The 60,948-nt window shown below is 37.3% G+C and overlaps 1 protein-coding gene across 1 annotated transcript; it reads left to right on the top strand.

Moving 5' to 3' along the window:
* Positions 1-15,816: 15,816 nt before the first annotated feature.
* LOC101552246 (casein kinase I) lies at positions 15,817-16,827 on the top strand. The gene has a single exon (XM_012935720.2). The coding sequence runs from the start codon at positions 15,817-15,819 to the stop codon at positions 16,825-16,827; it is 1,011 nt and encodes a 336-aa protein (XP_012791174.1).
* The last annotated feature ends 44,121 nt before the right edge of the window (positions 16,828-60,948 follow it).

Genomic DNA, 60,948 nt, shown 5'->3' with positions numbered 1-60,948 from the left:
CTTAAAAGCTATTTAATGTTAATTTGGGTGAAAAGGAAACAAAGGTTTTTTTTAGAACAGGTTAAAAAACTCAAAGCTGTATGAACTGTGTTTTAAAATTTTATTTATTAATTTTGGTAAAGGCAATAAATGAATAGTTTTTTTAATGATAACCCAATTTGGTAGTAAATAAACTTTGAAAATAATGTATAGTAGGAGTCAACCACAACTTCCTCATTGTCTGGAAGAAACATGAAAAGCCAGTTCAGAATCAGGAGGCAGGGGTTTGAAGGAAAATCAATAAAGAGGTGAACAGAGGATGTAGTCATTCAGCATTTCTGTCCTGAATACCCTTGAAAACCAAAGTTGTAGGAATAAGAAGATAGAGTTAGTCATCATTTTTATTTTCCCCTTAAAATTCAATTACAGGAAAAACTGCAGTATAATAACTAATAATCACAAAATTGGTCTTACATAGTGGCAATTTTTGCTTACTTCTAACATTCTTTTTAGAAATAGGGCTGCAGTTCTTGTCAGCTACTTCCTTGCATGTGTCTGACCTGGTGTTGATCCCTGGAATCCATATGGTCCCCCTGAGAGCTCTCAGGGCTCATGCTGAGCGCAGAAGTAGGAATAAGCCCTGAGCATTATGAGATGTTGTGCCACCCAAAATTAAAAAGTATATGTGATGAAATATTGCAGGATATTCACAATTATCTTGATGAAATATTTATAAAATTATAAAACAGAAAACAATGCCATAAAGAAACATTTGTATATTAATAGGAAAATTACAAACTTTAAAAGGCTCACATTTTAGCTTTACCTTCTGCCTACTGTCCACTGTTCTAGGTGAGGCTTGGCTCTGGCTAACATTACTGGGTCTAAAAGGGAACAAGAGGCTGAGCCCTTCCTGACTAAATCCAGGCAGCCTCCATACCTGATCTGCACCATATGAAGGGGTCCACACCACAGCTCCTGAGGGCACTGCCCCTTGACAGATTTGCTCAACATGCTGCTCAGTTATTCTTTGTGTCATTTTGTGGTGAAGAATGGCAGACAAGAATGAGAGAAACCCTAGGCAATTTCCTCAGCATCTTCTAAGAAGTATAACTACCAAGACTCATTATCAGTATGGCTAGGACACTAGAAAACCATGGGGAAAATGTGTGGAAGCCCACAAAATTCAATGAATGAAAACAATACTATTGAAGACATAAACAATACCAGTAAATCCTCAGATAATGTCTTTAGTGACACCCTGATGACGATGCTTAATGAACTCAAAGAAACAACGGCACAGATTGTCAGTGAAGCACAAGAAATTATGAGTCAAAATGAGAAAAAAACCCTATAATCAGAAATAACAGAAATGAAGAACAGAGTTGGTGATATACAAAGCTCTATAGAAGCTCTGTATAGCAGAATAACAGAAGCTGAGCATAAGTTCAAGTAACTCCAAGATGAGGAGAAAACTGCTAAGAAACAAATCTGAAAAGAAAATAATCTGAAGAGAAACAAATAGCACCCCAGAGAACTATGGGATGTGTTCAAGTGGAGCAATATAAGAATCTTCAGAGTCCCTGAAGATAGGAAGGCAAATGTGATGAAAAAACAGCAGTTAAAGAAATCATCAGTAAGAATTTTCTAGAGTTAAGGATTACAGGCATTGAGTCCCAAGAGGCCTGAGTGGTCCCAACAAAAATAGACTCAACTAGGAAAACTCCTAGACACACTGTACTCTATCCAAAGATAGAGAAGAGTAAGATCTTCTCCTCTATCCAAAGATAGAGAAGAGTAAAAGCAGCAAGATCAAAAAAGAAACTTACATACGTATAAAGGAAAATTCATAATATATATATAGCAGATATATCAAATAAAACTCTGAGACAGAAGATTATGGAGATAGTACAAAAACAAAATGAACACCTCACTATGATAATATAATCCACCTTGATTATCACTTAGATTGGAATGAGCAATATAGTGTTTCATGTACAGGCAACAACTTAGGGAATTCATAGCCTTGAAATCAATTTTGCAAGAAGCACTGGAAGAGTTTCTCTTAACAACATGTGGCATTGAGTATGGCACTCACAGTTCATATAATTGACCTTAATCAAGAAAAGTATGTTTACTCTTAGTTACTAAGAGATTTTATACATTTCTAATAATGAATCAGCATCTCATTTATATTGGTTAAAGTCACTTAGCAATTAGTTGTCACAAATTGCGTTTTATTGATTGATTTTCCGATAATCCAATTGCATATTATTTGAGATTTTTTGGAAGAAGTAATATGAAATAAATTTGTTACATGTCTGTCAAGGGGCAGACTGGTGTATGGGAGGGATCTTGGGAGCATTGATGGAAGAAAGGCGACACTGTTGGTGGGATAGGTGTTGATACACTGTATACCTGAAACAACTTTATTATGAACAACTTTGTAAATCATAGTGTCTCCATAAAAATTAAAAGAAACAAGAAAAGTATGTTTACTCTTAGCTTACTAAAGGATTTTATACATTTTTACAGCTCCAATAATGAATTAGCATCTCACTTATATCGGTTAAAATCACTTAGCAATTAATCATCATGAATTGCCTTTTATAGGCAGTTCACAATTTATAAACCTATGTGATTTAATATGTTTCAGTGCTCCAGTATCTTGGTCAAGATCATCACTGTCATCCCGTTTCTCATTGATTTCCTCGAGTGGGCACCAGTAATGTCTCCATTTTAAGACTTGTTGTTATTGTTTTTGGCATATTGAATATGCCATGGGTAGCTTGCCAGACTCTGCCATGCAGTGGGATACTCTCAGTAGCTTGCTGGGCTCTCCGAGAGGGACAGAAGAATTGAGCCCGGGTCGGCCGTGTGCAAGGAAAATGCCCTACCCGCTGTACTAGGTATATAATGGTATAAGAAAAATTTGTTAGTATCATAATCTCTAGAAGATTTGAAATTTAGTTTTATAAATGGGAACAACATGAAACACTGGAGTATAAATTATTCTTTTATAGTTCAGGTTTTTTATTCCTGAACTCCTACTCAAACTGCCAGATAAGGAATAAATAGCCAACATTGTGATCAAATTAACAAACATTATCTTGAAGCTTTTAAAAAAAGCTTAACTACTTAAACATAGCAACAAATATACTACCTTTCCCTTGTGATCTTTTTGCCATATTTGTCCACTTAACATGTAAGATGGGAGATCAATGAGGTTGTCCATTTGGCCTTGGTTGAAAACACTCCAGTGCAACATTGTTATTTATCTTTGCAGTCATTTAAATTCAATTTGTTAGCCAGTTTTGTGATTCCACTTTATATTTTATGGAGTTGATAAGATTCCTGAACCGCTTTCAGAATCATTTGTCTTGTATGCAGAAGAAAGCTTTAATTAAACCTTCAGTATCTATGCAAGAAAAATGCCATAAAAATCAAGCTTCCCAAGTAAATTTTGCAAAAGAAGAGGAATGGAGAAGATGAATCAATAGAATTTTGTGTTTCTGCAACTCATAATTATAAATGATCTGAAATCCAATTTTCTTTTATTATACAATCTGTTGAATATGGAAGTATCTGCCATCTAGTGGCAGACTTAGGCTACTACAGGAGGAAGTAACTGGAGGAACATTGTAGTAGGGTAAAATATTGGTCATTATAATTATTCTACAGCTTTTATACTAAAAGTAAGAAAATAATAGACTTAGCACTGTAGCACTGTCATCCCGTTAATTGATTTGCTCGAGCAGGCACCAGTAAGTCTCCATTGTGAGACTTCTCAATGTTTTTGCCACATCAAATATGCCACGGGTACCTTGCCGGATTCTCAGAGAGGGACGGAAGAATCAAACCCAGGTTGGCCATGTGCAAGGCAAACGCCCTACCCACTGTGCTATTGCTCCACTCCCTAGACTTATTAAAAATTATTAATTTTATGTCAACTTTTGTCTAATAATATTTTATCTCTTTAGTATAGGTGTCTTCAAAATAAAGGCAAAAAATAAAACAAAAAGAAAAAAAGAGAAAAACACAGTGACATGTTTACCTTACACAACAGAAAATATAAATTGTATATAACTCATTTATATTTCTTACATTATTTCATACCTAGGGCGATTCTATCTAATCATTGAACAAATGCTAACTTATTCTTACTTGAAATACAGTTAGAATAAATCTACTCTAGTTCAATGGAAATATCCAGAAAAATTAATGCATAAATATCAATTACTTTTATTAGAACCAAATTATTATATAACCAACTATCTATTCAGCAGAATTAACTTTAGATGGTCTCAATGCCAAAGGCAATAGTCAATTTTCTGTTCTCATTTTACTCAATTTTCAGTAACATTTGACACAGATGACAGATTCCTCACTCCTTCTGGAAGGAAGCACTTTCATTATTTGGCTTCCAACACTCCACATTTTTTCCATCAGGGATAGCTATATCATTTGTGATATCAGATCAAGATAAAAATTATGATCTCCTTGTGAGAAGTTTCAGAAAAAATATCTATAATATTAAATCATAAAGACTTTTCTTTCATCTAATGCCCCATCAACTCATTACAGTGTTGTTATTTTAAAATTTGCTTTAATTAGTTTAATTAGTCAAGAAAACTAAATCATCAGCAAAATATTTTACTGTTCATATTATGTAATTCCATAATTAAATGAAAATAGGGATAATTAACGTGTATGTATTATGTAATAATTTTAAGCTCATATATTAAGTTTTTCCTAAAATAATAGAATTGTCGCACAAAACAAAGTCATTTATATTTCAGTTCTTGATATTCATATATTCTATTAAGACTCTTTGCCTTTGACTATTAATGAAGGACTGAAGGAAGGACTGAAAGGAATTGATTCCTTTTTCCTTTTCTAGTATGTTTTTATATTCAGTATAAATGGCTGACTAAAATTAAAATGACACAAGCAAAAAAAAAGATACGCTAGAATTCCTTGGTTATTTGTGTTTCTTATAAAACTATTGCCTTTTTGCTCTACAAGCTAATTCTTGTTTGAATGGAAAAATATGACTTCAAAAGTCTGTCAGCGAAAACATCACCCTTTGCTCTCTTGTAGGTATAAGGTATATACCTGAATTACATTCGTTGCTAAACATGACATTGTAACAACATTAATCGTACATAAAAAATTTTAATATAATCATGACAAATTTTAGAAACAAGTACTTAGATTTCAGATTGGAGCAATTATTACATATTAATAAAACTCTCATTATAACAGATGTTTAATAAGTAGATGAATTAACATATTTTGCTTATAATCAGAGTCCACAAAATTAATGAAATAGCTGTTTTATTATGAATAGATTCAGAGAGTTGGAAAGTAGATTCAGGAACTAAGATAAATGAACAAGTTGTCAAATACAGTTAAATATAGCTATAATAAAAACTTGTTTTATTTATTTGTTTATATTAAAGTAATCTCTCTGAATTACTGCTACTACACATTGAATTACACAAATCCAGGAATCATCATTTCATTTTGGGTTAAGTTCAATAGACATTTATTGTACAGCTCACATCTGTGACAGGAACTATAGTAGGCCTTGGAACATAATCATGCATAAAAGATATTTATTGCCTCTGAGACTCACAGCTTTTAGTGGGAAAGCTAACAAGCATGCTCTTTTTAGAAAAAAATATAATGCAACAATCAAAGAAGATATCAAAGAAGATAATCAAAGTAAGGGAGCAATGTGACTATGTTATCTTGAACAATAAATAGAATTGAGGTAGGATAAGGATTAGGTAACAGTATTATTTGAAAAGGGAAACAATGTGATAAAACATATGGCTCTTGGAAATAAATATTCAAAACAAATAAACACGATAGACATATCACTGGGGATAGAAGAGAGAGTACCATTAGAAGAACTTTTTTGAGTTACCTGTAAGACAAATCCCACAAACCTTTGTGCTTCATTCTGAAAATATTAGATCTTATACTGGAAGCAGTCAGGAGCTACTAAAAGGTTTATGGAAGGAAATAAAAGGGGATTGAAATAACAGATGAAGCCTTGCTTCACATGCTTTCAAGTTCACATAAATTATTTGGGAGTCTCCTTAACTCTAAATTCCAACTTAGAATGTCTGATGACACCTAAGTATTTATTTAGTATTTATATACCTAAGTATGTATTTCCATCAAGTCATAGGTGAGATACTGAATGTTTACTTGTCAGTAGATCACACTTTGAATAGCAATCATTTAATGAAAGTTCATTTGGGAAGACTAATAGGACAAACATGGTAGTTTAGTTGAGAGGCAAGGTAAACCTATACCAAGTAGTAACAGCTTCTAAAGATATTTGAGGAGCAAAAATGTATTTTTCCCAGGATATTTAATGAAAAATATTCAAGCATCAAAAAGTTTGAAGTATTTTTACAGTGGCCCAATCCATATACCCATTACCTAATTTTATAATTAATATTTTAATTATCATCTACCAGCCATTTTTTTCTTGAGGTCATCAACCCACAGACATTTTTTCATAACATAGAGAGGTAACTTAAAAACATTTTAAAATTATAATATATGTAATAGAGTTATAATACTACTAAAGTGATGCTATTGATGTGCAAAGTTATGGCAACTCAGCACCACCAAAGTTCTCATGATCCTCCATGTTTACCTATGGTCTAATATTTAATTTTTAATTAACTTTAGGCCTCTAGGGCATTGGGAGTTGTGAGAATTAAAAATAAGATTATTTTATACTTAAGAAGAAACCTAAAATTCGTTCAATACATTGTTCTTGAACTAATATATTTTAGTTACACATATTAAATGGTGAAAGTTAAAGGGTAATTATGAGAAATACTAATAAACAGGGAAATAAAATAAATCAAACAAAAGTCAGGAGGAAAAAATAGTGAAAAAATAAAAGACTTTCATAGGAGGTATAACTCTGTGCTTCTTTGTAAAGCTCTATATTGTGACAGAATCATAGCCAAACTTTACTTATTAATGACCAGATAGTATTTTTGTTTTGGTTTGTTCCAACTACTTAATTCTGCCATTTGTAGCACACACACAGACAATATGTTCAAACAAACAAAACCCCACAAAAGTTACCAAAACTTTGAAAACTTACCCAAAAAAGCAGACAGCCATCTGAACTTTCCAACTATTTTGTTGACCTCTGCCATAAAGGAAGAATCAACAAAAGAAGACAGTAAATTTCTCTAACTGCCACATATGTCTGTCATTTATTGTACTTTGTTACTGCTGTTTTCATTTTGTTTTGTTTTTATTACCCTTTAAAAATATAAAGCCAGTCTTCACTTCAGGCCCTACAAATTTAACTGTAGAGCAGATTTTATCAGTGAGTGGTAGCTTGTTTGGCCTTTTGTTTAGCTTCTACTATTCTGTGTAATCTGATTCCAATATGATGGGATGAATTTTGCATCCTGAAAGAAATAAGTAATTAACACAGAGCAGAATAATTTTTGACTAAAAAATTTCATGCAAATTCTGTTTCATAGTTTTTACTGAATTCTTACATTTAATAGAAAAGAGTTTGGTCTCTATTTGCAAATTAAGTTTAGTATTCTCAATTTAAGAATTCATCTAGCCTATAAATTTCCACTTAAATACATTATAAGATATTACCAGCCTATCAGCCTATTCACTGGGTTTAGAAACAAATTAAACTAAATTCATTATTTTACTTTTTTGGGGGATGGCAAAGCTGGCAGTCTTAAGGCTTACTCTTGCCTTCATGCTCAGGAATTACTCCTGGTGATTCTCAAAGTACCATATGTGGTGCCAGATACTAAATTCTGTAGGTAGGCTGTGTGCAAATCAAGCATTTAACACACTGTACCACACCTTCAACTTTGAATTCACCTTTATAAAAATATGTATCCTTTGAAAATTTACAGAACTCTTATTTTACAAGATACTTTCAATCTTCCAACGGTGGGTAGTGGAGTGACATCTTCCAGCACCTTTGAGTCTGATATATTTATAAACCCTTACATTCCCTTATACTTTGACTAATACCTGATTATTTTTATTGCACACTTCTCCTCCTTGGATACAAATTATTTGTCTGAAAAAACATCTCTTTCAAAACTTCAATTTAATATGGTATTTCCTATTGTACACATACACTGACCTTACTGATAAATTTCAACTTTGGCAAGTCAAAACTTATTGAGACAATTCTCAAAAACCATGGCACTGAAATGAGATTGAACCTACGGCTATCTAGGAAGTGAAAAGTTGGACTCCCAAGCCTATATAATAACTTGCAAATTTCTAAGCTTATGGACATTTACCCAGAAAGTTGAAGTAGGTATATATATATAGAAGTGGGGTAGGGGCTAAAAATGCGTTCTCGAAAAGTAGTAAAGATAAGATCTAAAGAGGTTACTGTGTCTTTAGCTCTAAACTTAGTCAAATACGTTATGGCCTAACCCTTTTTGGGGACTCAGGAACTGAGGTCAATAAGATTTCAACTAGTGCTTATGCTGACCCCGGGGAAGTCTGGACCTCTGCAGTAGGGGGAAAACTTTAGCAGAAAAACAAACAAACATACACACAAAAGAAATTGATAGTACGAAGGAAAAATACCAAAAGTTTAAAGTTCTTCCGTTTGACAGTATCTTAGTAACAGACTCTTATCTATATAGAAGGCCCCCACCTGGAGTGGCTTGGGAGATACATAAAACCAATTCTGCAAAGGCAAGTGGCAATGTTCTCCATTCTGGACTGGAGTCGTCCATACCTTGCCTGAGATGTGTACTCTCAGTCTCTCCCCTTTGGAAAAGCTTTCATGCTCTCTTGAACATGTTACTATGGGACAACCTGACGGCAATGTTCCTGGAAAACCTACGCAGAGATAAAGATTGATCTTCCTGGGGTTGGAGCGATAGCACAGCAGTAGGGCTGTGCACGAGGCCTACCCAAGTTCAACCCAGGCATCCCATATGGTCCCCCAAGTACTGCCAGGATTAATTCCTGAGTGAAGAGCCAGGAGTAACCCCTGTGCATCACCAGGTGTGACCCAAAAAGAAACAAAATTTGATCTTCCTTTCATGCAAAGAGTAATTCCTCACTCCAGTCTTTGTTCTATGCGTCCTGGCGAAATTGGGCCTCAGGAATCATTTTTCCATTTGTGGTAGATCAAGTGGGACCCAGGTACTGTTTGGCAGTGAGATCTAAGGTCTGTACTGGGAAGGTTCTCAAAGCTGAGTCTGATCATTTCAGAACTTTTTCAGGCACTTTCCCAGGTGATTGAGATAGAAAGAAAGGGAAATGGTAGACTTCCCCTCTTTCCAGTTTGCCATCTCTTTTCTCCCCATTTCATATAAATCACCTGCAGCAAAATATACACTGCTGATATTGTTAATATTGTTACAATTTTATTTTTTTTGAAAATTTTTTTAACTAATTTTTTTATTGAATCACCATGTGGAAAATTACAGAGTTCTCAGGCTTATGTCTCAGTTATACAATATTCAAACACCCATTCCTTCACCAGTGCCCATATTCCACCACCAAAAACCCCAGTATACCTACCGCCCCTGCCCCCCCACCCCCAACTGCATAACTGATGAATTTCACTTCATTTTCTCTTTACCTTGATTACATTCCATATTTCAACACAAAACTCACTATTATTGTTGGAGTTTTCCCCCAAGAAAGACAGCCCTACTACCAAGGAAGCTTTTGATAATTAGTTCTTCATTGCAGAGAATGAAGAGATATGTAGTCCCACTGCTCCAAGTACATAACTTTGTTCCCCCTTTTTCCTTTTCCTTTCCCCCCATCCCCCTTCCCGCGCCTCATAGTATGGTGGACGCCATGCCTCGTTTCTCCCCGAAAATGGGAAACAACCGGGAAAGAGGGATATTTCCTCTTCTCGGCCAGCGTGGGGCTGAGGCTTAGTTCACAGTCCAGAGAAATGGCTGCTACTCTGATTACCTTCAATATTTCAACAAAAAAACTCAATGTTATTATTTGGAGTTTCCCCCCCCCAACTCAGACCTGCTAAAAAGGAACCGTTTCACATTGCTGACAATTAAGAGATGTTAAGTCGGATTTCTGTATAAAGTCCAGGGAAAATTCTGCCAGAAATTGCATAGCCCATCTTACAGTCCCAGCGCATTGCTGGGTGTCAAAATGTGTTAGAAGGTCTCTGGAGTCAAAGTCTTTAGGCGCAGAGGGTCCGTTTCGCTCTCAGCAGCTCCGGATTTATCTGGGCCGAGGGCGTGCCGGTTACACCCACTTCCCATGATTCCCTAGGAGCCCCAAGTGTAAAAACCGTATACCTCTGGGTTAGGAGTCTTAGAAGATGGCTCCTGCCATGTGGATATTGCTGCTGCCACCATTTTCCATGCAGAAAGACAGGGTGGGGAGGAAAGATCCATCCCCGGGCAGCGCGGAGTTGTAGCCCAGCTCACAGTCCCAGTGCATTGCTGTAAGAAGCTGCGCTGGATGCTAAAATGTGTTAGAAGGTCTCTGGAATCAAAGTCTTTAGGTACAGAGGGTCCACAATTTTATTTTTTTAATTAACTCATGCTATTTATGAAGTATCTGTGCATGGGTTCTGATTGGGTTGTATTTGGCTCCTGCTGTTACATTGCTGGATTGAGTTACTTAACCATGGAAAACCACAAAGACTTTGAAATCTAAAGGTCACTCTGTAAGAACAAGGTGCCAAATTAAAACCCCTAGATATAACCTGGACCTGCCTCTGAGACAGGAATTTATAAAAACTTGCTGCAGAGGCACCATTCTGAGAAACCACTGTACTGCCATCACAGAGGGTCTTGGTTTCTCCCACAAAAGTGGCTTTGTTCCCGTTGGAGAAATATGCCAGATTTTTCATGAGTGCATCTTTGCCATCTAATTACTTCTACATCACAAAATAAGAGTCTATCAGTTATGGGGATCATCCCATGAACAAAATTTGCAATGTTAATGGATCTTAGATACACAATAATGAGACAATGAATTTAGGTTCAAAGGACACTATACCGTATTATTACATTTTTTCATTACATTCTGGGAAACAGAATATTTTAAGTATAGAAGACACCTACAGCAAAAAGAAGTATGTGTGTGTGGGGGGGGGACAGGCTAGAATAGCTCAAAGGAAAAATTGAACACTGATAGAACTGATTTCTTCTTGATTATGGTATTGTTTATATAATGATCACTGTATCACTGTCATCCCGTTGTTCATCAATTTACTCAAGCAGGCACCAGTAACATCTCTATTACATTCAGTCCTGAGATTTTAGATTTTATATAATGATGAGTTTCAAAATTTACAGAAGAGCCAAAATATATATTATGAATTATACCTTAATAATCTTGAGTTAAATTCTAGCAAGGTGTTATTTGTCTATTTATCATCTTAAATATTTACTTTGTTAAAGAAATTTTTGTTGAACACACTCCCTAAATATACAACTTTTTATGCAAACATACTATTTAAACTGTTTTAAAAATTTAAATTGTATCCATATCTAAAGAAATACATCAATGCTTTCACTCTAATTTGCTGAAAAAACATTTTATAATGGTGTTTGAATTTGTTGAATTTTTCTGCATCTATTGATTTGATGGTATTGATTTGATTATGACGTTATTGCTGTCATACCCAGAGACTGCCCCCGGTTCTGTGTAATTCCATCAATGGCCAACATCCAGAGACTATAAAGCCAAGTTCCTGAAGTGTGGGGCTGCACTGAGGCCTCGCAACATCTAATAGCCTAGTTCTCCCTCTTGGAGAATCTGACAAGCTACCAAGAGTCTATTGCCCACTTGGCAGAGCCTGGCAAGCTCCCCGTAGTGTATTCATATCGAAAATACAGTAACAGATAACCTTTCGGAGAGTCTGGCAAGCTACTAAAAGTATCCCGCCTGCACAGGAGAGTCTGTCAAGCTACCTGTGGCATATTCCATATGCCAAAAACAGTAACAATAGGTCTCATTCCCCTGACCCTGAAAGAGCCTCCAATCACTGAGAAAGACAAGGAGAGGCTGCTAAAATCTCAGGGCTGAGTGTAATAGAGACATTACTGGTGTCTGCTTGAGTAAATCGATAAATAATGGGATGACAGTGATACACTGATAGTGATTGATTTGATCACATGATTTCCCTTTACCCTATTGATGTGATGGATTACACTGATTGACCATTGAATGTTGTATTGTTTCCTGCCTGGGATAAATCACATGTGGTTTTAATATATAATTTTCTTATATGTTTCATTTGATTTTCTAATATTTTGTGAGAACTTTCACATATATTCATAAGAGATATCGACTTATAATTTTATGTCTTATAATATTTTCACCTGATCTTAGCATTGCAAAATGTTGACCTCAAGAATGAATTAGAGGGTATTTCCTCTAGGATTTTGTAGTCTGAAAGATATCGTATAAGTTAGTGTAATCTTTTCTTTAAACGGTTGAAACAATTCACTAGACAATTCATTTAGGTCTTATGTTTCTGGTTTTGGAAAGATATTAAATTTCTTTAAAAAGTTAACTTCTATTGTGTGAATTTTGAAAGACTGTGTCTAAATCTACTAATCTGTATCACTGTATCACTATATTACTGCCATCCCGTTTTTTCATCATTTGCTCAAGTGGGCGCCAGTAATGTCTCCATTCGTCCCTGTCGTGTGCTAGTGTAGCAAGATGGCATATTGGGGGCTCTTTCAGAATCAGGGGAATGAGGGCTGTCCTTGTTACTGTTTTTGGCAGATCATGTATGCCATGGGTAGCTTGCCAGGCTCTGCCATGCCGATTCTATTAATCTATTAATCTAGGTTATCAAATTTGTGAGCTCAAAGTTTATATTATTTTATTAATTTTTAGTGCACATGAAATTTGTAATGATGTCTTTTCTTTCATTTGACATTAGCAATTCACTTTCTTAGTCTGAATATATATTTTTTTCTCATTTTTCTTTTCACTTCCCTTCACTTTGATGTCCTTTTGTCACTGTTGTAATACATACGAGGACTCACACTCTGCTGTGCACATGTAGTTGATTTCATTGCTGATCATACCAAAGGATGCAGAGTGATGGGGATCAAATTCATGACCCCACATATACTTGGTAGATCTCAACCACTGAGGCATATTCCAAAGGAATGTGATTTTTACTTCATTGACCTAAAATTTTTCTCTTTTCTAATTTTATTTTTTTAATTTCTTTTAACTCATTTTTTTTCTGGATTATTTGGTTCCTAACACACAGCTCAGCATGCCAGACATGGAACTCTAAGTATGATCCCTGCTGGAACTCTACATGTGATTCCTGATGGACATCGCTGGCTGTTTTGCAAGATTCAGACAGAGTGACATCGACAGGGCATAGAGAAACCACAGCGGCGGTTGCAGTGTCTCCGCCTGCCCCAGCCAGACCAAGTCGCAGCACCATCGGAATAGAGCCATGGTGGCAGTGCATACAGTGGCTCATCCACTGTGGAGTGCTGTCAGCCAACCACCAGGTGCCCGGGGACTCTGCGCAGGTGTTTGATCCGGCACAGACCCTCCGTAATAGTGTCCTACTCTGCCAGCTTCTCAATAACCTCTGGGCACACTCTTATGTGAGAGCTTGCCGGGCTCTCAGAGAGGGATGGAGATCTATCAACCTCAAGGAGATCAACCTGAGACCGCAGACATCCCAGGTGCTGCCCAGAGATGCAGGCAGATGCGTGTTTGTGAGTGATTGTTAGAACATGACAGTTGACCAAAAATTTACATTAGGTAGACTGGGAACACCTGTAAAGGAGATAGAGGCTTCCCCAAAAGTTTTCATCCCTCTTAGGGAGCCCAGCAAGCTACCAAGAGTATCGTACCTGAGCCTGGGGAGCTACTCATGGCATACTCGATATGTAAAAAACAGTAACAACGATGGTCCTCATTCCCGACCCTGAAAGAGCCCCCAATCGGAGTACACTAACAGCAACAGGGATGAATGGAGATGTTACTGGCACCCGCTCCAGCAAATCGAGAAACAATGGGATGACAGTGATACAGTGATTTTTCTACTTTACTAATGTGGTAGTTTAGATGATTGATCTCAGATCGTTTTGGTTTTATAGATTGTAGATCATCTGATCCAGGTTGACCCTATTCCCTCCCCCAGTCCCACCAAGAGAGATCTCTGAGCACAGAGCCTGGAGGAAGCCATGAGTACAGCCAGGTGTGGCCCCAACCAAACACATATTTTTAAGAAAACTTTTATTCAATACTATGAGAACTGTGATTTACTTTTAACAAATATCTATATTTTAATAGCACTGTCATCCTGTTGTTCATCCATTTGCTTGAGCGTGCACCAGTAACATCTCCATTGTAAGACTTGTTACTGTTTTTGGCATATTGAGTAGCCACAGGTAGTTTGCCAGGCTCTGCTGTGCTGGAGGGATACTCTTGGTAGCTTGCCGGCTCTCAGAGAGGGATGGAGAAATAAAACCTGGATCCGCCACATACAAGGCAAACACCCTACTCACTGTGCTATCACTCCAGCCCATATTTTAATAATATTTATTTTTCATTTTATTTAAAAAATTAAATTTTTTTGAAATTTCTTTCTATATCATTTAAAAGTATATTGCTTAATCTCCAGGTTTTTTTTGGGGGGTGGAGGAGAGGGGTGTTCAAGTATCATTCTATTACTGAATTCAAGTTTATTCTGTATCCTTTTGTGCTCTGATAGAGACACTGCACCGTTTATTTTTTAAACACTCCTATTTTTTCTAATATGTTAAAGTCTGTTAAGAAACTACTCTAAACCACTCTTTGTTAATGTGGCCGTAAGATGTTGTGAGGAAGGAAATTAATTATAATCCTATGATTAGGTTTCAACCTTGGGGAACACCTGTTCTCTGGGCCGTGAGCTCCGGGCACTTTTCTCCCTCGCCCACTGTTACGTCAGGAGGAAGCGGGTGAGGGGTGTTTCCTCTCCTCTGCGGAAGATCAGGGCCGGCGGCTCGAGCATCTCCCTCACCCTGGACTAGTCTAGTCGGACTGTGTAGAAAGCCCAACAGGTTGGGCTCGGCCGTTGGTGTCTCCTACCAAAGAGGAAGACGATAACCCCACCTCCTGCTTGACCAGCCACTCACCCGGCACTGACGGCGGAAGGTGTTTGCTCGCAGCTCCCTGAGGGGAGCAGACGCCTGAGGGGAAGCTCACCGTTCCAGCGGCGCCCCGGTCTTGTCTCAGGCCTGTGTGCACTGGGCTCAGGGTCCCCCCTGCACCTCTCCACGGGGACTCCGCTGGGGCTCTGCTCTGGGAAACTAAGGACACCCTGTGTCCCCAACCCGGGCTCGGAGGCCGCCCCGTGAGGCGCCAGTGCGCTGAGGGCTCCGCAGCGCGCGCTCCCGGCGTGCCCCACGCTCCCAGCCGCCCCGCGCTCCCAGCGTGCTCTGCGCCGGGGAGAAGCGGCTCCAGGACCGGGCGTTTGGTGTTGGCGGAGCCGGTGCAACAAGATGGCGGCGCCGGGGGAGTGACGGGCCCCTCCGGGCGGGAGCGGCGTCGCCCTAACTCACCGCACCCCCTTCCAGCCACGACATCTCAGGAAAGCCAGACAGCGGCTGCCGCCCAGAGACCAGCGGCCCGGCCTGGTGCCCCGCACGCGGTGGCCTCGCCCGAAGCTGCTGACCGGGCGCGGCAACCGGGTGCTCCTTGGCCGGGGTGGGACTGACTCCGCGCCGTGACGCCGTGAGGAGGCCGGGGATCTCCGTCCCCAGACGCCCCCCGCCGCCGGGCCTCGCGGGAATCAGGACTCGGCCTCAGCCTCCCCCCTCATCACTCAGGATGGCGAACATCAGCGACTCCAAAGCCGATTTCGTGGTCGGCGGGAAATACAAGCTGGTACGGAAGATCGGGTCCGGCTCCTTCGGGGACATTTACCTGGCGGTCAACATCACCAGCGGCGAGGAGGTGGCCGTGAAGCTCGAGTCGCAGAAGGCGCGGCACCCGCAGCTGCTGTACGAGAGTAAACTCTACAAGATCCTTCAAGGCGGGGTGGGCATCCCCCACATACGGTGGTATGGTCAGGAAAAAGACCACAACATACTAGTCATGGATCTTCTTGGACCCAGCCTCGAAGATCTGTTCAATTTCTGTTCCAGAAGGTTCACCATGAAAACGGTACTTATGTTAGCTGACCAGATGATCAGTAGAATTGAATATGTGCATACAAAGAATTTTATACACAGAGACATTAAACCAGATAACTTCCTGATGGGTATTGGACATCACTGTAATAAGTTATTCCTTATTGATTTTGGCTTGGCCAAAAAGTACAGAGACAACAGGACAAGGCAACACATACCGTACAGAGAAGATAAAAATCTGACTGGCACTGCCCGGTATGCTAGCATCAATGCACATCTTGGTATTGAACAAAGTCGCCGAGATGACATGGAATCATTAGGATATGTTTTGATGTATTTCAATAGAACCAATCTGCCGTGGCAAGGACTAAAGGCTGCGACAAAGAAACAAAAATACGAAAAGATTAGTGAAAAGAAGATGTCCACTCCTGTTGAAGTTTTATGTAAGGGATTTCCTGCAGAATTTGCCATGTACTTAAACTATTGTCGTGGGCTGCGCTTTGAGGAGGCCCCAGATTACACGTATTTGAGGCAGCTATTTCGCATTCTTTTCAGGACCCTGAACCACCAATACGACTACACATTTGATTGGACAATGTTAAAGCAGAAAGCAGCACAACAGGCAGCCTCTTCAAGTGGGCCGGGTCATCAGGCCCAACCCCACACAGGCAAGCAAACTGACAAAAACAAGACTAATGTGAAAGCATGAATTGAGGAACAGAAGAAGCAAAGCAGATTATTGGAGCAGCATTTGTTTCTTCCTAAATCTAGATGTTTTAGTTCCTATGTACACTAGCCAGTGGTTGTGGACAACCATTTATTTACTTGGTGTAAACAACTTAATTTCAGTATAAACTGGCTCTGAGCAACATTGGTGGTGCTGTATCCTAAATTGTAAAAGCTGTGATTGTGAATATTAACTGAGATAGTAAAACATTGTGTCCAGTTTTCTATTGCATTTTTTTCAAGTTAACTAAATGGTTGACACACAAATTGGAGAAATTGTGCATATGCCAATTTTTGTTATTGTTAAAACCTTTTATTTTGAACTACACTGCTTTGAGATCTCATTTCAGAAGAATGGAATGAACAGCCTACAGCCACAGTTGTGATGGTTGTAAATGGTCACAATTTTTTATTATTAGGGTTTAATCTATCCTTGGGTTTTGCAAGTTGTTAATTTAAAATATTTTTTTTAAATGGTTGGCTTCTTGTTTACAAGCCAGCTGACAAGTTAGCAACCAAAGATTCCAGTATTTTTAGCATAAGAAAGACTCAGGCTGCTTACCTGTGCTAGAAAATAACAGTATCTAAAATGAAGACTTAAGAAAAACATAGTGACTACTAGATTATACTTGTGACTCTGCCTTAGCTGTATAATGTTCTGATATCATACAGATTTAGTTAACATCTTAAAACTGAACATGTATGTATGTTGCTTAGATAAATGTAATCACTATAAACATCTATATGACCTAGGATTTGGCTTCTATTTTGAAATGGGAGTTTTTTTTTGTTACAAGTTCATTAAAAACTAAATATTTTTATAAGGAATGAGATTTTTAAAGAAAATGCCTTGCTCTGACTCACAACAAAATTAAAATTGTCCCACTTTTTAAATAGATTAAGCCACTTGTTACATGATATTCTTTGCAAATAATTTTTAAGTGTATTAATTACTTTCTCAGTTTTTATTTTATTAGAAAGGCATTCTTTCTACTTTTCCTTTATTTTTATAACACGTTTTTGTATTGTTGCCATTTTTCAAAGGTTGTGGTGTACTTGGTCGGTAAGTTCTAGGTTTAAAACTTCTGTTAGCTTTGTAAATCAAAATTTTGATGTTTTTGTCCTGGTATATTGTCAGTCCAACTACAGTTGGAGCTGGAATCTCATTGATCTTCTAGCTGCCTTTCATTTTCTTCATAAAAAAACATGAAATTCAGCAAATGATGTTACTAATCCCCTCAGGAGATGAATCTCATTTCACCAAAATTAAAATTATAGTTTTCCACTAAAATGATGATAAAAGTTGAAGACACATCACTCTGAAATTGGAAGAACTCACCACTTTTAAGACTCAGTAGTGGTTTCCTCAGCTGAACTCTAGGTTACTTTTCTTACTTTGTGTACCCACTGAGGTGTAACTTTCTTAAACGCTAAGAGGTGGCCATTCTAACTGTTTAGTGTCTGTTTTGGGAAGGTCTGACGAAATTAAGTCTATATGGGGGGGGAGAAAAAAATGAAAAGAAAAAGGAATGAAAAAAAAATAAAGAGAAAACAATGCCCTGTGAGCTAGACAATATAATAGTCCGGCAAATAATTTCCCAGTGCAAGAGACAGAAACATACCTAGAGGTGTTATCACAACTTTTAATGCACTTTTTGCCCTCCTGCTCTTTCCCAGTACTCTGTTTTGCCTGCTCTGCAGGTTTTTGCTATACCTTAGAAAACATTTGTGTACATATCCATTCTGATAAAGCTTATGTGTGCATGTTTCTAATAGCTGGCCCTCTGAGTATCTATTTGGTATCCATAATCATGACTTGAGGCATTAAAATCTGTGACCTCATTACTTTCGTAATCTAAAGCGAGTTGTTATTTTTTTAGGTTTTTAGCGTCTATTAGGGAAAAGTAGTGAGTTTTAATAACTGAAAACTGTCTTTAAAATTCCAATATGATCTTTAATTTTATTTATTTATTGGTTTGTGGGGGTAGTGTTCACCTTATGGTACCATGACCATCACTCTTGATGGTTCTCAGGAAACCATGTATGGAATGTTGAAGATCAAATTCATTCCTTCTGCATGAAAAGCATGCTTGTTATGTGCCCAATGAGCTACCACTCCAATCCCAAAGATAATTTTAATATGCAGACTACAATTTGAAACAGCAAGAGGTAAACTGACGGTTTGATTTTTTTAAATTTTTACTTTATTGAATCACTGTGAAAAAAGTTATAAAGCTTTCAGTTTTAAGTCTCAGTCATATAATGATCAAACCCATATCCCTTCACCAGTGCACATGTTCCACCACCAAGAACCCCAGTATACCCCCCTCCCACACCCAATCCCCCCAAGCTGAGTGGCTAATGATATCCACTTTATTCTCTCTATACTTTTAATACATTCAATATTTCAACAGAGAACTCACTATTACTATTTGGAATTTCCCCCCAATAATCAAACCTGCTGAAAAGGCATCATTTGATAATTTGTTTTCCATTGCTGAGAATGAAGATTATATGAGCTTGCACAGCTGCAACAGCGTCTGCACGGTTTTGGATTTCTGATATTTAGCTCAGTTCACAGTCTAGATGCATTTCTATAAGAAGCCACTGAGTGCCAAAATGGGTTAGTAGACCTCCTGGATGATAGTCTTTAAGGAGCAGAGGGGCCGTTTCGTGCACAGCTACTCTGGATCTCATCTCTGATGGTTTGATTTTTGAATTAAACTATCTCAGAAAAAAATGTTTAAAATTATTTTGGATGCAGAGCATCAAGAAAGAGCTTTCAAACAATCAAGTTAGATGATGGTGGTCTCATGTCTTCACAACAAGCAATCATTTTGTCGAAACAGTGACAAAAAGGTTTTTTTTTTTTTCTTTAGAGAAAAAGAATAGAGAGGTACAATATAGGAAGGTGGATGGATTCCAGACCAGATGGCTTCAGAAAGAACAATAAAAACCCATTTCTGGTTTTCCTAAGTCACTCTACTTATTATATATAAACCTGTTAAAATGAGTGTTAGATCTGGGGTAAGGAAAAACAGAACAAGCAGTTCTTTAGGCTTTGGAGTAAGGACAGTTTTTGCTGTATTATCTACGACCTGGTTTCTATTCTTGTCAATTCTTTCTTACATTTCTATGGAAGTTGTGTATCAAGTCTAAATTACACACTTCCTATGGAAATAACCCTCTTCTGAAGATCCTAACATAAGAGCAAGCTGTTTTCACTAAGATATTCCCTTTTTATGCTAGTTATTTTAGTCCAAACTTTTGTTCACTTGAGAAATGGGATGCTGATTCAGACCTGACGTTGTTTCCAAATCTTTGTCAAAGTAAGGGTTGGAGGTAGTTAAAATGAAAATGAACTGGAAATCCAAATAAGAATTCCAAGAGCTTCAGGACTTACATCTCAATCAAAGCATCGTCTAGTGACAGATTTTCCTTGATTTGTAACATCTCATATCTACAGGCAATGAGAAAAAAAGGTTTTAATTGCTGTGTAATAACTGTAACCTATAGTCAAATTGGCCATCTCCAGCTTGTATAGTTTTTTGAAGATAATTTTTCACACTGATAAGAAACCCTAGTCAATAAGTTCCTGGAAATCAAAATGATATTCATTTAATAGTCCACCTGGTCCCATATAGAAAATCTTGATCACCTGCAAATTTTAAGTGCCCTATTTTCCAAAACCAAATTGCAATTATTTACCTTTGATTACAAGACAAATATGTAGTTTGAAATAACTGTAATGTCTGGTTTTGCCTTAGACTTAACTTCACTTACATGACAGAGAACTCAATTCCTATTTGGCCTGAAAACTTTTTAATTCGAGGTACCTCAGTTAAGTACAGTCCTGGCTAACTTTGCTAATTATAACTTTAATGGTTCAATTTCACTGCATGCCAAGGCCAATTAAAGGAGAGGCTTGTGGCAGGTTGATAAAGAGCTTTATTGGCAACAAGTCAACAGGTTGGAAGATGGCAGATACATGTCCTTAGAGCAACCAATTTCTGAAATTATTTTTTTGTTTTGTTTTTGGGTCACACTCACTGTTTTTCATTCCTTACTTATGGCCCTGTGCTCAGGAATTACTCTAGCAGGCTCGGTGGACCATCTGGAGTAACATGGTTGAACCCAGGTTAGTTGCATGCAAGACAAATATCCTACCTACAGCGAACACACTGGTCGCTGAAAATTAATTTTTAATTGATTGTCTAGAAGACATCACTTAAAATAATTCTAAGTATTAAGTCAAACACAAAATTTTTTTCACTTGAAATAATCAGTTAATTGGTTGAGAAAGATTTTTTAGAAAACAGAATTCTTATATCTTTTATTTTTAAATGGGCTGCTAATTATTTTATTGTTTTTTAACATTTCTGTATATATTGTGGATATTACCCTCTTGTTAGACATAATAAGTAAAATTACATTCTCCCATTAAGATACCCTTTTGGTGCAAGATTTTAAGCAGTACAGAAGATTTTTAGTTTGATACAGTTCCATTTGTTTTATATATATAACTCGAGCACTTTCCAGAAGGACTACATGCCTAAAGGTAGTTCCATAGGTCTGGAAAACAATCAGGCCTGCCAAACAAGAATCCAGTTTTGGACTTGGAAGCAGCTGTATATTATGATCCAAGCCACCCTCTGTTTCACTGTGACCCTAGACATAGTCTCACTCATTTTGGGGACTACAAGGGTATAGGATGATGTACCTGTTGAAATAAGTCTATAGAGGAAGAATTTTTTGTGCCTTCAAAATGTGCAGATGTCAGTTCAAGGCTACATGAGAAAGCAGGCAAATAGGAAGCCATAAATAGAACTAAACTCTCAGGAACCAAAGAAATGATGTATGCATTGCCTAAAAAAGGAATTAAAAGTCATTGTTTTAAGGAACACCATGAGTACCAAGAGAACATAGAGAACTCTTAAATCAGAAAAATCACAAACATGAGCAGAATGCTTTAAACAAAAATTTGAAACAAAGGGGGGAAATCTATAGCTAAAGTATACAAAGAATATGATAAAATAGAAAGTTTCAATAGAAGTGGTTGTGTTTTTTAAAAAATTACAAAAAGCATGAATATGTTATTTGACATGATCACAACAAAGGAGATAAAAACAGTGAAAAAAGTGAAAAGGCATTTGAAATGTATGGAAAAATTTCAGTCTATGACAGTAATACCATAGAATGAGAAGTGTATAAATAACATTTAATTTTTACTGCTTATAAAGTCTAAAGGCAGAATCTCCTGCCCCTACACCAAGCTGTCTTCACTGGGGTCCCCTCAGAGAGGGGCGGGTTGACTGTCCCTCCCTGCCCCAAGCAGAGCCTGAAAACCTCCAGAACCCAGCCACAACCATGCTCAAGGCCCCTCTCCACACTCTTGGATGAGCCTCACGCATGAAGGAACCAACAGCGGAACCCAGGTATGTGGGACCATGGCTGAGATCTCCAAGCCTGCTCTGATTGGGACTGGGCCTCCTCCACCCAGATCCCCAGTTTTCCAGTAGCTTGGCAGTCACACCCACGAACTGCCTCTAGTGCCATGTAATCTCATCAACGGCCAAGATCCAGAGACTATGAAACAAAGCTCCCGGAAGAGAGCGATGCAGAATCTCAGATGACAGAGCCTGGCAAACTACCCTTGGCATATTCAATATGCCAAAAACTAACAATAATGGGCCTCATTCCCCTGACCCTAATGCGACAGAGACTAACGGAGACATTACTGGCGCCCACATAAGCAAATCGATGAGCAATGGGATGACAGTGATACAGTGATATGTATATATATACATATATATGTATATATATTTGCTTCTCTAAACTTTACAGCTGACTTCCAAAAGAATCTATAAATCTGATAACTAAGAATCAATCACCTATGTTTCTTTTAAGCATTTTGTTATTCCAGGTCTTACATCCAAGCCTTTAATTTATTTGAAATATATTTTGTTTACATGGGGCTAGGTAGTATTCTAGTTCCATTGTTACACCTGGTATTGTTACACTGGATACAGTGTAACCAACATTTATTGAAGAGATGGTCCTTGTTGCATATTAATTTTCATTAATATATAGAAATTAATTGTCTATTCTTTTATTTCTGAGTTCTTGATTATGTTCCACTGTTGTATGTATTTTTTTATTCAAATAATACACAATTTAAAATAAATTTATTCGGGCTATGGTGCAGCCAGCCTGTAAACCTGTATCCATGGGGTGAGTGCATCAGCAGCTTGATGATGCCTTCAGACTTCCAGATACCCCAAAATTGCTGCTTAGCCTTTGGGCAGACCCTAAAAACTTGGAACCAAGATTACCAAGAATTAAACGGCCAAAAGTTGGGTATGTGGGAGACACACCTCCAGCACAGCTATATAAGCTCATTTATTGGCCTTATTTTAGAGACCCATAAATCTTGAAAGAGATCAAAAGATGCAGTTAGGGCCTATAGTATAGAGGTAAGTGGGAACCCATGACTGAGAGTCTCAGGCTCGCTTGGATCAGAACTTGGTCTCCTTCCCCCAGGTCCCCAGTTTTCTAGTAGCTTGGCAGTCACACCCACGAACTGCCCCCACACCATGTAATCTCATCAATGACCAAGACCCAGAGAATATAACTAAAGCTCCCGGAAGAGAGCGCCACAGAATGTCCTGACCTAGCACCTAGGAGGGGGAGCGGGTTGAGTTTCCTTCTCTGACCCAAGCAGAACCCCGGCAGCCGAAAACCTCCAGAACCCAACCACCACCATGTCCAAGGCCACTCTCCACATGCTCGGATGAGCCCCACGCAAGAGGGCACGAGCCTCACCCAAAATGAGATGAACCTCACCAGAGAGCAAACTGACAGGAAAACCCAGATATGCAGGAACCCATGACTGAGATCTCCAAGCCCGCTTGGCTCAGGACTGGGCCTCCTCCCCCCACATCCCCAGTTTTCCAGAATCGTGACAGTCACACCCACAAACTGCCCCTGGCACCACATAATATCAATGGCCAAGACCCAGAGACTATGAACTGAAGTTCCCGGAAGAGAATGAAACAGAATTTCCTGGACATTATATTCTATCCAAACAAGCAATACAAAACAAATTGTCTAACATTGCCTTTTTGGCAGTTTTGAGTGGTGGTGAGACTGGTGTTGAAATATCAAATGTAACCAAAGTAGAGGGCTAGAGCAATAGCACAGCGGGCATTTGCCTTGCATGCAGCTGACCTGGGTTTGATTCCTCTGTCCCTCTCGGAGAGCTCAGCAACCTACCGAGCGTATCCCACCCACACAGCAAAGCCTGGCAAGCTACCCATGGCATATTCGATATGCCAAAAACAGTAACAGCAAGTCTCATAAGGGAGACGTTACTGGTGGTCGCTCAAGCAAATTGATGAACAATGGGACAACAGTGCGACAGTGCTACAATGCTACAACCAAAATAGAGAAAGAGTATGGAGAAAATTGTCTGCCACAAAAGCAGGTGAAGAGTTGGAGCGGCAAGGGGGCAGGGGGCTGGGAGCGGCAGGGTGGTGTTGGTGAATACTGGGGATTTTAGTGTGGAAAGTGTGCGCTGGTGAAAGGATGGGTGCTTGATGATTATATGACCAAAGCTCAAACATGAAAGTTTGTAACTGTATCTCACGGTGAATCAAAAAAAAGGGGGCGGAAATAATAGTAAAATAATAAAGTTAACATCAGAATAGAATAAAAAAAACTTGGAGTTCATGCTCAATTCAATCAGCTTAATCAATAGCTGAATAAATAGTAGTACTCCTACAATATTAAAAATAAATATATTTATTTTACATTTATTTTTAAAGTATTATAGTCTATGTAGCATGGTTACAATGGTGTTAAATTTATTTATTTATTTATTTATTTACTTTGGTTTGAGGCTATACCCAGCTGTGCTCTGCTTACTTCTTGCCCTGTACTCAGGGATCACTTCTGGTAGAATTTGTAACCCCATATGTGATGCTGGGCGACAAAATTTGAGTTTGCTGCAATCCTGCTACCTCTCCAGCTCCATCATTTCTACTTTTATGTATACAGTTACAGCACCTCATTACCACCAAGGTGCAGTGCCCAAGACCGTTCACCAATGCCCTTATGTTACTTTAGTAAATTTACTCTCTTTGGAATATAATTTATATCAGAAATATAAAACTCAATTTTGTTCTTATTCACAGGTATGTTTTTGTTATTTGGGGTACTTTTTACTTCCAAATAAATTTTATAGGGTTCTATTTTGGGGGTTTCATTTCTGTGAATAATTTTTTGTGATCTATTTCTGTAAAGATTACCCTTAAGAATTTTATAGGGATTGGAGAGAATATCTCTGCTATTTTAAGGAATATAGTAATTTTGTTCTAATCCTTAAAAATAGAGCATCTTTCCATTTATTGCATCAACTACTTTTTTTCCAGCAATGTCTTATGACTTTATGTGTATAAGTCTTTAATTTCTTTTATTAAGTTTATACCAAAGTATTTAGTTTTTTTATTTGATTATAAATAGAATTATTTTCAGGTGTATCTTTCAGCAACTTTGTTATTTGCATATAGAATAAAACATTATTTTAATAGGGCGCTGAACTGGGATTTGAACCTGAAACCTCTTGCACCCGAAGTGAGAAATATACCCCTAGACCAACAAGCCAGTCTATAAGACCAAGCTCCTGGAGTTTACTGCCAGCATGGAAGAGCCTAACAAGCTCCTCTTGGCGTATTCATATGTCAAATACAGTAACAATGATGGGTCTCATTCCCCCTGAACTTGAAGAGCCTCTAGTGTGGGAAGAACGAGTAAGGACAGGCTGCTGAAATCTCAGGGCTTGGATGAATGGAAACATTACTAGGCCCACTCGAGCAAATCATTAATCAATGGGATGACAGTATATACATACCTCTCAAAGAGCTCAGCAAGCTACCGAGAGTATCCCGCCCACAAGGACAGAGCCTGGAAAGCTACCTGTGGCGTATTCGATATGCCAAAAATAGTAATGATAGGTCTCATTTCCCTGACCCTGAAAGAGCCTCCAATCATTGGGAAAGACGAGTAAGGAGAGGCTGCTAAAATCTCAGGGGTGGGAGGACTAGAAACGTTACTGGTGCCTGCTCAAGTAAATCAACGAATAATGGGATGACAGTGATACAGTGATTCTTGAAAAGACTTTCAACATTATATTAAATAGTAATTATGAAAAAAACTGTCTTATTCTCACTCCTAATCTTAAAAGAAAAGTTTTCAGTTTTTCACCATTGTGTCTATGTTCACTGTGGGTTTGTCATATATGACCTTTATTGGTTTGTGGTATATTCCTTTTATAGCTATTCTGTTTATGTTTTTATTACAGGACATTACTGAATCTTGTCAGATATTCTTTTGCATCTGTTGAAATGATGATGTGATTTTTGTTCTTTTATTTATGTGTTGAATCATGTTTACTTGCTTTGCTTATATCGAACTATCTTTGCATTAATGAAATAAATCCCACTTTATTAGGGTAAATGACATTATTAAGTGAATAATCTAATTTACTTGTATTTTGTTGAGTATTTTTGCAACTTCTTATTGTTGTAAAGTGGTATATTGTTTTTAGGTTTATTTTCCTGTGGCGGTCTACTTTAACTTCAGATTCAGGATGATCTTAGTTTCATAGAATGTGTTTGGAAGTCTTCTCTCCTTTCAACCAAAATTATTTGGGAAGTTTATTTCTATTAGTTCATCAGTGGAAGTTTGCATTCATTAGTGAAACCACGTGATCCTGGCATTTTTGAGGGGGGTATTTTATATTTGTTTAGATAACAAGCTTAATATAGTTTTAGTATTTATGTTTTTTATGCAGAATTAGCATAACCTCACCACCAAAGTGCCTACAACCCTACCCCAATGTTATCTCTAATCCGCTTTTTAATCTTATCCATCCACCCCACCTTGTTCATTAATCTCAGTTTTCTGATCCCAGGTCAAATTATTGCCATGACTTAATGATGACTAATCTCTTTTTTTTAATCTATACATAAAATGAATGTGACCATCTGGTATTTGTCCTATCTCTCATTTCACTTAACATCATACCTTATATCAATTCAAGTTGCAGTGAACTTCAAGATTTTATCTTTTCTTATAACTGTAGAGTATTCCATTGTGTACATATAACAATTTCTTTATTCATTTATTTTTCAATTGCACATACTCTTGCTATTGTACTAGGTTCTGCTAATTAACATAGATGTGCGTATATCTTTTAAAACTAATAAAATTAATGTTACTGTATTTGGATTGGATCCCATGAAGTGGAATCTCTGGTTCATATGGGACCACCATTATTTCTTTTCGTGTGTTTATTTTTTTCTAGGTACTTGTATACTGTTTTCTATAGAGGCTGAATCAAATGTATTACCACCAATAGTGGATGAGGGTTACTTTTCACCATATCCCTACCAATCCTGGATAATTCCATGTTTCTGATATGTAAAATTCTCACTAATATGAGTGATCTTATATCATGCTGCTTGGCATTTTACTGATAATTAGTTCACTGTATCACTATTTCAATGTCGTCGATTTTCTCGAGTGGTCTCAGTAACATTTCCATTCATCCTAGCCCTGAGATCTTAGCAGGCTCTCTTTACTCGTTCTTCCCAGCGGTGCCATATTGGAGGCTCTTACAGGGTCAGGGGAATGAGATTCATCATTGTTACTGTTATAGGCATATCAAATACACGACGGGGAGCTTATCAGGCTCTGCCATTCAGGCAGGATACTCTCGGTAGCTTACCGGGTTCTCCGAGAGGGAGAACTAGACAATAAGAGGTCTTCTGAGAGCTTTGTTTTATAGTCTCTGGGTCTTGGCCATTGATGAGATTACATGACGCCGGAGCAGTTTCTGGGTGTGACTGCCTAGCTACTGGAAAAAGAGTGATCTGGGTTGAGGAGGCCCAGTTCCGATCCAAGCAGGCTTGGAGATCTCAGCCCTGGGTCCCGCACACCTGGGTTCCTCTGCCGGTTCCTTAATGTATGAGGCTTGCCCGAGCATGTGAAGAGGGGCCTTGAGCATGGCTGTGACTAGGTTCTGGAGATCGGGCTTCCAGGGCTCTGCTCAGGGGAGGGAAGGAAACTCTACCTGCCTCCCTCCAAGGGGCCCCAGTGAAGGTAGCCAGGCACAGGGGCCTGGAAATAATTAGTTATAAATACTTTTTCATATGCTGAGTGAGCAACTATATTTTTTCTTCCCCTCCCTCTTTGTATCAAGCTTCCTACTATGGCCCTTGTTTCTACTTTAGATATTATTCACATATTATGGTGTTTTTTTTTTAATAACCAGCAAATGAGTGCAATCATTTTATGTCTGCCCCTCTCCCTGTGACTCATTTCACTCAGCATGATGTTCTCCATGTCCATCCATGTCTAAGCATGACTTCATTTTTTCCTAACAGCTGAATAGTATTTCACTGTATAGATGTACCATAGTTTCTTTATTCACTCGTCTGTTCTCTGGCACTTGGCTGTTTCCTGATGTTGACTATTGTGAAGAGTGCTGCAATAAACAGTGAAGTGCAGATAACTTTTTTGCATTGTGTTTTTGGGCCTTTAGAATATAGTCTCAAGAGGTCACTGATTCCTCCTCAGCAACTGTTAACTACTGCTGAGACCTTCCAGTGAATTTTTCATTTCACCTACCAAGGTTTTCAGATATGTCATTTCTGTTTGTAGTTTCCTCATTTCTGCTTGTGTTTTATGGGCAGTCCACTCCATTATTTCTTTGAGTTGTATATACAAATTCTGCAATTCCTCTCTAAATTCCTTATTAGAGAGGTTGTATAGCTCATTATTACTAGTTGAGTATCTAGGCTAGCACCTTCACTCACTTAGCCTGGTGCGGTCCTGCGTTGCTTTACCATTGTGAACTTTCCCGTATGGAGTTGTTTCTTGTCTGTTGTGTGATTAGGTTTTTATAATTAGAATGTCTTTGTATGTTTATGGTGAGTTATGGAAAGGTGAAGAAATTCTGGGCAAAATGGCAATACTAAGTGAAAAGCAGGGCCCCTGATGCCACTGAACTTCTTCAGTTTCCTGGGACCAGGGCTGGGTAAGCCAAGCCACGCGGTTGCTAAGCAGACCTCCTCTTCCTTATCCACTTCACTAGAGGAGGGGAGATACCTGAGTTGGTGGGCAAGATAATGATCCTGAGTAAAAGGCAGTGGCCTCTACACAGCTTAACGTTCTGTTTCCTGGAACCAGAGCTGGGCCTAGTTGAGGGTTTTTATCGTGAACATACATTGAATCTTGCAAAAAGTTTTCTGTGAGCCTATTGATACGACTTTATGGTTTTTATGTTGATATGTTCTTTTGTTGATATGGCACAGTAATTGATTTTAATGTGTTGGGCAATCCTTGTATTTCTGGAATATACCCCACTTGATCACAGTATATATTAGGATTGCTAAAATTTTTTTATTTTCAGGCCACCACTTGTGGTGTTCCAGGCTTACTCCTGGCCCTGTGCTCAGGGATCACTTACTTCTTATGGGGATGGAGTGCTTGGGATCAAGCCAAAGATTGAACACTTGCACTATAAGGGCCTTATGAGCTGTACTATCTCTACTGTGTGTGTGTGTGTGTGTGTGTGTGTTTATGGGATGTGTGTGTCTGTGTGTTGGAAGACTGCTTAAATTTTGTTGAAAATTTTCACATCAATATTCATCAGTTATATTGGTTTATAACTCTTTTAATGATGTCTCCATCTGCTTTTGGCTTTAGGGTTATGGTAGCTTCACAGAAGTGGTTGGGAAATATTCCTATTTCTTTAATATTTTGGAAGCACATGAAAGCATAGGCTTTCAAGTCTTCTTTCAAGTTTTGGTAGAACTCACAAGTAAGTCTCTATGGACCTGAGTGTTTTGTTTTTGGGGAGACACTTAATTCACTTCTTTTTCTACATTCTCCAGCTTTGTGGCATGGGAACTTAAAAAAATTTTTATTGAATCACTGTGAGATATAGTTACAAACTTTCATGTTTGAGTTTCAATCATACAATAATCAAACACTTATCCCTCCACCAATACACATTCTCCACCACCAATGTCCCCAGTATACCCCCCCTTTCCAACCCTCATCCTGTAAACTTTTGTTCATAGCAACCTTAATGTCATTTATATTTTTGAGTTGTCTATTATAATTTCTACCCTTTTATCTCTGATACAATTTATTAGATTTTTTCCCCTCTTATTTTCCTTGTGAGTTTAATAGTTATCATTTCCTTCCTTCTATTTACCTTTGCATTTTTGCATTGTTCTTTTTTTTCTAGTTTCTCAAGCTGTATGTTTGGGTTGTTTATTTAAAGTTTTCCCTATATCCTTTATTGCTGTGAATGCCCCCCTTAGAATGAATGTTTCTGTATCCTATAGATTATGATAGTGTGTGTTTTCAATCTTAATCATTTCAAGGAATTTTTTAATTCCCCCTTTGATTTCCCCTTTGGTCTAATAGTTACTTAGCAGTATGTTGTTTAGCTTCCAGATGTTGGAGTTTTTCCTGATTTTCTTTTTTATGGTTAATTTCTCCCTATGTATCATTCTACTCTGAAAATATATTTGATATGATTTGCAACTTAATGCACAATTGAATTGTGCCGAAGCTTGTGATCTATCTATATGTTCCATGTGCATTGAAGAAGAATGTATGTTTTGCTTTAGAGATTGGTGGGCCCTGTACATGTCTACTAATAATAGTTCATCTAATTCCTTATTAAGAGCTCTTATTTATTTATTGGTTTAAATTTGGTTGATCAGAGGAAAGTAGAGTGTTAAAAGTCTCTCACTGCTTTTGTTTCTGTAAGATGACAGGTGTATTAGTATTTGCTGTGTAAACTTTTCTGCCCTTTCATTTATTGCATCTATGTTGATAAGAGTTAAGTTCTACTGATCTATCAACTAGTATGTAATGTTCATCCTTATCTATTGTTAGTTTCTTTAGCTTCTGTACTTTTTGGTCTTACACAAGTATGGCTCTGGGGAGAAGATTTTTATTTTAATTTTATTTCTCATGATGAGTGTATTTAGATTTCTATATCTTTCTTATTCACAATTGTAGAGAATGTTTCTAAGAATTTGTTTATTTTAACTAAGTTGCCCAATTTGTGTCCATATATTTGTCCTTAATACTATTTTTTATGATCCTTTGTGTTTCTGTAGTATCTGTTGTAAATTGTCCTCTTTTTCAAAAGATTTCCTTTATGTTTTATCTTCTTGTTATGAATGTAGCAGAGGTATGTTCATTTTGTTAATGTTTTCAAAAATATTTATCTCTTTGATTTCTCTTTAAATATTGCTTATTCTTTTAAAAAATCTTTTAATTCTGTTAAATTGTGCTCTTTTTATTATTTTCTTCTATTTGCTTACTTTTGGTTATAATTTTTCTTCTCCTAATTTCTTTCAGTGTAAACCTAAGCTTTTTTTGTTTGTTTGATTCTTACTATTTTTTAATAGAGTCCTGCATCCCGTGCTCTGTAAGTGCCTTTATCTTCATTCATCTTTAGGTGTTCATCTCATTTTCCCAACAATTGTTTAAGTAGTTTTTATTCTTTGCATGTAATGGTGTTTGCTCTTTCTTCTTCAGTTTTTTTAAGTTTTTATATGAATTTTTAGCTGAAATGTTCTTAATATTATTTAATATCCACAAATTTATTAAGGCTTATATTATAACATGTCTTATCCTTGAGAATATTCTGTAAATATTTGAAAAGAATGGATAGTCTGTTGTTTTGGGGTGGAAAGTTTTGTATCTTTTCATGTCGTGTCATCTAATTTGACATATAAGTCCTTTGTTTCTTTGTTGATTTTCTGTATAAATGCTGACTATTGCTATAAAAGGAACATTAAAGTCCTCTAGTGTTATTTGTTACTCCGTGTCTTCCTTTAATATATTGCTCTGTATATTTCATTCATGCTATATTGGGTAATATGCATTAATAATTATTATTACCTTATGCTGTATTATTCTATCAACAATTTTTCTTTTTTATTGGATCACCATAAGATACAGTTACAAAGCTTTCTTGTTTGAATTTTGGTCACTCAGTGATCAACACCCATCCTTTCACCAGTGCACATTTTCTACCACCAAAGTCCCCAGTATCCCCCACCATCTGAATCTTCTCCCTGCCTGTGTGGTAGACAATTCCCACAATGTCCTCTCTCTACTTTGATTACATTCAATCTTTCAACACCAGTCCAGCCATTACTATTTGGAATTTTCCTACCACCACTCAAACCTGCCGAAAAGGCAATGCGAGACAATTTATTTTGTATTGCTTGTTATGAATAGCATATGATGTCATGCAGCCACAGGAGTGGCCATGCATTTCTGGAATTTTAAAATTTTAATAGGATCTGGAGAGATCTAGGAAGTGAGATGCTCGGTTCCAACTTTCTTTTGTGTGTCTCTGAATTGTGGCCAATAAGCAGCTTAAGTAGTAGCCAGAAGCAGTTGGTGGGCATCATCTCAGTGTCCCATCAGGGCGGGATGGGGAACGAATGAGAAGGACTGGCTCCTCTCCCATCTCATGAGGCCCGGCATTTGCCAGTACTGCTCCCACGTACCTGGGTTTTCCACTGGGCTCTGGAAGATGGCGGCCGCTGGGATTCCTAGGGAGCAGGCGGAGGGCAGCACCTGCTCCTGTCTGGAGTAGGAAGGTGAAATCCACCTATGCAAAGTCGGGAGGCATCTCTGCAGCGAGCTGCTCGGTTCTGAGATTCTTTGGTGTGTCCTCAACGTTTTTTTCTACTATTAACTTTTTAAGGGAAGTTCATTTTATCTGATACTAACATAGCTGCTTTTGCCTTTTTTTCCCCTTTGTTTTTCTTTTTGTGTGTATTTGGTCCTTGCCCAGCAGTGCTCAGGGCTCACTCCCGGAAGGCTTCGGGATCATGTTGTTTGCTGGGAATTGAATCCAGGTCATCTGCATTTAACCTATCTACTGTACTATAGCCCTAGCCCTGTTCTTGCCTTTTTGAATTTTATTCTGACTTGCAGTACTATTTGCTATCTATATTTAAAGCTATATTGTGGTTGATGTTTTTTTAATAACAACTGAGTCTTGTGTATCTATATATAAAGTATATACTTGATTTTTGTGTTCTAAATATAGTACATAATTCTGTGCCTTTTGATTGAGTAATTAAATCTGTTTACATTTTATGGTAATAATTTACATATGTGTGCTTGCTATTGCCATTTTGTTTCTTATTTTCTATATCTGGTATTTTCTTTTAAAATTTTTAATTAAGTTATTTGGACTTAAAGTGCAAATTATACTTTTATGCACATATTATTCTAATGCCACACCCATCACCCAAGCACCCATTTCTCTCCACTTGTGTCCCACGGACCCCTTTAAACTACCTTTTATTTTGCATAAGCTCAGTCCTATGAAAAAAATCTCCAGTTCCAATGGCTTTGGCAGTTTTTGATTTTTCACTTTGTTTCCTTTTTTAAAATCATATATCAGAAATCTTTTAAAACATACACACAGAAATTAATAGAGTTAAACTCCTGGAATTCCAACAAATTGTAAATAAGTGCTATTGACAAAATACATTTTTCAAAAATTGTATATTTTTATAGGTATCTTAATTTAAAGAATATCATGATTATATGCTAATACATTTTAAAATTTACGTAACATAGATAAATTCTACAAGTGTACAATTTAATAAGAGTGAGGAGAATTAAGAATTTCTTTTTTTGTTGTTTATTTGGGCCACACCCAGCAGTGCTCAGGGCTTACTCTTGGCTCCTTGCTCAGGGAACACTCCTGGCAGGGAGCAGTGGACCATATGGGATGCCAGAGATTGGATTAGCTGCATGAAGGCAAGCACTCTGTCTACTGTACTATCTGGCCCCAGAATTTAAAAAATTTTAAGGAAGCAATCTGAATAATCCTATAAAATATAAAAGTGTATTTTATCCTATAAAATGGATGAAAGTGCTTTTTCCTATGTGTCTATGTGCCAGAAAATATTACATTTAGGTAATCTTAAATACTAATATGCAAAAGATTGAAATAGAAATCTCTGTAGCTGATTAAAAAAAATACCTGATAGATCTAGAACATTCAATATAAATGAAAAAATTTTTTGTTACTGAAAACATGGGAATCCCTTCATAAACTGGGAGTAAACAAACCTTTTCAATCTAGTAGGTAACAACCATACCAACCATGAGTGAGTGCCAAGTGATGAGAAGTTTGTCTTGTCTCCAAAAGAGGCTTCCTCTTCTTTTTTCTTGCAAAACCGGTTCTAGGCTAAGAATTTCGTAAACTGTTGCCTTTCCCTAAAATTCCTTATCATTTTTCCAAGTTTTAATTATGGCTATTCAGAGTATTTTGGAAACATGTTTACTTATTTGTTTATGAGTGAAACATGCTGACTCATCGCACTTTTCTCCTGGCCTATAGATCTGTGATTCTTATATATAAGATTTCCTTCATATATAATTTTCATTTTTGATCTTGCTGCTTCAAGCATTCTGTCTCTGTCTTTGGCCCTTGTCATTCTGAGCATAACATGTCTTGGAGTTTTTCTGGTTGAGCCTTATTACACTGGGACACAGTAATCAGAATGACAAAAATCCAAAAGCAGAAACACAGAGACATAATATTGAAAGCGACAATATTGAAGAAGGAACTAATATATAAAGCTTCTTCCATAAGAATCATAGCAGATCTATCAAATGAGACTCCCAGTTCAGAGAAACTAGGATAATATAGTAAAACAAAACAAAAATAATCATTGAACTCAACATCCAGAGAAGAATACTCCACCCAGTTAGACTGATACTTAGATTTGAAGTAATGATCTCTTCATGGACAAGCAACAGGATAAGAACTTTATATCCTCAAATCCAGCTTCCACAAAAATGCTAAAGAGGCTTTTTAAAAAAAAAGACAAAACTCACAAACACTCATAACTTCTACAAATTGGTGGCAATCATGCATTTAATTTCAGTGCTCTCACATAACGCAATTAGCCTGAATTCACCGACCAAAAAACAGAGTTCCAAAAGGATCAGTCAGGTAAATACAGGCTTATTGTCCAGGTCAGAAAAATAATCTTATAGGCAAACAATTCTCTTAAAAAGACTGGGGTTGCCACACTTATTTCAGACAACATAAGCTTCAAATTAAAAGAGTCTACATGATTCAGGGATTCATTATTTTATAATGATCAATGTATTAAGATTTTACACTCCTAATAAAAAACAATCTACCCATTAATTATTGCCAATCAAAGTATTTAAAGATACTGCTAAGAGCCATATAGGAAGACATTTACAGTGACACAAAAGCAGTGACAGAATTTAAGCCTATTTCACTGCTGGATAGATAAATTAGGAAAAAACTCAACGCAATAAGTGAGATATATGGGCTGCCACATTTGTATAGAAAGGAAGAAATACAAAATACAAGATAGGGAATAGCACAATAGGTACACATACACACACATACACCCACACACACAAAATTGAAATACATTCTTCTCCGGTGCACCCTGTCCTAGGTCACAAAATAAATATGAATAAAATCAAGAAGATAGAAGTATCAACTATCTTCTTACATCACAAGATTTCAAGATGAAAATTAATCATGAACAGAAATTGGGAGAGTGGGGATGCAAACAGCTGGAAATAAAATAACTCACTAATAAACAATCAGTGGTTCAAAGATGAAATAACAGAGGAAATCAAAGATTCCTGGAAATAAATGAGAATTAAAATACAATCTACCAAAACATATGGGACACCTTAAAAAGAGTACTGAGGGAAGTTCATTGAGATAAAAATGTTTATTAGGAGCAAGAAAGAGCTGACATAAATATCCTAATACAACATCTTAATAATCTAGAAAAAGACCAACAAAGGAAACCCAAAACAGGAAGGAAAGAAGAGCAGAAGCCAATGAACTGGAAAATTAAACAAAACAATTCAAAATATTAATGAAATCAAAAATTGGTTCATGAAAAGATAAACAAGATTGAAAAACCATTACTGGAACTCACAAAGAGAGAAGACTCTAGAAACCCAAATTAGAAATGAAAGAACAAATATCACGACAGATGCAATAGAAATACAAGGACTTCAATGATTCAGGGATCTTATCAGGGATTATTATAAAAATGTTATGTTACAAATTAGAAAATCTATAAGAAAATATATATTTTTGCATTTCTATAATTTACCAAGGTTTAAATCAAAAGGAAATAGGGCACATAAAATATCCAACCTTATTACTATTAAAGAAATCGAAACCATAATCAAAGCCTCCCCCAAGTCAGAAGCCCAAACCCAGGCATGTTTACTAGTGAGCTCTTCCTAACCTTTTAGGAGGATCTCCTCCCAATCCTTTTCATTCTCTTCCAGAAATTTAAATAAAAATCCTTCTAGTTTCCCTGAAAAAAAATTATCCAATTCCAGAAGCAGATAAAGACAGCGGTAGAGATGAACTCTACAAACCTACATTCCTGGTGAATATCTATCAAATGTCCTTATAAAAAAACTTTAGTAAACACATTCTAACAGTGCATAAAAATATCATATGACATGCTCAACTAGAATGTTCTAGAGAATACTAATGTGATTTAAGATATTCAAGACAATGCAATACTGCAATACACCATATAAAATTAAAAATTAAAAACAGGATCATATCAACAGATGCTGAAAAAGCATTTGACATAATATAATACTCTTTCATTATGAAAACTCTCAAGTGGACACCAATTGCTTTGTTTTTTTGGATGTAGGCCAGTCTCTGTGGTGTGAGATGGTATCTCATTGTTGTTTTGATCTGCATCTCCCTGATGATTAGTGATGTTGAGCTTTTTCATATGTGCCTCTCAGCCATTCGAATTTCTTCTTTGGGGAAGTTTCTGTTCATGTCCTCACCCCATTTTTTGATTGGGTCAGCAGTTCTCTTCTTGTGGAGTTCAACCAGTGCCTTGTATATCCTTGATATCAACCCCTTATTGGATGGGTATTGGGCAAATATCCTTTCCCATTCTGGACTCATCTTCACTGCTGGTGGGAATGCCGACTGGTTCAGCCCTTTTGGAAAACAATATGGAAGATTCTCAAAAAATTAGAAATTGAGCTCCCATTTGACTCAGCAATACCACTCCTGGGAATATATCCCAGAGAGGCAAAAAGGTATAGTAGAAATGACATTTGCATTTCTATGTTCATTGCAGCTCTGTTTACAATAGCACAATCTGGAAAAAACCAGAGCACCCAAAAATAGATGACTGGTTAAAGAAACTTTGGTACATCTACACAATGGAAAACTATGAAGCTGTTAGAAAACATGAAGTCATGAAATTTGCATATAAGTGGATCAACATGAAAAGTATCATGTTGAGTGAAATGAGTCAGAAAGAAAGAGACAGACCTAGAAAGATGGCACTCGTATGTGGAATATAAAGTAGCAGAGAGGTACAAGCTTGCAATGATGCAACTTCTGGCAGAAATTTCTCTGGACTTAGTTACTAAAATACTAAAATACAGAAATCCAAATCCTTGTGGCCACTATTGTAGCCACACGACCTCATATCTCTTCATTCTCAGCAATGGAAAACAAATTATCAAATGCTTCCTTTCCAGCATGTCTGACTTGGGGGGAGGGGAAACTCCAAACAATAATAGTAAGTTTTTTTGTTGAAATATTGAATGTAATCAAAGTAAAGAGAAAGTAAAGTGAAATTTATCAGCTACACAGGCGGGATGGGGGGTTGGGGAGGCGGGGGGCTGGGGGAAGGTTTACTGTGGTTTTTGGTGGTGGAATATGTGCACTGGTGAAGGGATGGGTGTTTGAGCATTGTGTAACTGAGACTTAAGCCTGAAAGCTTTGTAACTTTCCACATGGTGATTCAATACAAAATTTTAAAAAATTTAAAAAAAAGAAAACTCTCAAGTGGAGAATAGAAGATTCTTTCTCAATATAGTTAAAGTCATTTCTTAAAAGCCCACAGAAAATATTCTAGTCAGTGGTGAAAAATGAAAAGCCTTCTAAGATTAGACACAAAAATGGTTTTCCTCTCTTACAGCTGTTATTCAATATAGTATTGCTATAACAATCAGGCAATAAAGAAAAATAAAGGACATTCAGATTTGAAAAGAAGTTAAGCCACCCCTATTTGCTGCATAAAATATAAAACTAAAAAAACCCAAGAGACTCTACAAAGAAGTCTCCAGAATCAATATACTCATAAAGTGGAATGGCTACAAAGAGAAATGTTTTTTTTATTATATTGTGGAATCTTCAGGTTGATTATTCTGTGTCTTTCCTTATATTTCTTGAAAGTGGGGTTCGATTTGTGAAAATTTGCTAAACAATAAGCTAATGTGAAATGTCAACCCTCACTCTAAACTTTCCCTATTCGGAGCACCAAATGAAAACATCATGGGGTTGTATAGTGGCTCTCTGATTTTGATAGTTCATTGAAGAAAGGGATTTGGATTTGATAGTTATCATTTACCGTTAACACTTGTTTGCCCACGTCCTGCCTGAAATATCATGATTATTTATTAAAAAAAAATCTTAGGGCTGGAGCGATAGCACACTGGGTAGGGTGTTTGCCTTATATGTAGCCGACCCGGGTTCGATTCCCAGCATCTCATATGGTCCCTTGAGCACTGCCAGGAGTAATTCCTGAGTTCTTGAGCCAGAAGTAACCCCTGTGCATCGCCGGGTGTGACTCAAAAGGAAAAAAATCTTTAGTGAGACTGAATACAGTTTGAAAAAATCAAGTTTGTGGTAATCAGTTTAACAAAAGAGGTCAAAGACTTGTGCAAAAAAAAGCTATAAATTTCTACTAAGAAAAATTAAAAAGACAGAAACAATGGAAATATATGGTCTATTTGGGTAATGGAAGAATCAATATTGTCAAAATGACAACCTTGCTGAAAGCAATATATAGATTTAATGCAGTTCTGTGAAAGTACCCATGCCATTTTTTAAAAACATAAATTAAATGCTGTTGAAATCTACGTGGAGAATTAAAAACTCACAAACAGCCAAAGCAATTCTAAGTGGGGGGAAAAGAAGAATACAACCTTATCTTTTTCTAACTTTAAATTATGCTATAAAGCTATGATAATTAATACCAAGAGAAAACAAAGAAAGACTCTCAGACAAGTGGAATAGATTGAAGTATAGAGACAGCTTATCTTTGACAAAGGAATAGAGTATTAAGTGGAGTAAGGAAAGCTTATTTAGTAAATGGTACTGGGAAAATTGGTGGGTCACCTGTAAAAAAAAACTTTCTTTCACACACTATGTCAACTCAAAATGGACAAAAAAATCTTAATTTTAGGGCAGAATCTATAAATTATATTGAGGAAAACATAAGCAGAGCGTTTCTGGCATTGAATCAACTTTCAATGATTCAATCTTACTAGCCCAACAAATGCGAAAGAAAGATAAACAAATGGGATTTCATGAGACTAAGAAGCTTCTACCAGCAGAAGAAACTGAGCAGAATAAAAAGACACTCCACTGACAGGGAGAAAATATTTCCCCATCACTTATCTGACAAAGGTCATATGCAAGCACTTGTAAAAATGTAACAAGAAAAAAAAAACAAAATCTTGCAAAAAAATGAGGAGTAGAGAATAAGAGAAATTTTCTCAAAGAAGACTAGCAGATTGCCTTTAGGCATATGAAAAAAATGCTCTGTATCACTTATCGTCAGGAAAATGGGAATTAAAACAATAATGAGATATCATCTCACACCAGTAAGTCCAGCATACATCAAAAAAGAACAAAATACCAGTTCTTTTCCTCATGGATATGAGGAAATAGGAACCTTCATCCACTACTGGTGGAGACACTGACTGGTTCCATCTTTTTGGAAAAAATACAGATTTAAAAAAAAAACTAAAAAATGAGCTTATAAATTGCTTAGTAATTCTTCTTCTTGATTTCTACCCAGGGTCCAAAAACTATCCGCAAAATATTCAACTGTATTCCTAAATTCATTGCCAACATTTGGGAATGACCCAAGTGTCTAAAACATGACTGAATAAAGAAACAATGACATATCATAATGGAGTACTACTAGGCTAAAGAAAAGACAAAATCATGTGATTTGCTACCAGGTGCAATGAACTTTGAGAGCATCATGCTGAGTGAAATAGGCCAGGAGAGGAGGGACACACACTGAATGATCTCTCTCTTACACAGGATATAAAGAATCATAGTAAGAAAATAAGTTCCCAAAGGTATCAAACCCAGGACTGAGATCACCATAGAAAAGGGTAGTAGGAAAAGGTGGACCGGGGAGAACCGGGGCAATGGTGATGGAGGGAACTGCACACTCTGCTGGAGAGTTTGGTGCTGGGACGTTGCACCCATGAAGCCTTACCAGTAAAAGTATTGTAAATGACTGTGCTTAAAATGAGAACAAACAAAATTTGAATCCCTTGAGTACACCTGTCGCTGTCATACCAAACCACAGGAGTTATACTTGTAAGACATGAACATACATATGGGACGCTAAATCTTTTGACTCAATAGAATATGCTTATTCTTTCTTTGTACTCTTCAGCGGCCTGCTTCTTTGCCTAGAGCAGCCTTCAGAATGACTCCCAACGATCTATATTAGTGGGTCTAAAATTCTGGGAAAGTTAAGGACAAACAAAAAGAAGAAGGAAAACAGTAAAGATTTCTAAGAAGACATTTTGCTCATTTAAAGAAGTGATCTTTAAAGAAGATTTTGCTCATTTAAAGAAGTGAGCCTAATAGGTATTCAACCATGGAGTAAAACCAATGAATTAGAAATGCTTTGAGAGATTGACTTTCCTAATTAAGTGAAAATAAAGTGATCTTCATTCTAGAACTCCCATATTTGTATAATGTAATGTGATTTTAAAGGAAATAATTCCTAATGTAGACATTTTTAATTACTGTTTTAGTTACTTTATTTAGAAAATTGTCATTTTGATTCCAACTAATGTTTTTAAATGCTGCATAACCATAAAACACTCTTATTAAATAGTAGTACTATTTTTATATGAGATAAAGTTAATTCTTCAACATATTAACTTTTAGATTAAAAATCTATATAATTTAACATAAATATATACACGCAAATACATGTTTCTATAAGACTTTATATAACTAAAGTATACTTATAGAAACCTAAAATAACAGTAACATATTCTTTTTCAAATATTTTGTATTAACTGTTATGGTCTAATGACAATATTTTCTAACTTAGGGCCTAAAGTTCTGTTAGTCTAATTTTTAGTGGCTACTACTAAAGTTCTTTGTCTGCCTATTTTTATTTCTTTGTAGGTAATAATTTGGTTTCTTATAACAGCATCCAATATATACACACATCAAATTGTACAAAACTACAATTTATTGTGGGTTTGTTTTGAGTAATATTTTTACCTTGGGAGCCCTTTGGACCTTTAAGAGGGTAATTATTTTTTATGTGTATTGTACTCAGGACAAAAATAATGCCCAAATATGTGAACATAGCTGTTGCTCAATAAATATATATTGACTAAATGGTAACATTTTACATTTATGAGTTTAATTCCAGGAACAAAATTATTCTGTTTCTTTCATCGTATTAACATTTTCTTATGCTCAGTTGGGTAAGAGCACAGTATTATTAACAAGGTTCCAAAACCAATTTGAGACTTAAAAGTGACAGAAAATCCTGGGGTGACATTTTTAAAATGCTGTTATTCCTAAACTCTTGCCAATTAACTTTCTTGGCATCAAACTAAGTCTTCTATGGCTCTATAAAATTGCCTTATTTAATTTATTTTAATTTTTTATTTTTTGGGTCACACCTGGCAATGCTAAGGGGTTAATCCTGGTTCTGCATTCAGGAATTAATCTTATGGTGCTTGGGAACCATATTGGGTGCCATAGGTTAAACACTGGTTGGCTGTGTTCAATCTATGGCACCCAATTTATGGCACCGAGGAAAAGCCCCTTACCTATTGTACTATCTCTCCAGCCCCCAAATGACTTTATTTATTTCTGTTTCCTTTCCTCTTCCTTTTAACTTTCCTCTTTCATATTTTCTTCTCCTCTTTCTTTTCCTACTACTCCTACTACTCCTACTTCTCTGTTTCTGCCTCTTTGTCTTAGATGCACAATCTTTAGCTGACATTTTATAACTTACACAAATTTGAAATTATGCAGTTGGTGAGTTTTTATATAGGAAAACACCTGTGAAATCTGCATCATAATCAAGATAATATACATATCCATTACCCGCATAAAGATTTGTACAATTTGTAATGCCACTCTTGACCCTGCCAAAATATTTCTACATACATTCCCAAGAAAATGTAGATGTTTTCCATTACTATAGATTTGATTTCACTCTCATCAATAGTTAATCTCCCTGAATTGTTTAATAACATTACATTGTATTGATATGCCTTTATTTTAAATACAATGACCAAGTTCGTTGAAGTTTTGCGAGAGTTCAAGATGATGCTCTGTCTAATGTCCATCGATTTAAAGAAGGCCTTCGATTCTGTTGAGACTGAAGCAGTCATCAAAGCCCTAGCCAAACAAGGCATTCAAATTCAGTACATCAAGATCCTCTGTGATCTGTATTACAGATTCACCACCAGGATCTCACCACTCTACAAGGAAGTGTTCATCAACATAAAGAGAGGGATTCGGCAGGGTGATACCATTTCACCGAAGTTCTTCAGTGTCACACTCGAGAACATCATGCGACGACTGGAATGGGAAGGAATGGGAGTGAAGATAGATGGTCGAGAACTACACCACCTCTGCTTCTCTGATGACATCATTCTCATAACACCAAACATTAGCTAAGTGCCACAAATGCTGGCCAACTTCGACGGCGAGTGTGGAAAGGTCGGACTGCAGATGAATCTCAGCAAAAAATGATGTTCATGAAAAATGAACTAGTTCCTGATGTTCCATTTGCTCTCAACAGAACGAACATCTCGGAATGCAATGTTATGTGTACCTGGGTTGAGAACTCAACATGAGGAATGACTTGGCACCGGAACTGCGTGGGAGGAAGAGAGCAGTGTGGAACGCCTTCAAGAGTGTTGAAGAAGTGGTTATGAGGACAAAGAACCTCTGGCTCCAGTCACATCTTTTCGACTCCACCACTCTTCCTGCACTAACATAAGCCTCAGGTACCTGGGCTCTATGAAAACAGGATGAGAACACTATTCAGGTATCCCAAAGAGGAATCAAAAGAGCTATGCTTGGAATATCATGTTTCACTCAAGTGGGAGAAGGAATCCAGAGTTCCAACCTCCATCGACAGTCAATAATCAGAGACGCTGTCTGGTTTGCCAATTCGTCAAAACTCAGATGGGCCGGACACGTAATGCGATTTAGAGATGACCACTGGACTAGAGCTATTACAGACTGGATTCCATGGGACATCAAAAACCGTGTGGCAGCCCACTGAGGAGATGATCAGACTTCCTTGTCAAATCCTGGATGAATGGTTTGAGGCTCTTCCTGTTCTTGGAGTGAGCAGATGTCATTGGGCTACACTAGCATGCGACAGGGACAAATAGAGACGTTACTGGTGCCTGCTCGAGCAAATCGAAGATCAACAGGATGACAAGTGATACAAATAAAGTGATACATTTAAGAAATGTATCCTTGATAGATGTGTGAGGCTCGACCTGAGCATGTGGAAAGCACCCTGGACCGTGGTGACAGTTATAGGCTGTGGAGGTTGGCTATCAAGCCTGGGTCCCTTGTGGCAGGGAGGGCTCATACCCACCCCAAAGAGCCTGGCACAGAGCCTCATCCAGGTGCGCCTCTTTCCCTCACTGAGCTTCCCAGCCCGCCAATCTCCAGCCAGTGTCCAGTGGCCAAAATGGGCGTGGCTTCTTTGGTACCGGTCATGGTCACGCTGCAATGGGCGTGGTCACATGGCTGCAGTTATTTTCCCCAGTTCTAGACTACTTGACAGACATCACAATCCCCATTAACTAACTTTGTGGAGATCTCCCCAGTTACCTCAAACACAAAAGGCTAAATTAACCACTAGCCTACTCCAATTGCAAAAAAATATCGAAAACACACAAAAAGAGAGATTAAGTGAAATGGGCCATCTAGTGAAATGGATGGTCCCACATCCATACAATCGTGACAGCATGAAGAAACAGAGCAAATCCCCACAGCAAGGAGAGGACGAAGAAAAGAGTCCAGAAGCCTCAGCAGGGGTTTCCCACAAATGTGATCTCTCTGATAAAGAATTCAGAGGAGAAATCCTGAGAATGTTCATCGAACTTAAAGAAACGGTGGAGCAGTCAGCTAAGAAATTACGGGGAGAAATGAGAGCAGAAATAGGAAATCTACATTCAGAAATGTCACGAATAAAAGACACTGTAGACGAAATAAAAAACACAGTTGGAGCCCTCAACAGTAGAATGGCTACAGCTGAAGAGAGAATTAATGAGCTTGAATATGAGCATCAGAAAGCCCACAGGCTAAAACAAACAATTGGAAAAGATCTTAAAATGGCTCTAGGGCTAATCAGAGACCAAGGGGATGATGCCAAGAGGAGTAACATAAGAATCATTGGAGTTCCAGAAGGACAGGAAGGTAACCCTAATGAGAAAGCCACAGTTAAAGAAATCATTGCTGAAAAGTTCCCAGAACTGGATAATGCAGATGTTCAGATCCTAGGAGCCAGAAGGGTGCCAGCTAGAAGAGACCCTAATAAAAAGACTCCAAGAGATATCATAGTCAGAATGATGTATGCCATGGATAGGGACACAATACTGCAAGCAGCAAGGTCAAAAAAAGAAAATCACCTACAAAGGAGCACCCGTTAGATTCACAGCAGACTTATCAGAGGAAACCTTCCAAGCCAGAAGACAATGGTGGGACATAGAGAAAAAACTCAATGAAATGAATGGCTCACCAAGAATACTTTACCTGGCTAAGCTCTCACTCAAACTCGAAGGAACCATACACTATTTCATGGCTAAACAACAGCTCAGGAACTTCATAGACTCAAAGCCCTTAAAAGAAGGACTAAAGAGGCTTTTGTAAGACGAGGAAAAACCCTACAAAACAACAAACCTCGCAGAAAGATGACACAAAACCCCATGACAATAATCTCGCTCAATGTCAAAGGCCTAAGTGCACCAATTAAAAGACACAAAGTGGCAAAATGGATTCGGAAACAAAACCCAACATTCTGCTGCCTATAAGAAACACACCTGAACAGTCAGAGCAAACACAGACTCAAAGTCAAAGGATGGAAAACAATCCTGCAAGCAAACAACACCTTCAAAAAAGCTGGGGTTGCCATATTAGTATCCGACAACACAGATTTCAGGTTGAAAAAGTTTAGAAGGGACAGCAAAGGTCACTTTCTATTTATCAAGGGATATGTACAACAGGAAGAAATCACACTCTTAAAAGTATACTGTGATTCTTGGTGGTGGAATATGTGCACTGTTGAAGGGATGGGCATTCGAGCATTGTACAACTGAGACTTAAACCTGAAAGCTTTGTAACTTTCCACATGGTGATTCAATAAAAGAATAAATTTTAAAAAAGAAAGAAAAAAAAGTATACACACTTAATGACCGACTGGCAAAATACATAAAACAAGTCCTAAACAGACTTTAAGGAGGACATTGCTAGGAGCACAATAGTAGTGGCAGACTTCAACACTGCCTTATCACCTCTGGATGGATCGACAAGAATAAAACTCACCAAGGAAAAACTGACTCTGAAGGAAGAAATAGAAGAGAGAGGTCTAATAGACCTGTACAGAACTTTACACCTCAAAAAGAAAGAATACAAATTGTTTTCCAGTGCACATGGAACATTTTCCAAAATAGACCATGTACTGGGCCACAAAACATACCTCAATAGAATCGGAAAAATAGAAATTGTATCAACTGCCTTCTCAGACCATGATGTGCTGAAGATAGAAGCTAACCACACACAGATGCAGATAATCAAAGCAAACACCTGGAAATTAAAAAGCTCAGTGTTGAACAGTGAGTGGGTCAGGAAGAAAATCAGGAAGAACTCAAGAGATACCTTGAAACAAATGAAAATGAAGACAAGAGCTTCCAAAACCTATGGGACGCAACTAAAGCAGTGTTAAGGGGAAAATTTATAGCTCTGCAAGCATTCCTTAGGAAGGAAGAAAGGGCCTACACAGATAGCTTGACTTCACAGCTCAAGGCCTTAGAAAAGAACCAGAAAAAGGAACCCAAACCAGACCGAGGAAAGGAAATTATAAAAATTAGAGCAGAAATTAACAACATGGAAACCCAGAAAACAATCCGAAAGGTCAATAAAACCAAGAGCTGGTTCTTTGAGAAAATAAATAATATCTATAAACCACTAGCAAGACTCACAAAGAAAGAGAGAGAGAGAACCCTAATAAACCAAATCAGGAATGAAAAGCGGGACATCACAACAGAAACCAATGAAATTCCAAAGATCATCAGAGACTACTTTGAAAGTCTGTATGCCACGAAACAAGAGAACCTAAAAGAAATGGATGAATTCCTTGACTCCTACAATCTTTCAAGACTGAACCAAGAAAACTTGGAATACCTGAATAGACCCATTAATATCAAGGAAATTGAAACTGTAATCAAAAGTCTCCCCAAAAACAAAAGCCCAGGACCAGATGGATTCACTGGTGAATTCTTCCAAGCATTTAAAGAATACCTGTTGCCAGTTCTCAAGCTTTTCCAGGAAATTGAAAAAACAGGAACTCTCCCAAATAGTTTTTATGAAGCATGTATCTCCCTAATACCAAAAGCAAATAAAGACACCACTAAGAAAGAAAACTATAGACCAATATCCCTGATGAACACCGATGCGAAGATCATCAACAAAATACCAGCAAATAGGATCCAACAACTTATCAAAAAGATCATACACCACGACCAGGTACGATTCATCCCGGGGATGCAAGGATGGTTTAACATTTGGAAATCAATCAACATAATCCATCATATCAACAAAAGTAAAGATAAAAACCATATGATCATATCAATAGATGCACAGAAAGCATTTGACAAGATTCAGCACCCGTTTATGATGAAAACTCTTGCCAAAATGGGTATAGAAGGGACTTTCACTCAAGATAGTCAAAGCCATCTACCACTAACCTATGGCAAGCATTATCCTCAATGGGGAAAAACTAAGGGCCTTTCCTCTAAGATCAGGGACAAGGCAAGAATGCCCACTCTCACCACTTCTGTTCAATATAATACTGGAAGTTCTTGTGATAGCTGTTAGGCAAGAAAAAGATATCAAGGGCATCCAGATAGGAAAGGAAAAAATCAAAATCTCACTATTTGCAGACGATATGATACTATATCTAGAGAAGCCTAAATCTTCTACTAAGAAACTCTTAGAAACAATAGACTTGTACAGTAAAGTTGCAGGCTATAAAATCAATACCCAAAATTACATGGCCTTCCTATATACAAACAATGAGACAGAGGAAAGGGACATTAAAAAAGCAATCCCATTCACAATCGTGCCTTAGAAAATCAAGTACCTCAGAATCAGCTTAACTAAGGAAGTAAAAGAACTTTACAAAGAAAACTACAAGACTCTGCTCCATGAAATAAAAGAGAGCATGAGGAAATGGAAACATATCCCCTGCTCATGGATAGGGATAATCAACATTGTCAAAATGGCAATACTCCCAAAAGAATTATACAGATTCAACGCGATCCCTATAAGGATACCCATGACATTCTTCAAAGAATTGGATCAAGCAATCCTGAAATTCATATGGAACAACAAATGCCCAAGGATGCTAAAACAATTCTTGGGGAAAAGACGATGGGAGTTATCACCCTCCACAGCCTCAAACTTTACTACAAAGCGGTAATAATCAAAACAGCATGGTACTGGAACAAAGGCAGAGCCTCAGACCAATGGAACAGGGTGTAATACCCCTACACACAACCCCAAACGTATGACCATCTAATCTTTGATAAAGGAGCAAGAAATGTGAAGTGGAGCAAGGAAAGCCTCTTTAACAAATGGTGCTGGCACAACTGGACAATCATATGCAAAATAATGGGCTTAGACCTCGACCTGTCACCATGCACAAAAGTCAGATCAAAATGGATTAAAGACCTCAACATCAGACCACAAACCATAAGGCATATTGAAGACAAGTTCGGCAAACCCTCCATTATATTGAAGCTAATTGTTTTTTCAAAGATGACATGCAACTGACCAACAAAGGGGAAACAGAGATAAACAAATGGGACTACATTAAACTAAGAAGCTTCTGCACCGCAAAAGATACAGTGACCAGAATACAAAGACAGTCTATAGAATGGGAAATGATATTCTCCCAATACCCATCATATAAGGGGTTGATTTCAAGGGTATAGAAGGCACTGGTTGAACTCTACAAGAAGAAAATACCCAACCCCATCAGAAAATGTGATGAAGAAATGAACAGAAACTTTCCCAAGGAAGAGATATGAATGGCCAAAAGGCACATGAAAAAGTGCTCTGCATCACTAATCATCAGGGAGATCTAGATCAAAAGAACCATGAGATACCACCTCACATCACAGAGCCTGGCACACATTCAAAAGAACAAAAGCAACCACTGTTGGAGAGGATATGGGGAAAAAGTGACCCTTCTACACTGCTGGTGGGAATGCCGACTGGTTCAGCCCCTTTTAAAAACAATATGGAAGCTTCTTAAAAAATTAGAAATTGAGCTCCCATTTGACCCAGCAATACCACTACTGGGAATATACCCCGAGAAGCAAAAAAGTATAGTCTAAATGATATCTGCACTTATATGTTCATAGAAGCACTGTTTACCATATCTAGAATTGGAAAAAACCCGAGTGCCCTAGAACAGATGACTGGTTAAAGAAACTCTGGTACATCTATACAATGGAATACTATGCAGCTGTTAGCTGTGGTTTGGCACGAGCCTCAGTCAACCACAAGCTAATGTCTGAGCTCAGAAAGCTGTGCAGAGAAGCGATAAAGGAAGACCTCAAAGAAAGAAGAGCAGCAGTGTTGGCCGATGCGGCAGAAGCCAGGGAAAGTATTCACAACGCTCACCTGTTCTTTGCCAACTACAAGACCAAGATTTGTTTTTAAAAGGGGAAATTGTGGCTTATTTATATCTTTGTTGAAATGTTCCAGCACAGAATAGAAAATGATGCAGAAGTGTTTCTGAATTAATGCCCTGAGTGGAAATAAAGGAATAATATCTAGACCACAAACAAGCACTGAAGCACAAGAGCACAGCTGAGTCACACCTGTTAGTGAAGGGGAAGTATAATCAGAGGGCAGCCATACTGAATGAAGTAAATAAGGGAAGTATCTCTGAAAATTATTATTTTATCACTTTTCAGGGGATATAAATAATAGGTCTAGGGATCATGGAAGCTAGAAGACCAAGTAGACTCATTCAATTTACCATTTAGAAAGTTGAGACAGTAATAAAAAATCTTTAGAACAAAAAGTCAAACTGATAGATATGTTATTCCAAATCTTCAAAGAAGACCTACTAACTATTGTCCTCAAATTCTTCTAGAAAGTGAACAAAACAGAAACCCCTATAGTTTCTATGAGACTGAATGAGACTAACATCATCTTGATAACAAAAGTTGATACAGACATTACTAAGAAAAAAATTATGAATCAGTATGTCTAATGAACATAGATGCAAAGGTCCTCAATATAGTCCTGGAATATAAAATATAATGCATTTAATATGGTTTAATAGTCACAAATAAAATAGCATAATATAGCACATTAATAAATGGGAAATATATGACCACCTCTATAGATTAAGTGTTAAAGATTCAATATCTTCTAATGATGAAAACACTTAACAAATAGAATTGAAGAAAACTTACCTGGTTACTTCAAAAAACCATATACAGCAAATCCATAGCTAAATTATGGGATTTGTGGGATAATAAATGGGAAAAACTGAAAACCTTTTTTCTATAAAGAGGTGAGACAAAATTTATTCACTTTCATAGATATTATTCAACATTGAAATGGGAATCATAATCAGACTGATTGTCAGATGACATGATATTGCATCTAGACAACCCTAAAGACTCTACCAAGAAAACTTTAAAAACTAGAAATTCATAGATTAAAGTAGTAGAATATGAAATGAAATACAGTAATTTGCTTCATTCATACATGTAAGCAATATAGAATATAAATAAGCAATAAATAAAACAATCTTATCTGTGATTATGTTAAAAACAAAACTCAAGTATCTAGGAATCAATCGAACGAAGTAAGTGAATGACCTATTTAGTAAAAGAATTTCAATCATTTCTTAGAGAAATAAAATAATACATAAGGAAATGGAAGCATAGTTCTTGTTCGTAGAGGGGAAAGTCAACATTATTAAAATTGCCACCTTGATGGCTGCAGCCTTGTAAGCTCATATACCAACCTAGTTCCAGAAACTCATAAATAAATCTCAAAAGAGATAACTAGCTGCAAAAATTTCTTGAACACCTGCTGAGACCTCGGGCTATCTTGGAGATGGACAGGCCAGCTCCTGCCCTAGCAAAGCCCAGGCAGATGCTCCCAAACCCTAAAGGCTGGATAATTTTCTTAATTATCTGGAAATATTCTTCCCAGGTAAATATTCTGATTTTGGGGAGTATGTGGCCATGCCACATTTCCAAACTCTACAACACTGGCATCCCATAGTAGCACATGGGATTGGGTAGGATGTAACTTAGAAGCCAATCAATCTCAAAAAACCAAATCATGTTGGTTAAATTGCAACAATGGCTTAGTAAACCCTCAGACAGACTTAATGTCCATATGAAAGATATAACAATTTTCACAAATTTTTTATGTAAATGTTTTAATCATCTTTAGCCATTTAATGGTAACACGCAATATAAAATAAATTATTGTGGGCCTGCTGTGGAAGCAGGCTCTAGGAGGATTGGGAAATTAGAGAACAATGCTGAGGAGAGGTGACAGGGGTGGAGGGATTAGTATTGGAATATTGAATGCCTCCAACAAACCATCATGACAACTTTGTAAACCACGGTATTTAAATGAAGTTGGTTAATTAATTAGCAATTAATTAATTACCACCTTACCTAAATTAATTTATTAATTCAATATAAAAGCCTCTGTCCCTCTCAGAGAGCCAGGCAAGCTACCGAGAGTATCCTGCACGCAAGGCAGAGTCTGGCAAGCTATTCGTGGCATACTTGATATGCCAAAAATAGTAACAACAATGGTTCTCATTCCCCTGATCCTGAGGGAGCCCAAATATGCTATCAGGCTACACTAGCACTCGACAGGGACAAATGGAGACATTACTGGTGCCCGCTTAAGCAAATTCATGAACAGGATGACAGCGATACAGTGAATGTAATATAATCACCATCAAAATTCCACTGTCATTCTTCAAAATCATAGAGTAAATTCTTCTAAGTTTTGTTTGGAACCAAAAAATACCAGAATAGCCAAAACTACACTGAGATAAAAGATTTTGAGAGGCATTTCAGTACCAGGCATTAAATTATACTACAAAGTCATAAAATTAAAACTATGTACTTCTTGTACTCCTAAAGATTCTCACATCAATAGGATAGAATTTCAAGTCAAAAATATAGATGAGTGGAATAGAATTGAGAGATCTTCATATGCATAGACAAAGAGGCTAGAAATTTGAAAATCTCTTCAACGAACAGTGCAAGAAAAACTATAAAGCCACCGCAAAGAAAAAAAGAAATTATACCCTATCTCACACTGTAAACAAAGATTAATTTAATATAGATTTAAGACCTTGATATCAAGCATTTTTCTATAAAATACACTGAGTAAAACATACGTAGGACTGTACAATACCTTGAACTCAGAGATATCTTTAATAATCTTCAACTCCATTGGCAAAGAAAGGAAAAAGAGTACTAAATAGAACTATGTCAAACTATAAACTTTCTGTGCTTCAAAAGAAAAGAGGCTAAAATAAAAAGATATTCTACGTACTGAGAAAAAGATTTTTGGAGATCATACATCAAAAGGCTTACATCCAAGGTAAATGATGCACTAATCAAGTTCCACACTATCAACAACAAAATATACACTAAAACATAAAGGTAAATACTTCCTTTAAGAAGACATGAATAAAGCCAGTAGGCAACTGAAAAAAAATATTTTATCACCATTGATTATTAGGTAAATTCAAATAAAGGCATCAATGAGATATCACCCTACAGCCATGATAATGATTTATACCAAGTTCAAAATCAGTGCAGGTTAACAATGCGGTGAAAGAGCAACTCTCATTCACTGCTGGTGGGACTGTTGTTTGGTTCATTTCCTTTACAAAATGGTTTGGATACTTCTCAAAAAATTATGAATGGAACTTCAATATGACCCAGTAATTTCTGAGCATCTCCCCCATGAATACAAAAAAATTTATTTGAAAGGACATAGGCACACCTGTCTATGCTCAAGTAAGCATCATTTACAATAAACAAGATCTGAAACAACCTAAGTCCCAACACAGGAGTAATGAATAAAAAAAACTTTGGCATGTGTACACAGTAATTACTACTCAGCTATAAGAAAATATGAAATTTCAAAGTTTGCTGCAATTTGATTGGAATTGTAGGGTACCATGCTAAGTGAAATATTCAGAAAGTAAGAGGCAAATTCTAAATTATTTCACTAATATGATGAATAAAAAGAAACAAAGAAAAGGATTAGACATTCACCAATGGAAACAAATCATTAAAACATGCTCAATAGACCAGGAACTGAGAATATGGGAGGGAGTAAAGGAAGGGACAGTGGCAGAGGAATCATGACATACTGGTAGAGAGCTTGGTGGAGCATCACTGCAAGTATAAAACAATGATTTTACTTCTATGTAAATACTGAAATAATTTTTTGAGTTCTGTTATTTTATAGTCTGAAAAATTTAAATATTTGATATATTTTACAAATTTTCATCTAATGTAACTATTGTAAATTATTGTTCATAGTTACCAAAAAAAGAATAAGTGGGGTGCTTCACTTTTTAAGCCTCTACCCTTGTTACAGAAGAATAGAAAAAAATATTTCAGGCATTTGAAATTTTCAAGAAATTATACTAAATCTGAAAAAAACAAGTTAGTGATGCATCTTTATAAAATATGCTAAACTATGCTTTTTAGCATATAAGATTTGTTTCTAAGTCAGTCTGAAATATTCTTGAAATAAAATTGAAGTTCTAACAGAAAAAAAATGTGGAAAAGGGTATGTTTTCACTCATTTGCTATAAGGCACATTAGTAAAAGTTTGTTGTAAACTTTACCATCCATGGATGTATTATCACCGCACAGACAAAAAGAATGGAAAGGAAAAAATAATGCTTTCATTAGAGACATCAGACATTTTTGCTTTTACAGTATTTTTAGTCAGATGTATTCCTAAATGTCTCGTTTTCTGAAGCAGTAAAGACTATGGGCCTTTTGGAAACTATAAATTCTTAGTCCTTATAAAAAGGGCCACTAGGAAGATGGAAACATGAACATCATGTATTTAAGGAATTTTAGCTTTACCAGCTGAAAAAGTTTAAAATTCATAGGGTTTATCTCACAGGATAAACAGTTGTTTCCAAGATAAGTAAAGTATTAATTTAATTCTATAAATATAAATAAATAAATAGTGGAGAAGAAATGCACAGATAGCCAGACAGCATTTGAAAAAAACGCTCTACATCACTTGTCATCAGGGTAATGCAGATTATAAGAATGAGATATCACCTCACACCAGTGACCTTGGCACTGTCTCACTGTCACTGTCATCCCATTGCTCATCGATTTGCTCGAGCGGGCACCAGTAATGTCTCCATTGTGAGATTTGTTACTGTTTTTGGCATGTTGAATACACCACAGGTAGCATGCTAGGCTCTGCCATGCAGGTGAGACATTCTCGGTAGTTTGCCGGGATGTCTGAGAGGGGCAGAGGAATCGAACCCAGTGGGCCTCATGCAAGGCAAATGCCCTACCCACAGTGTTATCGCTCACAAAAAAACAAAAACAATTTATATTGGCCTGAATAAAGCTCGGGGAAGGAACCTCATTCACTGCTGTTGGGAATTTTGACTGGTTCAGCTCTTTTGGCAAACAATATGGACACTTCCCAAAAAACTAGGAATTAAGCTTCCATATGACCCAGCAACTGCACTTCTGAGCATCTGCTGTAAGGATCCAAAAAGTCAATTTGGAAAAGACATCTGCACTCTTAAGCTCATTGCAGTTATTACAGAACTATTTACAATAGCTAAAATCTGAAAACAAGTCAAATGTCCAATATACGATAACTGGATAAAGAAACTCAGTAGATAAACACAATAATATGACTCTCATGTAAGAAAAATTGAACTAAGATTTGCTGCTACTTGGATGGAGCTGGAAAGTATTACGCTGAATAAATTTGAAAGGAGAGGGATGGACATAGAATTAGTTCTCTCATATACAGAACGTGAAGAACAGAACAGGAGAATTACAAATTCCCAAAGGCAACAGAAATAGATCTGGTTTTCAATAGGAAGTTGGTAGAGATGGTGGTGGGGAAGCTGTTAGGTACACTAGGACACTGGGGACAGACACGGGAAGCAGACACTTGGGTGGAGGGTGTGGTGCTGGAATAGTTTATGTTTGAAATCCCACTAAAATGGTGCTCAAGATAAAAATATTTTTAAAAAATTATTAGTGCAGACGCCAGAGCTAAGTATTACAGTGACTGACAACACATATGGACCCCTGAGCCCTGCCAGGAGTGAACTCTGAGCACAGCTGAGTGTGAACCCCCCTAAAAAATCACACTTCAAGCCTGGAAAGATGATGTAGAAGATAAAGCATTTGCCTTGCAGCCACTTCAGCAGACATTGATTTGATCTCTGGTACCCATAGAGTTCCCCACAGCAGTCGGGGAGCACAGAGACAGGATGGCCCCTAGACACTGTCAAACGTGGCCCCATCCACACCCACTGTCACCCCTCCCCCAAATTCACAGTGGTATATCTACACAGTAGAAGGCATTGTGAGCACACTTGTTTGACAAATACATGTAAATTTTATGATGTGGTATTTTCTTCTTTTATGAAAATTTTAAAAATTTATTTTATTTATTTGAGATTATACCAGTTTACTATATCTACTGTACTGGTATTATTTCATGTTTCTTCAGAGTATATGTTACCCCACCAACAAAGTACACCGGTGGATTATATTAAACTAAAAGATTTTTCACAGAAAAACTAACTAAAATGAAAAGGAATGTGTTGAACAGAAAATATTTACACATACATCTCACATATGGTTAGTATGCAAGATACATAAAGCATTCCTGAAACTCAACAGGGAAACAACCCTATCCCAAAATGGGAGGTATTGGGGAAGAGAGAGTATAAAGCTGAGTAGACACATCACTAAAATAATACATATTTTTTTAAATTTTTATTAGTGAATCATGTGAGGTACAGTTACAGACTTACAAACTTTCGTGCTTGTGTTTCAGTCATACAATGATCGAGTACCCATCCCTCCACCAGTGCCCATTTTTCCACTACCAATGGTCCCAGCATCCCTCCCACCAATCACCCCCCCACCCCACCCTGCCTCGGTGGCAGGGCATTCACTTTTGCCCTCTCTCTCTCCTTTTGGGTGTTGTGGTTAGCAATAGAGGTATTAGGTGGCCATCATGTTAGTCTACAGTATACTTTCTTTTTTTTATTTTGTTGAATCACTCTGAGATAGTTGCAAGCTTTCATGTTTGGGTTACAATCACACAATGATCAAACACCCATCCCTCCACCAGTGCACATTCCCCACCACCAAGTCTACTTTCTGCACACATCTCCCACCCAAGTGGGCCCTCCTAGCCCCCTTTACTTGGTGGTCCCTTCTCTATCTTAGTTGTCTTTTCCCCTAGCATGTGAGGCCGGCTTCTAAGCTGTGGAGTAATCCTACTGTTCTTGGGTGTTAGTACCCCATTCTGTTACTTCATATTCCACAAATGAGTGCAATCTTTCTGACTCATTTCACTTAACTTGATACTTTCCATGTTGATCCACCAATATGCAAATTTCATGACTTCATCTTTTCTAACAGTTGCATAGTATTCCATTGTGTAAATGTACCAAAGTTTCTCTAACTATTAATCTGTTTTCAGGCACTCGGGTGTTTTCCAGATTCTGGCTATTGTAAACAGTGCTGCAATGAACATATGAGTGCAGATGTCATTTCTACTATAAGTTTTTACAAGGAAATATTTTTAATCTAGATTACTATCAGACTTATGAAAAATGTTCACTATCACTTATAACCAGGGAAGTGGACATTTGTTTTTAAGTGAAATCTGCTTTTTCAGGGCCTAAACAAGGTCAGGGTTCTAAACAAGGCAGAATTACTATTAATTCAAAGGAATGTTGTTTGAGGAAGGTTAAAGCAGGAATTGGAGAACTTTCCTTTGGCTACTTCTGCTTCTGAAACTGCATAAAAGATACCAGAAACCAAATACTGAAGCATATATTGTCCAAGCAGCAGTTGAATATAGCTCAAGCCATAAGAAATAATAGAATTGAGGACAGTTAACTTGTCCACGATGATCAAGGACGTTAGCTATTTATGTTTCTATAGTCAAGTTTCAGTTCTTCTATAGTTTAGGCAACTCCCTGGAAACAGTATTACTGTATGGCTGCTCCAGCACTGGAATTCCCTTGTTGAACTCTAAGGGATTGATAACAATACCTCCTGAAGCATCATGTTGCTAGGCTACAACTTGTTTACGAGGCTACTGTGAATAATGGAAGATCCCCTCAAAGAAATTGTAGCTTCTAAGTGAACAGCTCACATATTCCTCAGTGAAAGAATGATGGAAAATATCTTCAGAAAAATAGTTTTGTGATGGTCAGAGGGACTTGATGCATTGACATGTCTGTAAGGTAAGAAAAATAATAAAAAAAAAACAGCTATTTTCTGAGAGAAAACAAATAGGCACAGATAATATTATAGGATTAAATTTAATTTTTTAAAAATGTAAACTGTAGACTTTGTTACTAATGATGGATGCAAGAAAGAAAAGTCTAATCCTTCCTTTCTTCTTAAATTTTATAGCTTTTTTGATAAGTGTTTCTCAAAGCTGGCTCATAATTAGACAATATACAATTTAAGAGAGGGCATTTTTTCACTGTGGTTACAATATGGCCCTAATATTTTAAAATAATTGATTCACCTTAAGGTTTCAGAATTAAAGACATTGTTTTTCATATGAATGTGTGGAATTTATTTGTAGCTTTAATTGACTATTTTAAAAGAAGAATGATAAGTGGGTAGGAAACAAGAGGTTGATATGTGTGTTTCCATTGTAATTTTTTTTAATTAGTAAACTATTTCTCAAGTAGCATCTTAATGTTATGCCAATTTTGATATTAAAATTGATAATTTTTGGCAATGGGAGTGTGAAATAGTGACTATTAAATGGGTAGAAGTTCTGAGGAGAATTGCAAATTTTATCTTCCCCACTTAGTGATGTCCCTTATCTTTCATTAAATTAATTGACAATTTTTTTTATTTAACTTTTTATTAAATCACCATGAGGAAAGTTACAAAGTTCTAAGGTTTATGTCTCAGTTATACAATATTCAAACACCCATCCCTTCACCAGTGCCCATATTCCACCACCAAAAACCCCACTATACCCCCCACCCCCACCCCCTAACACCTTACTGTATTACTAATGAATTTCACTTCATTTTCTCTTTACCTTGATTACATTCCATATTTCACTATAAAACTCATTATAGTTGTTGGAGTTTCCACCCAAGAGAGACAGACCTACTACCAAGGAAGCATTTGATAATTAGTTTTACATTGCTGGAAATGAAGAAATATGTAGCCCCACTGCTACAAGTACATAACTCTTCTCTTTTTTTTTTTCCCTTTCTCCTTTTTTTTATTCCCCTCACCCCCCTTCCAGTGCCTCATAGTATGGTGTACGCCACGCCGCGTTGGCCAGCGTGGGGCTTTTGCTTAGTTCACAGTCCAGAGAGGAGGCTGCTACATTAATAACCTTCAATATTTCAACAAAAACTTACTGTTATTATTTGGAGTTTCCCCCCCCCAAGCCAGACATGTTCAAAAGGAACCATTTCACATTGCCGCGTCCGCGCAGTTTTGGATTTCTGTATAAAGTTCAGGGAAAATTCTGCCGAAAATCGCATAGCACAGCTCACAGTCCCAGTGCATTGCTGTTCTGGGGACATGGTTGGGAGCACTTGCTGGGTTCAGAAGTCATCCATCTGGCTCCGGATGTTGGGCGTACAGCAGCAGAGCAGCCGTGCAAAAGCATGGCCACCCGGTTCGAATCCCGGCTGAGCGCGGGCCGGAGCTGGTGCCAGCCCCAGCCCTCGACTTCCCAAGTGTCCCGCTGTTCAAGTTCAAAACACATTTTTTTTTTTCCTTTCCGCGCCAAAAGTTCATACCTGATTAAACGTCCATAAGATGGCGTACACCGCGCCGCTTCTCCCAGAGGGGAGAGAACCAAGGAGGAAGGATATTTCCCCCCTTAGCCAACGCGGGGCAAAAGCTTAGCTCACGGTCCGGGGACATGGCTGGGAGCACTTGCTGGGTTCAGAAGTCATCCATCTGGCTCCGGATGTTGGGTATACAGCAGCAGAGCGGCCGTGCCAACGCATGGCCACCCGGTTCGAATCCCGGTGGAGCGCGGGCCGGAGCTGGTGCCAGCCCCAGCCCGCGGCTTCCCAAGTCAATTGACAACTTTTTATAATAAAATGTACCTTTTGTAATTATCCAGCTTTATGAGCTTTAACAAATGCATGTACCCTGGATATATCACCACAATCAAGACTATGCCATCGTTCCAAGTCTTTGTATCCTTTCTCCCACCCCAGGCAACCATTTATTTGCCTTCTGCTATGATACATTCCTTTTTATTATTAAAAATAATAAATTTATGTAACTGAAATTATACAGTTCTTCCTGGGGGAATTGTATACTTTCAGTCTGCACAACTATTCTGTGCTTATCTGAGTTACTATGTTTATCAGAAGTTCAATATATTTTATAACTACATGAAAGAACTATGCATATACCACAAAAATGCTTTCACCCAAATGGAAGCATTTTTCAGGTTTTTGTTTCAATTCCAGTTCTTTTAGAAATTGAATTTACTAATTGCATGTAGAAATTTTCAGTAGATATCATCTTCTTTTCCACAATTTCTGAGATTTTACTAATATCTTTCACCTGTATCATGGAGTTCAAAATTTTTTAATACTTCTGACTTTAGTTTTTCCTGTTCGGAAAAAAATATTTTATTTAATTTTTATATTTATTTTGAATGTTAATATTTATTTGAGACATCACAGTTTGCAAACGAAGTCGTTGTTTATATAGTTGCAGAGCTACTACGAGTGTTTCAAGATCCCTCCGCCATTATCCCATGGCCCATTCCCCCTCTATAGTACAATGCGTACTATACACTGAGGAAGGGTTTTTGGGAGCTCTTTAAAAACTTTATAATCAGAATTATTTTTTGAATACAATTCAATATAAAACTAGTTTGGGGGTAGTGCAAAAAGGTATGCCCAGGCTGCAACCTAATTTGTATTAGAATTTTAAAAGGAAGGATATAAGAAAGGAAGAATGGGAAAAATTTTTTTTTCCTCAGTTCCAGTTTGTTTATCTTTGCTAAAGATGGGGCTCCAATTGGAGCTCAAGTCTCAGGGCTCCCACCTATGATTCTAGGCCAACTGTGTCAGTGGGCCTGAGGGTTTGACAGGATGCTCCTCAGTCCTTGAGGTGCTGGGGTTGACTTGGTCCACCCTGATGGTGGTGAGGGCCTCCACGGCCACTCCGTCAGTGACGCCAGGATGAAGCACAAACTACAGTGTTTCTCCCGGACTCGATGTCAGTGTTTTATTCAACCTGGCTTTGGCATGTCACGGGGCAAGAGTCTTTTCATTCCATTTTACTAACACACTCTTTTATTAGTGACTTCATAGATGTGTATAAGTTTACAAAATTAACCCGATATTATTAGTGTCCTAGTCTTCTTTTTGCAGTGTTTTGTTGAATTTTGAAAGTTATAATAACGTTAAGATCAGTGATGCAGGTGAGGCAGAAGTGGCAGCGGCAGGTCTCTGTTCACTCACAATTCCCAGGTCCTTCAATATTTTCAAGAATGATGCTCAGACTCCTAGTTGGAAAGTAGAAAAGTTTATTGGAAAGTAAAAGGGAAAATGAATTAAAGGAGCTCCCAAGTGGGGAGGAACTTCCCTTTTCATTTCTTATCAATCAACAAGTATCACAGAGAATGCAAGGAAACAACAGGGCGGTCCGCTGGTTTGTCCTGGCCATCTGCCTCAGGTATCATCCATCATCTTAGCCTCCTTGGGAGCCTACATTCTGGGGCAAAATCTTATGGTGAACAATTGTTAACTCCCTGATTATCAAAAAGCTCAGGAATTTTCAGGTAGTCCAAAATGTAGGAAGTTCCCACGCAGAGCAGATCTGCTCACAGCAGCAGGCAAGGGTTAAGAGAGACTTTCTCTTTCATTGGCAAAATACAGCTCAAACTTTGAGAAACTTCTAAATAGCAGCTACATGAACGCTTGCAATAAATTCATAAAATTTTATGAACATAATCTGGGCAAGGGAACATAAAGATATCTCAGTTCTCAATATCTAGCTTCTTGTTTCTGGTATTACAATGCATTTTTTTGTTTGTTTGTTTATTTCTATAAGTGCTTTCTATAAGATCCTACTACCATTTACTGAAGTTTTTGAAGTTTTTCCTCTAGAGAAGTTTGATAAGTGTTTGTTCTTTTCCTCTATTGTACTTAATGTGGAGTGAAGCAATCTGAACATGAAAAATTTATTAGACTGCAAATGGGATGACAAAAAATTAAATTTTAATTTGGATAGAAGTAGAGACATGAGTATGACAGTTGTATATTTTTCAAAATTATAATTTAATGCTATTTAATTTACAAAAAAATCTTAATAATTTAACATGCAGCTGTTT

Source organism: Sorex araneus, chromosome 2 (genome assembly GCF_027595985.1).
Source record: "Sorex araneus isolate mSorAra2 chromosome 2, mSorAra2.pri, whole genome shotgun sequence".
Lineage (NCBI taxonomy): Eukaryota > Metazoa > Chordata > Mammalia > Eulipotyphla > Soricidae > Sorex > Sorex araneus.
Note: the sequence above shows the minus strand (reverse complement) of the source record. Positions and strands in the feature narration are given on the sequence as shown.

Coding starts and splice junctions, on each gene's coding strand:
- LOC101552246 (XM_012935720.2), top strand. CDS start 15,817: ATGGCGAACATCAGCGACTCCAAAGCCGATTTCGTGGTCGGCGGGAAA.